The sequence below is a fragment of the Oculina patagonica genome, chromosome 1 (genome assembly GCF_052425735.1).
Source record: "Oculina patagonica isolate OP01 chromosome 1, crgOcupat, whole genome shotgun sequence".
Taxonomy (NCBI): Eukaryota; Metazoa; Cnidaria; class Anthozoa; order Scleractinia; family Oculinidae; genus Oculina; species Oculina patagonica.
In genome coordinates, this window is record NC_135758.1 from 36,851,922 (window position 1) to 36,922,730 (window position 70,809).

Genomic DNA, 70,809 nt, shown 5'->3' on the forward strand with positions numbered 1-70,809 from the left:
CTTGAGTGTTCTGTGATGTGTAAAGTTCAATTTACAATCACAGTTTACTCCTACAAAATGTTGAAAAATAACATGTGTTAAAAAAGTAGTACATGTATAACTTACAGTAGATTTTGCTAAACCGCTTAGTCTCTTGCTCTTCAGTCGTTGCTGAAAGAACAAATTGTCGACACAAAAGTAAACTTTATCATCATTTACATCTAAAAATATTATTGGTAATATTAATTATCAAGCTCATGAGGGGGGGGGGGGTGGGGGGGTGGGGAGGGGCGGGGGAATACCTGCCAAACTGCTGCTGAAAGCCAGGTGCGACAGTCATTATTTTGTGATGGTCATTATTTTCACATAGGATGTTACATACCTCAACTGCTGTGGGAACTCCAGGTTTTCCCTTTTTCTTTTTTTTTAAGATGCACATGAACTGGTGTTTCTCTGTCCACATGCACATGAACAGGAGACTTGCGGCCATCTGTTGTCATCATCAGTGGGCCGGTCAAAAACTGTCCTAGGGTGAAATTAAGAAATAGCAATGGATACATTATCATAGAATCAGGGGTTTCAAAGTGTTTTGCAGTAGCCGTCAGCAAATGGAAGAGTAGGCGGCTGTGACAAAGCTGAACTTGTTTGTTGTGAGCTGATTGCTATGACCAGAATAACCAGCAACATGGAATCAAGTAGCCAGCAGAACTCAGGCGGTTGCCAGCGTGTTTTGAAAACTCTGTAGAATATAAAGATTACTCCGATCCTTAAGTTGTATTCCACTTAGCATTGTTACCATAGTCATCTTAGCGTTGGTCTCTCACAGATAGTGTGATGCCCCATTGGCTTTACTAACTGCATAAAGATAATGATGATGATAATGATCTCTCTTTACAAGCATAATTCTTTTCTACCCTTTGCGATATGACCAGACATAATTTGTTTTGAAGAGAATTTTTTTTTTCTGAGACCTGTCTATGTAATCCTGCTGAATGGTTATTGCAAGTTTGAAATTTAACGCACAAGTAATAACCAATGCAAGACACCACATGGATCTCAGCAGGGCTACGGCATAAGTGTGGAATTTTTTTGGGTTGTATCTCAGATGTCCTCAAACAAGGAGAACTGAGTGCATGGAGAGCCATCAGCTTGTAAGCCACAAACATTATTGATACATGTAGGATTTAGATCTCTCAGGGATGTGATCCATTTTTGTTTTAAGTTCGTGTATCCAAATTTTTATGCCTTCTTCACTTTCTGTCTTCTTGCATCCTCCCTCTTTTTCATCTTATGGTTTCTCATTCTTTACTTCGATAGAGTGTTCATTTAGAAATCTGTCTTGTCTTTCTGGGATCTAATGAAATCTAATATCTCGAGTGGGCAAATTGACACACGACTTACAAATAATATTATAGAGCTGATACTATGCCAGGAGATGGGAAATTAATCAACTGGACAATCAGCTTACATGTAGAACGTCTAACAAAAAAAAAAACAACAAAAAACACTGAAGCAGTATTTGAGTAGCTTAAGCTTATGTCATTAAACGATTACTCCTTTAAAAGAGTAAACGAAGTATTATCCAGAAGGAGCTATTGGCATTAAAGTCTAAAATAATGGAACTCGATAACCATGTTGAAACAAGTTAGCAGGCTATACTGTGTTTAAAAAACTGAACAGCAAACTACAAAGAAATCTCGAATTAAACACGTACAGTCCGACTGCAATCGATGCAAGTTTGTGGAATCTCCTCACACAAAAAGCATGCAAGAAAATATGCAAGACCCCAAGAGTGTACAAATTACAAAAGAGTTATTCTCTCACAATTACATCGAAATTATCATCACAACACTTTTTTCTAATAAAAGATTTCCTCTTCTTCTAGGAATAAGCTTCTTACGCTTTGGCAGTGAAGAAAGACTAATGAATCTTTGAGTTGAAATGAACAGTGTAAACTACATCGATCTGTGAACACAACACCGAAGTGTCGTGACACTCGAATTTGGCGCCGAAACAGGAACTTTGCCTCCGAGGTTAGAAAACAAAATGGAAATATCAAAGTATTACAAACCTTTCCTTTACAAATTCGGGTCGATCATTCTCTGTGGCAATCCATAAGGCTAAAAATTATACAGAAAATGTACATTAAAGATCAAAACAACGGCTCAAAACTCTTCACAAAACCCAAGCCGTTGCTTTGCAGCCAGACGCTGAACGTGCAAGCTGATTGGCCCAGAAGTCTTTGAAATCTACAAGCCTCGCTTTCGTTATCCATACTTACAGTGCAAATTTGCAAAGAGAGGGTACATATAATTGCAAACTCTCCACGTGCAATTATCAACTGATAAAGGGCCTAGCCAAAAACGTTGGGTTACTTTGTAAGGATTTTGGCAACAATAAATAACATTTATTTGTAAGTGATTTATCCAACCAAGTGCCAAGTAGCCATCGAAGTCTTTTTTACCTTCAATCACCAGTATAAACTCTCCTCTTTGACTCTCGCGCGTGTGAGCAGCGAGGCCGCGTGTTATCAGCTGGAGATTGGCGGTTTCGCTCCTCGTGCCAGACCCACAAAAGAAAACACGTTCGCTGGCCATTTTCTGTATTGGGACAGCAGATGGGGGCTACTTTGCTCTTGAGATAAGCTGATTCAACAAATGTGTCACTTTATGAGCCGAGAGAGACGCCTGTTACCCAGGTAAGTCAACAAAAAAATGTATTTTTTTTAAAAAAAAAGACGTCTGTTGCTCAGGTTAGACAACAAAAATAAATACTGTACTAAAAAATATTTCAAATAAATACATGCAACAGTGTATTTTACCATTGCTTTATTTCAGTTGTTCAAGAAGCATGCATGAGTTCACATGTTCTATAAATGAACTTAGACCGGAAACGACTGAATATGGTTATTCAATCAAACATGCCCTTTTGATTGTGCTTCGAACAATGTTATCTGATCTGGGAATTCCAACTATAATGATATCCCTGCAAACCCCAAACAGAGAGCATGAATCCGATAGGGCATCTATAATACTCTGATGAAAACTGATTTAGGCATTTTTGAACATAATTCGTGCCTCGGACAAGGTAAATAGCATCTCAATAAAAATATAGGCTGCTGATATGGGAAAAATAATCACTCCAACATGGTTTTTCTAACGCTCTCCATGTGGGGTGCAAAAAAAAAAATGATGCGACCCATTTAGCGACAAGATCTCCATAGAAAAAATAAAAACAAACCTTGAATTCCAATTTAACAAATATAAAATTACTTTATCTCGAGTTACAACAAACCAAGCGACTTTGACAAAAAAGGAATTGTATAATATTTGGTTAAAAATATGTATAAAAACTGTGTAATATAGAATGTTTACATCTGTTGTCAGGGGAGATGTTCGCAAGTAATAAAAGTCATAATAAATATCTACAAATACGTATTCAAACGGGAAGTAAAATATTGAAAGAATGAATAGTATTGAGTTCACCGACTGGTATAAAGTTTAACAATCCGTTTTGACGGTTGTTTTCACGAATACAAGTGAGAGTAATAAAATGATTTGGAAAAAAGATACGTCGGAGACTGCGAGAAAAGCTCTCGCTTGAGTGTACGTGTTCGGAGTTCAGTTGTTAAATACACTTTTTTTTTTCTACGAATAAAAACAAGTCCCACACGAGGGACATTTCAAGCTAGCTACATGTAGGTCATCTAGGCTCCTCGAGTTCATCGAATACATTAGAGTACGATGATTTCAGGAAGGAAACGTAGTTCTGCATGCTCCGTGTTGTACTGTTGGCCTGGTCTAGTCTGTCCCTCATGTCGTATAGCTTGGAGTTGTAGCGCCTCTCAGCCTGAATTGACAACAAACAATATGGAATGATCAACGGGGCTCCCCCAGGAGTTTCAGGGAACAAGGGAACATGACCATTAACTTTTTGGGAATAAGGGAACAAAGGAAAATTAAAACTGGGAACAGGGAACAAGAGCATATTTGAGGGAACAGGGAACACCAAAATCGAAGAGATACTTTTAGGGAACACGGGAACACAAGGAAAATTTTGTTGAGAAAAGGGAACATGGACTCCCCTGGAAGGCCCCCATCAATAGGTTAGTCATGCCACAAATGAACCTCCCGGTCAGCCATGCATTAAGTTAAAATACCCAAAAGCCCCTAAAAGGGGTATTTGCATAGTATGTGAGCAGGCAAAATGGAAATCAACGAGTAGATTCGTGGGATAGCACTTTCCTCGCCGGCCGCCGGGTCTACCATACGACCAGTCGCAAGTGATCTACAATGTTCTTCTTGAGTTCCTTATCCTGTCTAACCTGCGATCAGGCTTTTTTTGAAAGGGAGAGAAAAAAAAACCGCCACTCCTTTGCCAGATTGATAAGTAGGGAGGGAAGGCATGATCAGGTTATATCCTGTCCGCCGCACAGAACCAGTCAGTCTCACTACCTACGCAGTTTAAAGGACCTCAAGTGTTCTATTATAACAACGCTTTGAGCTCGGCTCAAGGGACAGCTCGTCTATACCCGCTTCACAGCAAACGAATATGTCTTATGGATAAAGGAAAATGGCTATCGTGTCTAATTTTTCTTATCGTTGTTTGTATTAATGCCCTTCAACGACTAATATGGCCACAATCCAGAATTGACAATCTTCTACGTCAGTATTAACAAAACACACGTAAATACAGGTTTTTTTTTTGTCGGTATTTACAAAATACATGGTTTAATTTTCCTTGTGTTGAAGTTTTTTTGCTTCAAAGAATACTCAGATAGGATTCTATGGCAATAATCCATCAAAGAAAAAAAAAACTATGCATAAAAACTTAATAGAGAAACGTGTTCTAAATCGACTAAACCAGTGCCAGCTTACCTCGTCTTTACTTCTTTTGAGCTGTGCCGCTGACGCAGTCGATCGGCTCAGTTGAGTTTCCAGGTCTGCGATACGCGCCTGCGCAGCACGCTCCTGTCAATTAAAACAAAAAGCTTTTTAGACTTCACCCCATCCTCTTCCCCAGGGCCACGCGTATTTTTTTAACTGACATGACGTAGTGGCCCTGGTAACGGTAAAAAATATGATTTTTTTGATTGGCTGATAAAAACTGCATGCGTAATTAGGTAAAAAACGAAACGCTTCTACGCAATTTTGGTTATACTTCCGGTCATCGAAACAATTAAAGATGTAGCGGGCAAGTTTGAAAATGTTACCGGAAAAAGACCGAATAACACTGGGAGTTTGTTGGAATAACGTATTCACGAAGCAGACCTTTGTTTATGAACGAATGACAAGTACATCTCTTGTAAGGTGTAACTTGGTTGTACTTTTTATTGCATTACATGTAAAAATATTGCAAACATTTGCACTATCATATCAACTTAGCTTATACAAGATGTACACACTAAATGGAGTTCATGAATACATGAAGACTTTGAAATTCAATGCGATATTTCTTACCGCTGCTCAATAGAATGATACCTCGTCGATCAGCGGCTTTTTTAGTTCTGAATTTTCTACAATACCTCCGCATGGCCATAAATAAATTTCACAGTATCATCAACCGTAGGAATGTTATCAGCTGATGATATCCTCGACTCCATGTTTAAACACTATAACTCCAGTTCCTCTGGATTCTAACAAGAACACATCTATCAGCCATGCAATTCAATGAGTTCCAAACGAATCGAATTGCGTAAGTTAAAATATCAACGACTTGAATTGCCAAAACCAGCGGGCAAAACACCAAGACAGTCGTTCTACTTAACGACTACAGCAGGCAGGGCGGCTTCCTGTTCCATTCCTTGTTTCTTGATGTCCTCCGACAATTGTAGCAAGGATTGCTGCACAGCTCTTTCGAACGCCAAACTCAAATCTCGTATCTTCTTTCAAAATTCGCTTTCTTCTCGTCTCAGTCAGCCCAGCCTTCCCCTTTCTTTTACTGAGCAGGCGCAGACGAACATTTATGCAGTGGGCATGCGCTACCGGATATCGTGGATTTTACGACATCCGGTAGTCAGTGTTACCAGAGCCCTCCGTTTAGCCGACCACGTGACCAAAAGAAACGGAGGCTCTGGGAACGAGAATGACTTCACCCTATCTCTTCTTCTTTCCTTGTACCAAAAACTACAGTACTAAATGAAATCTTTAACCCCTTGGGTCTGTTGATGCTTGTTTTGTGAATGATTTGCTGTCCTCCTTCAGATTGGCGACCTTCAGTCTGAACTTGGAGTACAAGATTGAGTACGAGTACGAGTTATCAAACCAAATTCGTGTGCCTCATATAGTTACTTATCACACCAATGTTATCCCTAACGTTTATTTATTAGTTAGTCAGCAACAGGGAAGAGTTATAGTACGGGGGATACAATTGTTTTGAAATTTCAGTCGTACTCGTACCCGATTTCGTACTCGTAGTCCAAATGTAAGGTCGCTATTGTCTCGGGTCAGTAAAGGAAAGGCAAATTGATGCAGTGAGCCATTTCTACTGTCATTTCCATTTTAAAAGAGAAAATGGATTTAGCATCGAGTCAACAACAACTTTAAAATTAACGCAAAAGGCTACCCCGATATTAATAGCTCCAGCAAGTTTGAGCTTGCTTGAATGAAAAGTGATTGAATTACAACCGTTGAAAATCGTCAAAAAAGCTATTTAGTGAAAAGAGATGACAGAACTTATGTCCAGTTTTGTAATGGCACTACGCGGTCCTATCAAAGCACCTCTAACTGGTTGAGTAGTCGTTTTTGCATGAGGCTACGTTGTATTTTGCTGGCTTTATTTCTTAGGCTCAAGAACGTTTGTAAGAGTTAAAAAATACCTCGCTTAAATATTTTAAATTCTTCCTAACTTTCTTTTCTCTCTACGTCAGTCTTTGTAAACACGCGCGCCAGTTTGTTTGTTTTTTTTTTCTTCATTTTTATCTTCCTTTTTCGTTAATATTCCAGAGTGTCAGAAGCAAATCCCCACCGTCCCCACCCTACTGACCTTGACTAGCGCCTTCTCCTTTTGACTATCCACCTGTCTTCTGGCTTCAAGTACAGATGACTCCAACTGCTGGTTCAGACGAATATTTTCCGCTCGGAGGTCCTCGTGTCTTTGCTATAAATTAAAATACACAATCACTGGTAATTGAGTCTCGATAACTCGAGAGAGAAAGCCAATAACTAAAATGAACCAATCAAAGTGCTTTATTGCCGGTCCAATATTTTCTAAGTAATGGGTAAAGGTACTACAGCTCTTTTTCAATCAAAAAGTCGTGTAATAAATCTCTTATAAACCAAGCTTGCTCGCCGTACTGGGAGAATATCGGCACTCGGTCTCTTCTAGGGGGTTGCCACTCATAAGAACCCAAAAAATTCCTATGACTTTTCTCTGACCCCCAAAACAATTTTCACTGACCTTGCATTAGGCGAATTATCAAATAAGCAAAATCCACTTTTACATTTGCTTTAGCTTCTTCTGTAGACCATCGATATTCTTCTCTTCTTTTTCGATCTTTCACGTTTTTCACGGGATTTTGAGCTCATGAAAACAAAATTCCCTGACTTTTCACTGACTTTGACAAGAACTAAGATTTCCCCCGACTTTTCCCTGACCTTGAATTTTTTGTTTTGTTTTTCCCTGACTTTTCCCTGAACGTGGCAACCCTGTCTTTTATACGAACCAGGGCAGATATTCTCCCAGTTCGGCTGTTTCATTATTTTACTGACCTGTGTTTGATATAAAGATTCCTCCTTTTTGCTGATCACGCCTACAAGTTCTCTGTTCTGCTGATCAGAATCCGATAATTTTCTGAAAAAAAAGGAAAGAAGAAATAAAGCGAGAAATAACTTAACAAGCTTTTTATAGCGATATAACGATGAGAATTTAGCGGACCGAACGTAAAATACTCCCGATATAACGATATTATCAGTACACAGTCACATTTTATTTGCAAAACATCGAATTTAATGCAATGGCATTACGGTAATCGAGTCATCTCTAACGTTTCTAAAAACAGCTTTGTGCTGATATACGAAAATCATACTGTGTTCTAAGCCTTCTTATCAAAATTATTCTCTTTATCCTCCTCTAATATGCAGTAAAAAGTACTTGTCAGGTTTACCCCGATATAACGATATTTTCTGTTATTTTACAGCCATATCGTTATATCGGGAGTTTCGATATAACGATTCTTCGATATAACGATATTATTTTACTGCTCCCTTGACATATCGTAATATCGGGGTTCCACTGTATATGACCATCTCGTGGCCGCTGAGATTTGTCCCATGATTACACGCGCTTAAATTGTTTCGACAGTTCTCAACAAACCTTTCTAAGACTTCATTTTTGGCCTGCATGCTTCTTGTCTCGTCTTGTGCCATCCTCAGCTTCTCACGTAGATGTTCTAACTGATCTGTTTGCATCTCGACCTTCGGTCAAAAAGGGGTAAAATATTTCGATTAAGATTTGGCATTTGCAACTTGAGATCAACATTTATTTTAGAGAAAAAGTGCTGCCTGCCTTTGGCGTCTATTAACAACTGTTTTGAAATGATTTGTTTTTCAGGCTTTAACTTAAATGCGATGATCTTTCATATGTTAAATGTTTTGAAATGGCTCATTTCTGAGTCAATGGTATTATTTCGATAGAAACAGCTACCTTGTTGACAAAAAAGATAAAACCATTCAGTTAAATTCAATATTGACTACTTCGAGGGAGGGCCAATGGCTTATCAACTGTATCAATTACTTTACCTACTGCTTTGCCTCTTACCTTCTGGGTCAGTTCAGATATGAGTTTAGTGTGCTCGTTGGATCGCCTCTCGTAAGCCATCATCCTCTCTTGGGAATCCTGTAGACGGACGTCCGAGGACTGGATATGAATAAAACAATCTTAACGCACACCGATAAAACACAAGCATATTTAATTAATGAAAAAACTCGCAAGTCGGACACAACGATATGTTAATTACCTTCAGTAGATCAGCTAGTGGTTCGAGCTCAGAAAGCCTTTGCTGCATTTTCATTTTGACCTGCAATAAAAATAGGAAGAGAAGCAAAATTTGAGCAAAATAGAATGCAATTCGTAGCATTATTGAAATTGGCCGCAGTAAACTTTACCGCTAAGGTCTACTTTGGGACCAAAAGACGAGGTATCTTTGGGCGACTTTACTATTTCGTCATCACACGAAAAAAACGCCAACTACCGCCAAGGACGGTCCCAAGCCCGGCTGAAAAAGGATACGCTTCCTTTTTCGAGGCAAATCAAGGGTTACACTACCTTTTCATTCTCTAGCGCAGTTTCCTGTTGTATTCTTTGCGCATCAGCCTCGTACTCGTACAGCCTGTTTTTGCAGTCTTCAGCCTCCCTACGATACTTATCGATCTGTTGACGAAAAGAAAACAAGTAGAACTCTTGATCATTATTTATGGTCATGCAATGAAATCAAGGTAGACAGAAGCGGGGGTCGTCAGAGTCAAACATTCGAGGCTATCAATTGTTTCCATGCTGTGCCCTCGGTCGCGGTTTCGCGCTCGCGCCCAAATTCCTCTTCTCCCTCCCCTTTCTACACCTCAACGCAGGCTAAAGCCTGGTTCACACGTGCGACGCAAACGCAAACACAAACGCAAACGTCAACGCAAGCGCAACTGAAGCGCCGACGCAAGAAATGGAAAAGGTTTCATTTTCTTGTGGTTGCGTTTCACACGTGTGAACCGGGGCAACGCAAACGCAAGCAAGTGAAGCGTGACTTGTCTGCCATCTTCAACTGCGCCTGCGTATCACACGTTCCTTGCGTCTGCGTTTTACGTGTGAACGTCTCTTGCATTTGCGTCGCACGTGTGAACCAGGCTTAAGGGTGTGCTTTTAGGCCAGGTACTTTACTCTCAGTAAAACCTCTCTCTACCAAGGTAAGTAACTGGTTCTTGGCAAATTGTTGGGAATAAACTAGTAAATACTCTGGGGGTATATCTGTAATGAACGTAATGCTGCAGGCAGGAACGGCAAATAACCGCTTGCACTGATGAGCCGCCAGGGTATAAAATCCATTGTGGATTGAAACAGAGGAGATCCGACCCTAATCTGAACGACTGCAGTCACACTTACTCTTGTTTCACTCGCATTGCTTGATGATTCAAAGAGGAACTGCTGCTCACAGCCTTTGAATGATGTTTATCTGAACTGCCGCAAAGTTTTGATCTGCCCCAACTCATCCACTGCCCTCTCCACCCCTCCCAAGATCACATCGTTATGTTTAAAGTGTTTTGACAACCAATCAGCGTGCGGTACACTTGTATGCACCAAACCCTTTCCACTTATATCCAGGATTGAACGCAAGCATTGTTTAATAAGTACTTCATATTTGACTGGGTATTTGACATTTTGATATTACTCAATTGACAGAATTATTGGTGTTTTGGTGAACTTTGACCAAGGAGGACACTTTGTGATGCCTATCATAAAGTGCATGCATCTCATTAGCGTTCAATCCTGGACATATCTGACCTTTTCAGACGCAAATCCCTTTCAAATATAGCCCAAAGATTCTTGAAAAGCAACATTCCTTCCGATAAGAAGCCCTTCAATGATTAAAAAGCCCACCTCTAAAACATTTTTAAACAAAAATATGCCCAGGGATTATCATTGGAATCTTAGGGTTGTGTAGCAGCTCTCTCAAGGTCTCGCGTGAATGGCTTGCTGCCCTTCGAGAAAACAATAGAACAACCAACAGGAACCATGCCACTAGCCCCAAAAAATTGCAACTGCTACATACACATGAGGACCAGTAGAATAACAAGCTTATGAGAGCTGTTACACTACTGGAATCTTAGGGGATACAGTCTTGTATTGTTGCGAAGCACGTTAACACTGACGAACAGTATTAACTACTCTTTCTAAGAGACCAGCGCTACCTAGCACCATAAAACCTCACTATCTTTCTATCTGCCCTACCTGCTCTTTGTAGTCCCGAATAAGATCTTCATATTCTTTAATAGCTGCTCTAAGCTGAGCAGTCTCATCCAGGCTGTATTTACACTGAATAGGACAACATGACTCTCACTACAGTTCATGCATCTTTATCATAAATCTCAATGGAAGAGTTTAGTTTGATAACAGCAAGCATTTTTTTAGGGTGAACCTATTCTTCATTCTCGTAAAAGTTGCCTGGTTGAATTGTTACAGAAACGTAAAAAAAAGACAGATATAAGGATAAAGGAAAGAGAAGAACAATGCACAACATGTGTAGTTTGGAAAATGGCCAACACAATCACATCACAAAACTCGAAAATACAGCGACTTCGGGATTGTTCGTCTACACTGACTCGAATGACAATGAAGCAGTCTGGGAACGAGAAAGACGTTTTTGGGAAATACTGATAAGTGTTTCCGATTCTTATTGACCAATCAGAAACAACACGAACTCTTGGAAACTGTCACGTCAGCCTGTCGTCATCAGGGTACGTCTCGTTACTTAGCAACAGCCCCGCCTAAACCTGCGGGTCCAGTCAATAAACGGGACAGCTTCTTCGATTCTCCACGATTCAACAAAATGGCAAACAACGAAATCATATAGCGAGAAGTCAGGAGGAAGACTGAAGGTTGCATTAATCTGGCAGCGTACTACTTGGTATGGTACACAGTTGACATAAATTTAAAATTATTGGTTTTTTATTTCCTTCCTACCCTGGCTCTATGGTCCTCCAACAGAAGACTGGTCTGTTTGAGGTTCGCTTTCAAGTCATTTATTTCTGCCTCGTTACTAACTATCTGCCAGACAAAAGAATGTTATCGACATGAGTTCCCTTGTTTATTGACACTCTTACTAGCTAAATTAGTTTTTCTAGTCTATGTATTAATAGAAGGGGTCACTTGTGCGCAACTTGATCGTACATGTAACGTTTAATAATTAAACAAAATTGTAGTTATTGGCAGTATTAAGTTTAAATGATATGTAAATTGTTGCTCTCATCAATGACCCTCTAGATGTAGTAATGTAAACTACCTCTCATTGCTCTCTATCTACCTGATTCTTGTACTCGGTAAGCATGTCCTCATATTCCTTAGACAAAGCCTTCTGTTTTCTAATTTCACCTTTGTCAGCTTTATGCTGTGAGTCGAAGCAGAAAACAAAAGTTATACAAAACGTAGTGAGGAATCTAAAGAGAACTGAGAGAAAAACAGCTTTTTTAGCTCGCATAGTTTTATTTTATATATATATTTTTTAAAGTAAGTGGGTTTTTGTATTTTTTATAAGTCACCGCATTTCTAAGTCAATGAGTGGAAGAGTGCGCAAGAACATAAGTGAGAAGGCGAGCGAGTAGTCAAAGTAAGTTAGGTTGTCAGTTTAGGTTTGTAGTACTGTATTGTGTCTTCATTCAATTGACTGCATACTAATACTCATAATGATAAACGAAAACTACGAGCGAGTCCGTGAGTAAACGAACGAACGAACGAACGAACGAACGAACGAACAAGGAACTTGTTTCAATTCTCCCTGCCATTCTACCTGGTTTCGTAACTCCTCTATCGCTGTTTGGTAATCAGTGACACTACTGTGAAGCTGATTTATTTCTGTTTCTGACGTGTTCACCTGACAGGACAGTAAAAAACACAAGGTGTTTAAACAACTGTAAAACCCTGAAGTTTCAAATGAGAGGCAGGAACACATGGATGGAGTTCCTTTGAAAGAATGCCATTTGCCAAATTAAACGTTGGATACTCTTTATGGAACTGTTATCGCATTTGAAACCACACCAGAAGGTGCCCTTTCCATGAAAACTGTTATTGTGTAAGTGATCCTTATTCTAGAGAACAATATCCTTTTTCTGGAGATGTCCCTAGCTAGAATTTAAAAGTATCCAAAAGAAGTGAAGCGACAACCTGAATAATTTAGATTGAGATGGGCTGTGTCTTATCATTTAGGCGACGGAGAGAATTTGCCTTCTTATGTAAAGAAACCTTAAAATAACAGTGTACCTGTAAACGAAACAAGGATGGTTTTAAGATGTGCTGTTACGACACGGCTTCATTACGCCATAAATGAGATCCGCCTCAAATGCAAGATAAAAATACAAAAGTATAACATTACCTTTGTCTTGTATTCCTCCACAAGTTCATTGTATTGCTTCATGTTTGCTGCCATATCTTTTATCGTTGATTCTACTCCTTTGACCTAAGACACGAGAGCTACCTACTCATGTACATATCAACTATACCATCTTCCCTACTAGCTCGACTATCTATACTCTCTAACTAAGGTTACTTCACTGCAATTCAACATAACGACATGGATACATAACATGAGGCCAAAGAATGTAAGGAAAGTTCTGATCGTTTGAGAGGAGGAGAGAATAGAGCCTCGCCCCACTCTCTTGGCCGACTTGACTCATTCCAGTCCTTCACCTTACTAAAGGACCTATCCAAACATGTGAATGATGCGCAAAGTAGAGAAGATGTGAGCAGTTTCGGTCCACCTCACAAAAAAGATTGTAGCATTCCTTCAAGGACATCACCAGCAAAAAGTTTCAGCTTGCACTGAAACAATAGCAAAACCTTCTTACCTGGTAATTAGGGAAATGTGATGCATGTCAGTCTTCCCACACAACTGGCCAAAAAAAATTTTTTTTGTGTCGCAGGCGTTCGTGTTTATCAACCTTGCCCCATGCGTTAGAGCGGCTTTCACTTGAGTGTCGAAAGTTAATTGCGTTTGCTTTGGTTTTGCATTACTTCGCTTAGTGATTGGCTTAAAAATCTCGCGCCACTTTCTCAGCCAATCAGGAGGTAAAACCAAAACCAATCGTGACTCGCTCGTGCACGTTTTCCCGCGCTTCGTGCCAGCTACATGTATTTGCTTCGAGTTTTGATTGGTTCACTGGATTGTCTGTGTCCTTTGTGATTGGCCAGAGTAATTACTTTGGTTTTGGTTTTACGACACTCAATTGAAAACTGCTCTATACCCTTGCTAAAACAATACTCCTTCCGAAGTCTAACATGAGAGACTTCACAACAGCAAACATAGGAAAGTTATCTGTTCAGTTTATTTTTCTTATATTTCCGACATTCCAACTCATTATCGTTTCAGCTTCAAAGCCTTCATTCTGTAATGCTGTGTCTTATTGTAACTTGTTAAGGTTCGCAACGGCAGTCTGCGAACACTGTTTCACTCACCTTGCTAGCAGCCCGCTGTTCCTCTTCATGAAGACGCTCTTCTAACGCAGCGATATCGGCCTGTCACAGAATAATTAAACAAATTTATAAGTATAAGCGCTAGATATTATCAGCGATCATACAGTGACTTCCGAACGTCACTGTATTCCCCACGATGCCCAACCGTCATTTAGCAAAATCGAGCTTTCCCATGCTTGGCGTCGCCTGTAATAACATGCCTTCTGATTGGCTTATCCCACAACTTCAGTGATTGGCTATTTAAGGAAAAAACAAATATTTTGCCGTTGGCTCGTGTTCGCAGGTGGACCCTTTTCAAACCATGAACTTCATTTGAATGCAGAGATTTATGTTCTTCTATAGAATCAAGAGCCGTTTGCCCATTGCTTTATGGTATCTTAGGTCAGTTGCAGCACACAAGGTTTCCGATGGGTGGTATTTATATGTTTTACCTTAAGTTGTTCATTTTCCAATCTAAGCGTGTTGACTTCCTGTGTCCTGGTGCTCAGTTTAGTGGCAAGAGTCTCGCTGTTACTCTGGAATCAAGAAAAAACGCTGTTTTACGGTAGCCCCACAATCCCTTCGGTCTTCCCGTCGGAGAAACAAGCGCCGGTTTCGGGAAAATCCTCGCAGTGTCCGAAGAATTTCCGATTTCTATTGTCCAATCATAAGCAGCACGAGTTCTCCGGGCGTCGTCACGTCAGCATGACGCCATCGGATTATGCCATGTTGCTTAGCAACACCCTTGTCGAAATTTGGGAGAACCGAGAATGACAAACTTGGTGAAGCAGACGGAGAATAATATAGCGATAAAACCATGCATAGAAACAGAAAGAATACGACAAAATTAAGGCCTGTAGTTCAAGACAAAAGTTCAATAGCATTCAAGGTTGAAGTGAACTCTTTACACCAGTTTTCAAGATTTAGTATTAAACTACACACCAAAGCTTACCTGGGCTGCTTTCTCTGTGGTATCCACTAACTCGTGCAGCTCTCTTACACGACTAAACGAAATAAACAACACGACGGTTAATCACACCAGTGCTACTTCTTCTTATAAATAAATTTTACTGTCAAGTACAATAGTCTCCTTCGCAGAAGTTGTTTGGCTTCGTCACGCAACGGGGAGGGAGCGATGCATGACGGGCCCAAACAAAGCCGCGCAGGAGACAACAAGCACAAGTGACGAGAAAAAAAACACAGAAAGCTATCAACAAGGTAGTATTGCAAACCAGTAAAAAGGAATATGTTTTTCGTTTTGAACTGAAATAATTATTTAAGAACACTCCAAGACTAACTTTGAAAATAACCTAAAACCATAACAAGTGTAAGAGTAGTTTGAACTCTAATGAACTTTCCTCGACTTTCGTTCAAGTTTGCTTCAACTTTAAGAGTTTTCTTGCCATTTAGCACATTTACCTTTTCAATGTTCTAATTTCAAGCTCAGCGTCGCCTTTCTCTTCTTTTAAACTTGCTTCTGCTCTCTTTGTTTCATTCAGTGTCATGTCCTGAACAAAAGGAAAAGTATCAAAAATGTTTATCTGCCAATGCTAGTCTTGGCACTTTTTTGTCCCTTTTGGATATGCACTGAATAACTGAGTAACTCACCCGTTCGGCAAGCTTCTCTTGCAGGTCTTCTAAATCTTTTTCTCTTTCGCTGACACGATCCTTTTGTATTCTGAAAGAATGAAAATAAAAGTTTAAAAAAAAAACGCTAAAGATTAGTGACTTCCAACATTCCTGTCTCGGGATGAAGGCAATGGCAACAGTACATCGAAGGACTGATTTTCTGATAATTTTCGTTGACTAAAAATCCCTAAGTTATTTTCCATGGACTGAAACCAAAACTAAAGTAATCATAGAGTGAGTTATTTAGTGAAGTAACAAATACAGCAGTATCAAAATCAAAACTCGATGATCAACAAAAGCAACCGGTTGCAAACGCGGGAAAACGTCATGAAAGCTAACTCACGATTAATTTTGGTCTTGATAGAGCGGTTTTCACTTGAGTGTCGAATGTAAATTGCGTTTGCTTTGGTTTTGCATTACTACGCTTAGTGATTGGCTTAAAAATCTCGCGCCACTTTCTCAGCCAATCAGAACCAAAACCAATCGTGACTCGCTCGCGCACGTTTTCCCGCGCTTCGTGCCGGCTACATGTATTTGCTTGGAGTTTTGATTGGTTCACTGGATTGTCTGTGTCCTTTGTGATTGGCCAGAGTAATAACTTTGGTTTTGGTTTTACGATACTCAATTGAAAACAGCTCTACAGCAGTATCAAAACCAAAACTCGATGATCAACAAAAGCAACCGGTTGCAAACGCGGGAAAACGTCATGAAAGCTAACTCACGATTACTTTTGGTCTTGATATCGATTGGCTAAAGATACCGTTCCTCTTTTTCATTGGTTAATGCATAATGAACACGTTGTTAGAACCTATCGCAGAACTCATCAAGCGCCATAAATTACTTGACTTACATAACTCTTTGGATTTGTCTGCCGTTTAGTTCTCTGTATACCAGACAACTACTTTACACACAAAATAACGAGTTTTACCTTGCCGCTTTTTTGAGAGCTTCTTTTTCTCTGCTGTTCTTGTCCTGTACAAAAGTAAGGGAAGGTCACTGTCATGTTAATTCAAATCTTGTAGCTGCACCATGCTCTACTGTTCCTGGACACAATTCTACTGTTCATCATACCCCAGAAAATTTACAGTAAAGTTCGTGACTGGGATTAACAAATAGGTGTATCAGGGCTCGTTACGTGATATTTAAAATACCGTAAAATTCCGGTTATAAGCCCTGGGCCTAAACAACTTAGTAAGGGGTTTTGAGTGGGCTTATAAGCGGAGGGGCTTATATCCGGGAGGGCTTATAAGCGGAATAAAAAAAACTGATTCGAAACGAGCCATGGCAATGTTTCTCAAAATACGTTTTTAAGTTAAAAAGTCATAACAAAGCAACATTTAGCCCTGTTCAGTACTGTCATCCAGCAGAGGTGGGCTTATATCCGGGGGACTTATAACTAGATGTATTTTTTTGTTTCCAGGTAGACAAGGGGGCTTATAGGGGGGGGGGGGGGTTATTACCGGAATTCTACGGTAGCCCCTTCCAAAGGGTTCGTTCGTTATATTGTGGTTGAGGTCCGATAACTCTAAAACTGAAACAGCAATGGAATACAGGTGTACGTATAAGTGTTACCCTTTGTGCTGCGATTAATCCTTGCATATGTTCCAATTCCAGTCTTCCTTGTTCATACTGATCCTCAAGGCTCTAAAGATGGGTGGTAAGAGAACAATATTGATATGTGGAGCAGTAGCAGGTTACAAGCATCTGAAACGAGTGTTACACTGGCGATGCCACAAAAGATTTAACGAATACTTTATGAATGTGTTGGAATATTCTTGCTCTCATCAAGACAACGTAACTTTGAGAAACACACACAAATATATTAAAGGAAGTCCTCTAGTCAGCCACGCCTTTGTTTTTGTTTACATACGAGAGTTTCATTAATATATTTTACGCGGAGCGTGTCTAAACAAGAGTTTACGGTGAAACGGTTAAAGGTAATTAAACAGACTTCCAGTAACACAACTGCAATAAGAGCATTGCAATAAACAATGCAATAAGAGTTTGCATCACCATACAATATTCATATAAAATTTCGATGGCATCGAAAATGGCGGCGGCTGACCAGGGTCCTTTAAAGTGGGAGTAACAAGTGCCGTTTGGGGAAATCTTCATTTATTAAAGAACTCGAAGATTTTTTACTCTAAAATTTAGAAGAGCAGCAGGTTTCTTGCCTCGCCGATTTACCTTTTTCTTAGGACTTCGTTTTTGGCCGCGGCCAACTGACGTCACAGAAACAACTTATTTCTGAGCAAGGCCTGGAAAAAGCCGCTGGAACTACGACATCTCCATCTACACCCTGATTGTTCGGGTGCATTTCCATGTCTCTCTGGTGGATTGGCCCTGTAGTTGCTCTAGTTTTAAACTCAGTTGTCTGTTAAAAACTTAAGTCAGACAAATTCAAGTTCTTCGTCCGACAGACTTGTCTAATAAAGGGTTTTGTCGTTTAACTATTCCTTACTCTTATCTGTACTGACAGCCTGCCGTTCTCCATCTCCTTGGAGCGGAGTTGGTTCTGAAGGTGAGCCCGCGTTGTTTCCATGGTCTTCTTGAGTTCTTCAAATGCCACCGCCTGATCCTAAAATGATAAAAGGCCTTTTTAAAGGGATTTCACGATTTTGGTGCTTTTCGCCGGCGTTTGGTTCAAAAAAACATCGAAACATCACAGAAGATGACTCCTTAGCTTTACAACGATCACATAAGTACGAATAACTAACTTAGCGTTGAGAAAATTAGTATGTCTTCAAAGAAATTAAGTTTAACGAAAATTTTAAAGAATTTGAAAAGAATATTTGACAATTATTTTTACAGGATCAAGGTTGGTGGTCAGTGAAGTGGATTACAAGCTCGTCAGAACAAAAATCATCAAATTAATCTAAGTTACATTTTTATATCTGCCAACTTTTTCTGAATAAATAGTGTGAGATTTCCATCCTGGGAGTGACAAGATTTTTCGAAGACGACCCAACCATATCAAAAGCACACCTGGCAAAGCTCTTCTCACCAAAAATATAAATGGGTATTAGCGAACTGTTAGAAATCTGACAAATGAGCTTAGTTATTATAACTAAGCTCATTTGTCAGATGTCACCTGCAGTGGAGAAGGAAATCATCCAGGAGGACTAACAATACATTAGGTTTCTTAGATCGGAATTATTTAGTTAAGTATACAATCAAAACACAAACCTTATCAGCTTCCACTTGGGTCAGTAAAGTTTCTATCTGTCTGTCTCTTTCCGACACCTCGACCTGTAAACGCTAAAAAGAGACGGAGAGCTTGCTGAAAACTACTGATGATAACGGGCTACAAACTGTCTAACATTGTTAAAATGTTCATGGGTTGGTATATATTCTTCTAAAATTGACTGTCAGATAAAGCTCCACTGCAAAAGATATTAGGCAGTTATTGGAGTTGCATGACCTTTGTTGGGGCCAAAGCAAGATACCATATGGCCAGCAAATTGAATGGAGAAAATGCTATGCCACTCCTCTTGGTTAAGACACCCCTTTCCCCTAAAACCAAACATTTAGTTTTACCTCATTTGTTGTGTCAGATTGTGTGAGTCTCTTAAGCAGAACTTCTTGTTGCTTTCTTAGGTGATCGTGTTCTTCCTGGAGAAAAACAAAACTTGGTTACTGCAGTTAACTATTACAGCAAAATGATCACATTGTCCAACGTCTTTCATTCAGGCTTCATTCAGGGTACCTCTGTTGCCTGTTGTTCTCTGAGCAGTCTTCGTAATGCTTTATTAGTTCTTTCAAACTCGTCCAACTTTTGAAGTAACATTTCTCTCTGTCTGGTCAGCAATGTAGTGTCAGCCGCGGACATTCGTTTGTCCTGGAAAATAATGAGAAATGTTTAGAGTAGAAGCATACTTAATTACTGTACTGGTCAACGGGAAAAAGACAGTTAATTTCACGCCCACTATTTAACGTACTTGAAATTTTACGACAGTGTAAATCGACCTTCAGGATACCAGTCTAGCGCAGATGTCGAACACTGAAGCTATATACATTATAATTTATATAGCAAGACTTAGGTACCTCTTTTAATCTTCTAACTGTGTCTCTAAGTTTTATCATTTGGTCGCCAGCAGCCTTGCCATCCATTTCCACCTCTACGAGTTTCTTTAACAATCCTGCCCTCTCCCCTGCTAACTTTCCCACCTCTGTCCTACAAGAGATAACCAAACAAAACAAATGTCCTCTAAATATTTGTCACACACTTTGTTAAAGTGAGTTAGTTTGACAGATGTTTTCACCCATGTACTCAAGAAGGATGTCTGAGATACAGATGATTTTGATCGATGAGCAGTCTATAGATGATGCAGACATGGAACTATACAGATCTGGGATGTGGCTTGGACTGGTTTTTGTTCAGTTGTGGTTCAATTTTACCCTTGGTGGATTGAAATTGAAACCCTTTCAATTCAGGTATCAACAGGCCACTAAATTGTTGATAGTAACCAACTGAAATTTTGTGCAGATCATTAATAAAGTGATTGTTAGCAATTAATTGAGTTGGTTGAACAACTAAGCAACCCTTAGTCTTTCAGGCTCTTCAGATCTGAAATGTACATACACTGTATCTTGTAGCATGCATGCTTTTCCAGGAGCCCTTATCAAATGCATTGTAATAAGGCTGCTTGCGAACTATTTTGTACCTTGTCACATTGGCATCCTCTCTCCATTTCTCTACCGAATGACGCAGGGCCTCATTTTCCTTTACAGTGGCTTTTAACTCTTGCTTGTAACCCTATAAATTAACAATACAATTAACTTTATCAAACGGAGTGCACTCAATAACTACCGGCAAGCAAATTATTGGGACAAAAAAATTAAGATGATCGCTTACGAGAAGTTCATCTTCCTGAACTTCAAGAATTCTTCTTGAAGCATTCAGTTGTTCGTCTCTCTTTTCTACAGCTTGTCTTGCCCTGCGCACCTCCATCTGGAGAATAAAGAAATTTAATAGCTATGAATTCAAGATACATTGTGTGGCTCCAGAAAATGTCCATATTCCCCCCCCCCCCCCCACAGAAGGAATTGGAAATTCTTGGGGAAAGTCAAAAACTTTAAGAAAATGGAAAAATCCCTTCCATGGGGGAGGTATGTAAAATTAATGGAACTACACATTGTTTTAAAGGCCCAAATTTTATACCCACTGGTAATTCTTATGCAACATACCTCTGTTTTCAGAGATCCAACTTCTGACATCAAACTGCCAATCTTTTTCTCGTATGTTCTTATTTTTCCATGAACTTCCTCTTCCTATTTACGAAATTAAAATTGTGGTTAAATAAAATTCAAAGTTAACTCGAGACCAGCTGTTTTCCTTCTAAGTATTGCGGGTGGTCGCTTAACCTTGCAGGGGCTGCGGGATTTCACAGCTCCCCTGTTGAGGTCAGGTCATTTCACTTGCGTTGCCGTACACACAGGTTCTCAAGTTTTCTGCTGCCCATCCCATGGTAAGTATATGGTAATTTTAGTTAGTTGTCAACTAATAAGCAGTATGATGGTGCCTGGGTGGATGCCACTCAGAGGGTTGTCATGGTTACCAGATGCACTTGCAGTTGGATGCTCCATGCAGTTCTTGGCTCTGTCAATCTCTCAGGCACCTCCCCCATGCTGGTCTATTGTTGATGAGTTTAATTTTGAAAAAAGAGATTACAAAGTGACTTCAACCACTAAGTACAGCTAATTTGTATACAAGTCATGGTCATGTATATTGACCAGGTGGGTGGACCAAATTATTTTATCCAAAAATAAGGATAACATTTTGCTGACCTCTGAAGTTGAAAGGTCTTCCATTCTTAGAGTTCCACCTCTAGGAGGGCTGACTTCCAAACGATGTGAAGCTCCCTGTATGAACAGAAACCAACACAAGTAAAGAACACTTTCCAAAAGAAAAAAGAATTTCAGAGTTTGCATGTACACAAAATAGATTTATGATCACATTTTTACACTCCATTCTTTGAAACACTAAGCAGCAATCTGAAAACCATTACCTACCCAGTACATGGAATGTTCAATTCAAGACCTGAAGCCACTGAAAGCTATAGAACTTTACATGTATTCAGTTGAAGTTTCCAGCAAAATACTGCTTTGAGCTTAATGTCAGATATCTGAATCAGTTTATAATAGATTTGTAAAGACATGGTTAATAAAAGTGAATTATACATATAAAAAATAGAAAACATTTTTGTCCAACCTCCCAAGCAAGTGGCCTCTTTGATGTTTTTCCAGGAGGGGGGATGAAAGGTGGAGAAGAAGATTTGATGGCTTTTCTCTGCCCCTAGAATGTTTCAAAATGCTACTAGATTAGTTAACATGTACATTGATTTCACAACTCATGACTAACGTACATATTGCATGGCGTGCACATGCAGCAAATAGAAAAAATCCAGGCACAGAATTCTAATCAACACAAACTTGGACGATTTCTGTACTTGAGTGTTCTGTGATGTGTAGTTCAGTTTACAATCACAGTTTACTCAGGACTAGTTACAAATGTTGAAAAATATAACTTACAGTAGATTTTGCTAAACTGCCCAGTCTCTTGCTCTTCAGTCGTTGCTGAAAGAATAAATTGCAAACATAAATTATTATAACATCAATAAATACCGGTATTATTATTATTTTTGTACGTAATACGGCATATTTCGAACACAGTTGGGTGTGGTTCGATGTTTCCTTTGTAGCAAATATTCGACCCACTCCGCTGTGGTTGCCTCGGTAGCTCAGTGGTTAGAGCACCTTCCATGAGATCGGGGTCTCGTGGGTTCGAATCCCGCTCGGGGCATCTGATTTTTTTCCGACATTTGTTCTGTTTAATATATAGATAGGCATATCAGAGTTTACCTCTCTGATGATGAATTATTATTTTTATTTTTTTATTATTTTTCATGTTGGTTTGCAAGCTCACAATATATGAATTTCCACTGCCGGCTAATTTCACAGGACTTAAAATCTGGCTGAAATTTCACATGGAAGCAGACACTTAGGTAATTTTTTAGAGCTGCCAAGGCCAGAAAAGCCAGCTGGGCTTGTTGACGAGCTGGCTTAGTGTTTTCTTAGCTACTGTGACATGTACATTCCTGCCACATTTCTTTTTATTCTAGTAAGAAAATCTGAAGGTATAATTATTATCAAGCTGATGATCGTTGTGATCACTTCTGACCATTTGTCTTCTCTCGGCTCCCCATAGACAGATATTATATTCATGTTGATTGGTAAAAAAAGAAGTCTAATTTGTGTACATTTGTATGTGTGCCATTACGTCAGTTGTTCAAAAGAAATTCACCTCCAAGCCTAATGTTTACACAAGTTATTTTCCAAAAAGTAAGCACATCACTCTACATTTACTTTGATATGGTATTCTGTCCCATCCTTGGGGAGGAGGGGGGATACCTGCCGAAGCCCTGATGGTTGCTGAAAGCCAGGTGCAACAACCATTACTTTGTGACAGTGTCAGTTATTATTTTAGGAGAGAATATTTAACAATTATCCTGCGAAATCGCGTGGAATATCGCCTGATACTTAGCCGACGAGGCAGTAGGCCGAGTTGGCTAAAATCAGACGATATTCCGCAAGATTGAGCAGGATAATTGTTTTATTATTCAACAAATTGTCAACGAAACACATTTTTCAGATAGAAAAACTGTAATTATGCCGCGCTTTACAAGATTTCGGACGAATCTTCGCAACCTACGTATATCGCAGGATATATGTTATGTACGGATGACAGATAACGTTAACATTTTGACCATATATGGGCAGTGCGCGCATGTGTTGAATAATAAGAAGTGTTATTTGAGCCTGGGACAAAGAAAACTTCATGGGAAATGAACCTACCGTATGGACTCCTTGATACCGGTTGGGCACTGACTAACCAACTGAGAACTATGAGAGACTTGTGGTGAGCTGGGCCATTATTTTCCATCTCTCATTTAGTCATTATTTTCGCATAGGATGTTACATACCTCAACTGCTGTGGGAACTCCAGCTTTTCCCTTTTTCTTTTTCTTAAGATGCACATGAACTGGTGTTTCTCTGTCCACATGCACATGAACTGGAGACTTACGGCCATCTGTTGTCATCATCAGTGTGCCGGTCAAGAACTGTCCTTGGGGGAAATTAATAAAATTATAGCAATACTAAGTGGATACAGATTACTCCCTAAGTTGTATTTCACTTAGCATTGTTACCATAGTCATCTTAGGGTTAGTCTCTTGTAGTTTATAGTGTGATGCCTAATTGGCTTTACTAACTGCGTAAAGATGATGATGATGATGATCTCTCTTTACAAGCTAATTCTTCTCTACCTGAGAGATGTCTGCAATACAGCAAGGTATATTTTGTTCTGAGAGTGCTTTTGTGAGACACACGTTGTGCCACTGAATGGTTATTGTGCATTAGAATTTTAACACGCAAGTTTACAACAACCAATGCACATGGATTTCATGATCAGCAGGGCTACGTCATAAGTGTGGAATTGTTTGGGTTGTATCTCAGATGTCCTCAAACAAGGAGAACTGAGTGCATGAAGAGCTTGTAAACCACTACCATTCTTGATAGGATTTAGATCTCTCAAGGATGTGATCAATTTTTGTTGATGTATAAAATTTTTTATGCCTTCTTCACTTTCTGTCCTCTTGCATCTTGCCGTTTTTTAATCTTCTGGCTTCTCATTCTTTACTTCGCTAGAGTGTTCATTCAGAAATCTGTCTTTCTGAGATCTAATAAAATCTAATCTCTTATGTGGACAAATTGACACACAACTCACAAATAAAGAGCTGATACTATGCCAGGAGATGGAAAATTAATCAACTGGGCAATCAGCTTACATGTGGAACGTCTAACAAAAAAACAACAACAAACACTGAAGCAGTATTTGAGTAGCTTAAGCTTATGTTATTAAAAGATTACTCCTTTAAAAGAGTAAACGAAGTATCGAAGGAGCTATTTGATAAGTCTAAAATAATTGAACTCGATAACTATTTAGAAACAAGTTAGCAGGCTACACGTATACTGTATTTAAAAACAGTACAGCAAACGGCAAAGTACAAAGAAATCTCGAATCAAACACTTACAGTCCGACTGCAATCTATGCAAGTTTGTGGAATCCCCTCACACAACAAGCATGCAAGAAAATATGCAAGACCCCAAGAGTGTACAAATTACAAAAGAGCTTATTCTCTTACAATTACATCGAAATTATCATCACAACACGTTATTCTAATGAAATATTTCCTCTTATTTTATGAATAAGCTCCTTACACATTGGCAGTGAAGAAAGACTAATAAAACCTTGAGTTGAAATGAACAGTGTAAACTACATCGATCTGTGAAACACAACACCGCAGTGTCGTGACACTCGAATTTGGCGCCGAAACAAGAACTTTGCCTCCGCGGTTAGAAAACAAAATGGGAATATCGAAGTAATACAAACCTTTCCTTTACAAATTCAAGTCAATCATTCTCTGTAGCAATCCATAAGGCTAAAAAATTTGCAGAAATTGTGGATTAAAGATCAAAACAACAGCTCAAAACTCTTCACAAAACCCAAGCCGTTGCTTTGAAGCCAGACGCTGAACGTGCAAGCTGATTGGCCCAGAAGTCTTTGAAATCTACAAGCCTCGCTTTCGTTATCCATACTTACAGTGCAAATTTGCAAAGAGAGGTTTCCAAATATTATAAGATACTGCAATATCACAGCGACAAACCGATGAGTGGTGCCGGATCTATTGAAGACCTGGATCAGTAACTTAGTTAAAACGGAAAATATAGACGGCAAACTGATCCTGACGGCTAAAGCGGTCGAAAATAAACAAAGTGGATAAAAAGAAAAAAACTAGAATATATAGAAAAAACTTTGCCCTATATTTCGGTTTGCAAAAGAAACCTTCCTCAGGGGCTTCGCCCAGCCCCTGAGGAAGGTTTGTTTTGCAAACCGAAATATAGGGCAAAGTTTTTTCTCAGGGGCTTCGCCCAGCCCCTGAGGAAGGTTTGTTTTGCAAACCGAAATATAGGGCAAAGTTTTTTTCTATATATTCTAGTTTTTTTTCTTTTTATCCACTTTGTTTATTTTCGACCGCTTTAGCCGTCAGGATCAGTTTGCCGTCTATTTTTTCCAAATATTTGTACTTTGGATTTTTTTTATTTCGGAAATATTTATACAGAGAGATGAATTTATGGAAAAATTCTTGCACGTCCTGGCTATGACATCTCAAAGCAGGCCGATGATAAATTGTGGGACGATAAATTGGCTTTATGCATGCAATAAATTCCTAGAAAAAAAATTATGATGAATTAGAATTTTGTTTGCAAGCAAAATTTTAAGTTCCAAAAGGAAGTATTATGTACTTTTCTTGTCAAACAATACTATGGCGATTAAAAGGATTTTTTCTTTTATATTTCGAGAAAATTTGTCCTGTAAGAAATCGAAAGGAGTCTGGAGCCGAGAGGAGGCGTTCGTGATGCGCAGAAGTGGAACGATTCGCTCTTTCACTGCGCACCTGCTTCAATATGGATTACTTTCGTTCAGTAAACATCAACAACATGGCAGATTCAATGAAGAAATTTGGTTCCCAAACGGCAACCTTCTTCTCAAGGGCCAAGCAGGTTCGACTCTTTATATCCTAATGCCTAATATTGTGCTATCAGTTTTCTCATTCGGTCTTTCTCCTGTTAGTACACAGAGGAGCAACTTGGCACATCCGAGAAGACAGTTTTTGACGCACGATTTGAGTCTCTGGTTGAGAAGGCAGATCGCACTAAATACTGGACGGAACGCCTGCTAAGGCAAACGGAAGCATTGCTCCAGCCTAACCCAGGTTTATGTCTTAATATTTGCCAATAATGTATGTTTTAGCCTAAGTAAAGTTTGGCTCAAGAAGTATGGACGACCTTTGTAACTTCTTCCTAAAGTTATTTCCAAGAAAATCCCCCTTTAATTTGCAGACTAGCTTCGTGGTGGAGATAGACGGCATTTGATGAATATATTTATGTCATAAAATCTTTATGTGGGAAATGCCATTAGACTTGTTTATACCGTTGTCGAGCTAACTTTACTTCAGCCAGAGTTCCTATTTTAGCTACGTTACCTTCGTAAGAATTTTTGCGGTTTCTTCGAAGATTTTTTTAAAAACGAAATTATAAAAATAGAGAACGTCAAGCTTATGCTAATATGTTTGTTCCGAAAGTGAATGTTAATTCAAACATCAAAATAGGCGTTGTTTTATAGCGTTCCTGTATAAAGATAACTTGTGTGCTACTTGCAAAATTCTCGAGGTACACTGTACAAAGTGAAACCGGAACAAGCTGTTGCAGATATAGAAATCACGCAAGCGGATTTATTGCGAATTGTGTTTAGCTTGTAATCCTGAATTTGGGTTTTATCTTGTTGTGGTTGAAAGGTTGTTAGTCAAACTGAAGTCCCTCTGTCACCTATTTATTCCTAATTTGTTTGCTTGTTGAGCAAATGTCTTAAAACATACTCTGTTTTAGCCGTGTATTTTTCTGTACAGCAAGAAAAATCAGATGATAGATTTTCATGGACCATTCAATCAAAATTCTGGTTTAAAATCCAGAATAATTTCCAGTGTCAAATAGAACAGCATTTTTTTTTTCTACTGCACCTTGCCGAATAGAAAATGGTAGTTTTCGGGAAAAATTTCAGAGACAACCTCTTGAGGTATATATACCTAAATTTTGAAAATAATATTTATGTTTCAACTCATTTCAAATGTCACTAAGCTTTTTCTCTTTCACTAGATGGGTATCCACAGAGACAAGAGCGTCTTGAAAAAATGAAAGTTATTTCTTGAGGGATTTTAAACACACAAATAAAATCGAACAAAATTATACGTGTTTCTTCTAGAAAGGTCTATTATTGGGAATACAGGTTTTAGTACAGTTCTCATAGGAGAGAAAAGTAAAAACTCTTCCAGGTTTGATATTGATCGAAATGCATTGTAAAAAAATACAGACAAAAACTGTGATTATGTGGTAATAGAAAGTAAACAAGGTTTGTCAAATAAAAGTGTGCTAGGTAACAGAAATTTTTCATTAAAATGGCAACATGCAGTGATAATGAATAAGAGAAATATATTATCGGAATGGGAGAATTCATCAACATCTAACTGAGTACATTACACAGTGGGATTCTATGTGTGAAACCAGCAGTGATAAATTTTGCTTGAACACAACTGTTAATAGACAATACAGTTGTATTCACCTTAATACTGACAAACTTGTAACCTTTTATAGTGGTTAGCTTACCAGACTTGAGATCTTTTGGCCAATTCATATAAAACCCTGGCTATTTCCCTTACTTTTGTGTTCTTAATATGTTGTTCTTAATCCTCAACCCTTAACTGTCACAGTGCCCCTGTTTACACTGCTGGACAGTGAGGTTTCCTTTATATTTTCTGTCCTCTAGTTTTGATGTAGACTAATCTCAAACTCCATTAAGTAAAGGCAATAAATACTCTTTTATACAAGAGAAATTGAACCTTATTCCAACATTAAATCCTAAGTTTGTGTTAATCGGCTTTCGAACTACCCGGCCCTGGTCTATAATAGGGCTATAGGCAGGATTTTGCATGGGAGGGTTCAAACACTGAAGGCATGAGCATCTAATGGGGTCCAGGGATATTCTCCCTCAGGAAATTGTAAAAAATATAGTTATTGAAGTCCTCATTTCCTGCATAATGAGAGCCATTTTAACCCTTAGTCCCTGATTAGGTGGACCCTTGTGGCCCGTAGGGGGTGCAGAGGTGCGGGCAAACCCCTCATATCCAACCTGCCTACGGCCATGTATAAATAAGTACCAGCTGGTTTCCAGAGTTCTAACCATTTCTATACAAGTTTTGTCTATTACCAGTACATGTATATAGGAATGTGGTGACCACTTGTACCTAAATTATGTTTTTTTCTTGCATTGTACAGGAATGAGAGCTGAGGAATTTGTGTATCAAAAATTGGACAAGCCAAAACCTCCTCGTCTGACAGAGAGTGAAGCACTTGGCCAGTCTATGATTGAAGCTGGAAATGATTTTGGTCCTGGAACAAATTATGGTTAGTTGTTCGACTGAATGTATAAAAGTTTTTATTAGGAGGCAAAGTTATTATTTTTAGTTTGAATGTTTATTTGTTGTTGTTTGAATCAGAATTATCAATTTTTATAAAATTTAACGTTGTTTAGGAAGTGCATTGGTTAAAGTTGGAACAACAGAGAAAAAGCTTGGCCAAGCAGAGAGAGATTTAAAGGCCAAGTCTATGACACACTTTCTCCATCAGCTGAAATCCTTTTTGGAAGGTGACATGAAGACAATAACAGTAAGTATTGGCAATGAAATTAATTTTGACACCATTTAGGTGAAAGTGAAAAATAGCGAAGCGGTTCGGTGAAAGAGTTGGAGGCAGCGTGTAGGAGGCAACTGAAGTTGTATTTGCCTGTTTTAGCAGGTATACGGTGGGAGGGCAAACTGTTGCCATTGAATTTATGATGACCGCTTCCTGTCAGTGTGGTATTATCTTCTGTGACTGTTATGTACATCACCAACAGCAGAATGATCTAAAGTACTGTTGTGTTCATTTCCATATTAAGGGTACAAATTTCTCGTTATCTCTAGAAAGAACGCAGAACTCTCTTGGCTAAAAGACTAGACCTGGATGCTTGTAAAACTAAAGTAAGAAAGGCACAGAGCCCTGAGAAGATCCAACAAGTAAGTACAAGAATGAGTGCAAGGAGACTACAAGTGAAATTTTAAGCACATCGCTTTGAACATTGCTTTCTCGGCACCACATCACTGCTCAGTAATGGTATTGACAGATTTGGCTTTTCTTTAATCACCATCTGAGACTCTGATTAATCACTGCTGTACATACATGTAACATCTTGAGTTCTTGTCTGAACAGGTCACATTCAAATGCTTGACAAAAGGTCTCTTTCTTCCTGACGATAAAGCAGAAAAGGTGACATTTGTAACCATTCTATTGGTCACATTTATTCAATCATGCACTTTACACTTGTTCTAAGAATCTTTACTTGCTTGCTTACATAAAGACTTAGCAGGGTACTCCTGCAGTCATCTTTGAGTCTTGACCAATTTTTTATTCAATTAAGCTATTGTGTTCACGTCTTGTAACCTGGCACATTATTTTTTAATAATAATTATTAACATTTCAAACACTGTAAATTGTTATTTTTAACCTGATACACCATTTAAACGTTGTCATTAGACACTGCACATTAGTTATGATTGCACTGTTCAGGCCTTCTGATAGGGTGCGGCAAAAAAGCAGAAATTATGCGGAATTTGTACGGCAGATTATGCGGCAAGAAAGTACTATTATGCGGCAAATTATGCTATTTTTATATCTGAGCTTGTTTTACAAGGTTTCAAGAGATAAAAATCCATTCCCTGCATTTCAAAAAGAATAAGAGCATAAAGGAACAATACATATCTGTATTAGAATGAAATTAACCTGCGATCAGGCGTTATTTTCACCTTATTTGCGTTTATTCCAATGTCAAATGGCTTTCCGTGTACACTACATGACATTATAGAACGTTGACCCCTTTTGGTGACACTATAATTATATGAAGTGTGACAAGATACCGCTGACTGAATTAATGAAGGCGCACATGTTAACGTACGGTGTCGAACGATCGAACACTTTACGATGTTTTTGACTTCATGGAAGGATTTAATCATTCTGAATTCAGCCATTTTGCCTTGTAAATTTCAGTACAATACAAGAAAGCAAAGATAGAATCAAAGCAAATTTATCTGTGTAAATGTTGTTATGGCTAAGTTGAAACTGGAAAAGGAAGTTGCCTGCCCGAAGTAAATTTTGTTCGTTTGGCAACCACGTCAGAGGTTTTCCAAGGTTTTTTGACAGGTAAACCACCTTGAAACAACCTTGAAGTTGTCTTAAAACTTAGTTAAAGCGAATATTTCCTTTATCTTTTCTCAAATTGTGCGATTTTGTGCGAAATAATGCGATTTTTGATCAATTATGTGAAAAGTTGCGATTCGAGGTCAATTATGCGAAATCACAACATCGCATAATATCAGAAGCCCTGACTGTTTCACAGAGTAATCACTGTACTGGTGACTGCCAGAACTAATAAGAGGTTGGTCCACTCTGATAACCAATCATGTATTGACTAATTATATAAATATATTTATTGTTAAATGCTAACTACTAACCAATCTGTTCATTCCAACAGTTTTATTTAAATTCTTTGGTTTTGATAATTCAGAGTTTGAAGAGTTTTTACCATTGTTTCCCATTGTAAATAAAGCAGGAAAAATAAATTATCAAGAATTAAAAGTAAAAATCGCTAAGAAGTTATTTTAATTTAAAAAAATTCTTTTTAGAGAAATCAATCCTTAATTCCTGGCTGTATGAATTTTACAAAACACTTGTCAAGCAAATAATTACTTACTTAATCAAACTGTACAATACATTTTGAAACCTGGATGCATGACCAGAAGAGACAAAATTTTATATAAATTATAATTTTGCAATAAAAAAGATGAGAGGCTAATTATATTTCATTCTGATCATGTTATTGACAGCTAATTTGTTCATGCTTGTGATCAATTTGTACAGCCTTTACACAAACAAAGCCCCAGATCTCTTAAAACATAGTCCGTAAACTGTTTTCACTAAAGGCTTACTGTATATCCCTGAATGTTTTAAAAACAGCGTTCTCTTGGCTGTATGAATTCTTTGTTTAAATATAAACAACTTTCAAACAAACATTTAAAAATAACTCCTTACTGTCTATAATTAAAGTATAAATCTTTATAAAATGGCAGATTAAGTTCTTTTCCTGTGTCTTCTTGTATTCCTTACATGTGTGTGTGCTTCATAACTCTTGCCTGACTTTAGATGTATTCTTCACGGAACATGGTTGTAATCACTGAGTTGGATGAGGTGAGTGTTTTGCTCTCCAAATTCAGCATGGCTGCTATCTATCAAGCATCTTTCTGTTTTCATCTTCCATCTTAAACCCTGAAGTACCAGAGCTTGACTTTGATGTGACCTTTTCAGAGCTCCTAATTGGGTTATTCTTATCCTGCATGTATTCTTTGTCTCCTTTATTGCATAACTCCATCAAGCATTAACCATACACATTCTGATGGTTCACAGACCAGGACTGCATATACAAAAAATTTAGCCTTTTTTGTCTGCAACAGACCAAGTGCCCCTTCTTGCCAAAGTTTATCCCAGTTTCTATATCTTAAGTGAAGAAATGATCCTGATCGCTTCTTCACTTTACATCTCATCCGCACTTCACATATACCGGTATGATTATTTCATAACGTTTATGTCACATTGAGAAACAAGGAACTTTTTTTACTCCCCCCTGGATGGGATGCCACATGAACATGAAGTCATTTGTCGGGGTTACCCCCAGCATTAAAGGGCGCGTTCGTTTGGGACTGTTCTGGAATAAGAATACATTCCGGAATATATTCTGGCTATTCTGCTCCTGGGAGCAGAATATCCAAAATGGAAATCCAAGTATTGGGGAATAGGAAGAACAGCCAAACGAACGCTAACTCGCAATATTCCAATATTATTCTTATGCCGGATTGATTCCAAACGAACGCACCCTAAGTTTGCCAGTACCTATTTATACACCTGGGTGGAGAGAGGCACTGGAGAGTTAAGTGTCTTGCCCAAGAACACAATACAGTGGCCTCAGAGGGCTTGAACCCAGAATGTTCAATCCAACGGATTAGAATTACAATGTACCTGAAGGCTTCTAGATCTGCATGTTGTAAATAGGGATGGGGATTCAACTAAAACCAAGGAAAAATGAAGTGTAGCCATCAGTTTTTGTTGTTGTGTATTGTTCAAATGCATGTCATGGTCACACACAGCCCTCCTGTGTTGTTGCATTTTGTTGTGACCAAGGATTAATTAACATGACATGCTGAATCTGGTGTTTTAAGTCATGAAATTTAATGCATGAATGAACACTGTTAATAGTTCTTCCATAACAACCTAGTTTAGTTAACTTTGTAATGTGTTCCTTGACCAATCTAGAAAACAAGTACACCTATACATGTACCTTAACCACCAGAAATCCATCTCCAAGATGAATTTGATCAAGGCTGTGATTTTCAACCAAGAAATAGAATAGTTCTATTTAAGTAACAAAACATATCCTTGCATAGCGTTAAGCCAACTTAACCAATCCTACCGGTGCAATTTTCTGATTGATAAACTAAAGAAATTCCAAAGTCCTATTTCCCAACTACAACAGCCAATTTAAGCTCATTATTTTCAGTAGGGGGTAAATAAAGTTGCCTTTTCAATTTAAATTCAATCACTACTGATATTAAAGCTTCATTTTAGGCTGAGGCCGATTTGCGTGTTAGTCAAGGAGAGTTTGACAGACAGTATGAAGTCACAAAGCTTCTTTTGGATGGGATAAGCACTGCTCATGTAAGTACATGCTCGCCGTCTCTTACCTACAAGGTACCCTAACAGGGGTGGATCAACAATATCTGACTGCAGTTTGTGACTGAATGTACAAATGCATGTCTCAGCTAGCCATACAGTCAAGAGTTAAATAGATGCTGGTCAATAGTAAATTAGCATTGTTGTTTGTTTTTCAGGCAAATCATCACAGAGCACTTATGAATTTTGTTGAGGCTCAGGCTCAGTACTATGCACAGTGTCATGCATACATGACAGAACTACAGAAGCAACTGGCCAGGTACAATATCTTTTTATTTCCTCTTTCAAAGTTTTAACTCAATATTGAATGAGGCTGTGGTTTTGGTAGGCAGGGTGCAAAGAAATTGAATTTTCCAACTTGTCTTTTGGGCAAGCTGTAGCCAGTGTGTACTAGACCGAACATCATTTTTGCTAGCCCCCCCCCCCCCCCCCCCAAAAAAAAAAAAAAAAAAAAAAAATTTTCATAAGTACAATGCTTATGATGCTTCACTTGCCTGTTGGGCAAGTGAAAGATTAAGTCCACTAGCCTGACTGCAAAATCCACTAGCCCCAGGCTAGCCGACATTAACTTCTTTGCTTGCTGGGTAGGTTTTTGCCTGTAACTCAACGCAGCAACAAGGTGACATGACAAATTTCTGAGCACTGTCTTTTGCTACTCTTTTTTAGACCTAAAAATCAGTAGGGTTCTTGTGTCTCCTGGTCAGTCTTATGGCTTTCATGGGTACTAAAGTACAACTCATTGGGGCTATTCTTGCCCTTAACTAGCACACTAGACTTGGTGATGATTGTTGCACCAAATCCTTGCCCACCATCTGATAGTCTGATGTGATTTTACTCCCCTAAAAAAGAACTGCCTGATCAGGAGCATTGTTTTTTTCTCCTAAAAAGAGGCGTTTTTATTGAGAATTATTTAGGTTTCCTGATAAAAAATGAAAAGTCTGCTCAGTGATGTGGATGATTATTTTAATTATTTCCTAATGGAAGAAAAAGCCTGACGTAGAGAATTATTTTTTTGCCCCCTTAAATTGAAAAAGTCTGATATGGAGAATTATTTTAGTCCCCCAGGTGAAGCAGCAGCCTCACCCCTTGTAACTCCCTCTGCACCGCCACCTGCTGACACCTCTAGTGGGTTGGACCCTAACACTATTCCTCGGCCATCACTGACCAGGAAGGCTAAAGTATTGTATGATTACGATGCTGCCGACAAGAATGAGCTCTCATTGCTCGCTGACGAGGTCAGTGTCAGAGCTTACACTTGACACTTAGATACTTAACGTAATAAAAACCGTTACTTATTGAATTCCTGTGTCCAGAGCAGCCATTTTTTCTTCAGTAAAACTCACCTGCAAGATATTAACAGTGTTCCAGATAAAAGTGGGTTCTCAGGTCAAAGACCCACTGGTCGGCTACCTGGCCCACAAGATATTAGGAAACACCTTGTAAGAAACAGTAAAAGCTTGCTATCAAAGCCATACTTCCATAACGTGATAGAAACACAGAACTAGCATGAGCTGTTGACGTAATGATGGCGCGTGCAAAGAGAATTTACATTTTGATTATCACAATAAACGAGTGATTAAAAAAAAAAAACGATCCAAAGCCAAACGAACAAAAAGTTAGCAAGCAAGCTTTCTCTTCTAGATTGATATTTTTCTCCGTATATTTTGCCCCAGGAACCATTATTTTGATCTGCTCCCACTCCCCCTTCCAGGATATGCCTCTCCTGGCTCTCACCATCCAAGTTTTACCCATTACTTGTTTGTCAGTGTTTTTTAATGTTACAGTGTAAACAATCATGTTTCTTGTTCCCAGGTAATCACGGTATACAGCGCACCCGGCCTGGACTCTGATTGGATGATTGGCGAGCGGGGGAGTCAACGTGGAAAAGTTCCTCTTACATACCTAGAACTACTCAACTGAGTCTAATAAATAATCCCCTTTAGCCTTTAGTGACTAGCACCTAATTTCTCCCTAAGATAGCTTTACAAAATCATATTAGCAGGTTATGAGAATATAGGAACTAGTCACCTAAAGGAAATTGGTCTCGATAAAAAATTCAATTCTTCCAACTAGAACTATAAGAAAAGTATTGAGACCAGTAAAGAGAATTTGTATGTTGACTCAGGACTCAAAAGGGGCGAGAGGTAATTGAAAGCGCTCGCAAAATGGGATATTTTTTAGTGCAAGTTGCTGGGCCAGTAAGAATGTCTTTAAGTTTAATTTCGATATTGCGGCATTTGCGGGCTTACGTGAAGCGTTGTCTTAAATTAACAAAGGTGCTGTTTAGGTCTCTCACACAAGATATTTTGTAATTGACTTTCTCTTTTTTAAATTAAAATTTTGCTCATTTTGTAATGTTAATTGTAAGGAAATTTAAACGAACCCCGATACAATGAAGATTCTCGCTGCTTTAAAATGAGTTCTTTTAAACCGATGGTCGTTGTTATTAACCGACGGGTACACCGGATAATTTGGATGTGACAACTCTTTAGTTGCAATAAACATTAAATTAATCATTATTTATATTTAGAAGATTGACAAAACGGCAAGAAAATTGTGGCTTTGGATATGCTGTAGTTGAAAATGAATTTCAGGTCAAAAGGATTTCAAACTTGTGTGATTTGCACTCTTCTTTCTTCCAGATTTATTACCATAATCCTTAAAAAATAAAAAATAAAGATCAAAGTAGTTTAATTTGCACTTTTCTTTGTTCCAGATTTATAACTATAATCCTCAAACAAAGAAAAATATAAATCAAACTAGTTTGAAACCATTTTGACCTGAAACTCATTTTCAACTACAACAAATATTTGGTCACTGTCAATGTTCGTCAGTGATATCTGAAAAAAAAAAAACAGAAGTCGTTATATCGGGGTTTGTTATATACGTCTTTAAAATATATCTCAATCACGGTCTTCACAAAATGGCTGTTACCACAAGGGTTGTTCACTATATCGGGAGGTACATTACAACTTGGTGGTTGAAAAACATTCTTGTGTATTTGCACGCTGAATTGCAGTAGCATTTGGAAGTTTGTGCAGGTCTGGCGTCGTGAACTTATTCTTGTTAAGGAAGGATGCTGAATTCACTTTGTGTCTATCAATAGTGCTTAAAACAGCTATTTAAAAAAAGAAAGGTACTTATTTTGATTTAGATTACTTGTAATTTGTATGTTTTTGCACTTTCGTACAACTGAACAGATAATCATGGGAAAGATAGCATCCAATCAGTGACATATAAAGCTAATCGGAAAAATGGTTTAGTTTTTTAGTTTTTCCGATTAGCATATTCTACTGATTGATTGTATCATTTCATCCCCCCAAAAATGAAATATTAAGGGTTTTTAGGTTTTGTTATATTTATTCTTAATTATTGATTTAATCAATGAAAAACAAACAAGTAAAAGTATGCTGGTTTCTTAAAAGTGTTATAAAATAAATAGTTTCTTTAGCTACGTCGGCGAGAGGGCATGCGTCAGGTTTGTTTTGGTTTATTTGCAATTTACTTTGCAAAATTTACTTTGGTAAAAGTTCTAACGAGAACTTAGTAGGAGATTTCTTCAACCTCGTTCCCAGATCTTTCTTCTTTCCGCCCTCAGGATTGGCAGGAAGAAAAAACGCACTGGGAAGGAGGGTAAGATTTCTACAGGATGTTCTTCGCATAAATGTGGGCTTATTTTTTCACATCATAGGGGCCGAATTCCCGGAATGGGCTATAGCTGGATTTGCATAAAAGTAACTTTAGAATTGGGATTAATCCGTGGCGAATATGGCTGCTATTTGCTGGGAAAAATTGATTGGTTGGTCTTCAAATAAAAAATGGCACGGAAAATCGAGACTATTTTACAAGGATCGAAATTAAATAATTTAAGTATAAATTGAATAAATCAGTGTATTAACATGTTATAATGGTGCTACCCTTTGAAAATAAATACTTTCTTTTTAAGTGGAGTTAAATGGCTTAAATCTAAAAAAAGTGGGAAAAAAAAACAACGAATGAGAAATCACTGTGGTTGATTATTGTTTAAGTAACATGTCAGCAAAGCCCTTACCAAACTAGGATGAGAGTTGATGAGAGTTCAAACTCTCACTCTCGTTTGGCATGAAACTCTTATTCACTCTCATCGACTCATCGGCTTTGAACGTGTTCAAATTTTTCGTGATAGTCGATGAGAGTTTGATGGACTCTCGTTCTCGTTTGGCCCGAGTTGATGATAGTCAATGAGAGTTGACGAAAACTCTCATGAGAGTCAACTATCCAGGGGGGGGGGGGGGGAGGGGAGGGTAGCAGCTAGCTCCCTCAAGGTTTCACATGAATGGCTCGCTACTGTAAGACACTACTGTACATGGATATAATGTTATGTTCTGAATGATAAGTACTTCATTTTTACACAAACACTATGTGGTATGCAGGCTTCATATAAGAAAAAGGCCGAATACCACTAAAATCTCTAAAACAACCGCCCTGTGTAGGACGACACCCTTATTTTTAAGACCCTATTTAGGACAAGGAACAATATCGACAATCATTTTCGCTTTTTTGTGCTTGCGTTCCGTACGCGATGTTCGACGCATTAAAATGCGAACACCGATCCCAGCAAATACCTAAAATAATGCTTTTCATTGAAGCGGAAGCGAAAACACTGTTAATACTCGACGCCGGACAGTCCTGCAGCCATACCTTGTCTAGGACAGATTCTGGCCCTTTTTAGGACAGAGAACTTACCCCACACCCCCCCCCCCCCCGATCCTCGGCCAACTGTGGGCGATCAAAGCGCGTGACTTGTATAAAAGTGTCACTCTATAGTTGTGCTTCAACACTTCCGTTCTTGTAGAAAAAACGTGACTTGTCAAATTTACAAACGTTATATAACAATTTAAAACGTGAGTAGCCCAAATCTTACGTGACATAACCAATTAAGAATGTAAGGGGTTCAGCAATCGAAGGCAACGAAGTTTAAAAGGATTAAGAACGCAATTTGTACTGGTACAAGTCTTTAGGCACTAATATTAATTTAACATAAAACGATTCACCCCCCCCCCCCACCCCACCCCCCGATCCATCTCGATACTTGAACATTGAACAGTACAGTCAAATTTAATTTCCTCTTAGAAAACATCGCAATATCCAATTACTACAACTCTTCGTTTTTCCTTCTTTGCAGAAATACTTAGAGCTGTTTTATTTTTTCTTTTGTCCGTAAACGTGACAGCATCAGCGATGGCTGACTTATTTTCAACTTTTAAGCGTGTTTACAGAAGAGAATAAGGTGAAAACCAGAGAAGAGTTATCGTTGCCTGTCACAAACATCTAGAACGTATATTCCGGTTCCCTTACGCTTTAATGGACAGCTGCTTCCTAATTCTTCCTGCTTCGCAGAGCACGGCTCCGACCGCTGTAGCCTTCATTCCCCCGTCTCTTGCCATGATCGTCGCACTGCACAGCGTAGCATATACGTCCGTCCGTCCGTCCGTACATCCATTCACATCCATTCATCCTGTTTCTTTTTCGTGCGCAGAATCCAAAACCAGTTCTTCGAATTCCTCTTCATCATTAAAATCCGGGATCGAGGAATATGGATTTTTCCACCTGACGCTAAAAAAAATTAAGCCAATAGATAGACTCTCTCTATGAAGCCTTAGGGAGAAAATCTCGCTGCACTCTCGATTCTTTCCCCGTTCGAGACATGTCTGAGAATAGACTTGTGTAGTTTTTCACCGTGAAATTTTTAAGCCAATCAGAGACACAAAACAGATCCGTATAAAGCTAAGTCATCAATATTCTTTAACCAAAGCATTTTTAATAAAAAAATCAGTGCCCTATATTCAGTCGTTTAACTTCAAGTTTCACTTTGTCTTACCTTTCCGCTCCAGTTCCTTCCAACAAGGTAAACACAGCCAAAACTATAGCCTAAAGACAAACACTAGATTATAAATTATATATCGGAAAATTCCTGAACAAAAAAGGGCAAATTATAAGAAAAGAAAACTTCACACAGCCAATACGGAAGATTCTTGCTGAAATAAGTTTGACAGAAATTTCTTATATATCGTAGATAAAATTAAGGCGAGACTAAATGTGAATTTTAGTGAAAAGTTGAGAGGTTTAGAGAAGGAGTAGAAAAAAGAAATTACTTTGAAACAACACAGGGTGGGAGTCTGCAAAGACGCTGTGCCCAGAAGCTCTGATACAATAAGGGGGTGGGGGAGACTTACGTTTCGACCACCCGAGCGGAAGTCATCTTCAGAGTCAAGTGAAAAGTTGTTGTCAGTCGATGACGGTTATAAGTCTGGTCCGTTGAGGTGCCGTGATATTATTGGCCGTAAGATTTGTGTAAAGTTTGTCATAAGTAATTAGTCAGTTTTGATCCGTCTATTGTTAGTCAAAACTAACAATAAACGAAACACTAAAACTGACCAAAAACTAATACTAAACTGACCAATCAACGTCAACGGACCAGACTTACAACATCATCGACTGACAACAACTTTTCACTAGACCATAAAGATGACTTCCGCTCAAGTTGTCGAAGCGTCAGTCACCAACAACAGTTCTTTTCAGAACTACTCTCACCCAGACGATCACACTATACAATCTATCATTTTTTTGTTAACTTTTTTTTCTTTGTTATATAAACGTGTTAAAACGCGCGTTTTTACCTAGTTTTATAGGGAAAAAAAAGATTATCTGGCACTGTAATTCGGATGGAAATGTCAAGAATGCTTTGTACTTGACCTCCGTTGAACTGGCATTAATTTAGGGGATTTTATTTTCAAAATAAGGCTTATTATTGGTGAATTATCAAGTTCTGTGACATTGATGCTAGTGTTACTGCTTGACTATTAAAGGGCAATTCACAGTTCAGTTGACATCTTCCATCGTTTTCGTAACCTGTATGCCTGCAAATTTTTAAATATTTTAATGTGTTTGATATATAATGAGGACTAGGAAGAACTTACCTGAGAAAAACTGATCATACCAAGCACCTGAATCCAAAGAAAAAAAAAAAGTGGTTTAGACAAACAAAGTTGATTGGTCCTTTTAAATAAATTTATTGTCAGTAGAGACGCGTATGCCGCTCAAATGAATTTTTTGTCTGCTATTGTATGCGTCTAATGTAATAAAAGGACGAACCATCAGATACATCAAGCCCTCCGTTGTCCGTCTTGTGCCAGCCCGTCCTTATACTAAGACGCAGAAACCGGGGGGGGGGGCAAAAGGGTTGAAAACCCTTATGGGTTTCTGCTAAGACGCATAAATCATCTGATAACGCGCCTTTATGCACAGACGGATTACCGTCTCAGCTAAGTGATTTGTCTCTAAGTTCGTCGTTCGAGCCGCATTTAAGACTGATGCAGATAGTTGGTTTGACGCAGAGAGGCAGAGTCCGTCTTGTGCTCGTCTTTATTTTACACGCTTAACCAAACACACTGAAAAGGTCAAGCCGGGAGTCGTTCACTGACGAATTGATTATGTGTCTCTTTTTTAAAACGGCCAATGAGATCTAACGAGCGAATCACATCTGATAAGGATTGATAAAGGAATTATCCTACTTGGGAGAATCGCTTTAAGTCTTACCGCCATAGCCCATTGGAATCCAATGTGCTCATCTATGATCCCAGCGAGAGTCGGACCAATGGTTGCACTAAAATATTAACATAAACAACGCAGTTTAATAGTGGCTGGCCTGCACTTTGAACCAATTCATTTTGTGTTCAAGTTAGTAATGAATTAATATAGCGCATTTTTCATATGTATATGTTCAAATACGCTGTACACATACTGTAATTGAACACAAAGGCCAGACCATAACACCGGGAGCTTCGTGCCCTACTCTTTGCGAATAGTGCGTGGGTTCTTTAACGTTCCCTGTTATAAGAGTGAAGATGCAGAAGACGGGACCTACGGTTTATCGTCCTTTTCCGAGAAGACTAGAATGTCTAACCATTTGCAGCTAGATGTAATAACAAAGGCAGCACATTCTCCTCAGTTCTTTTAAGACCCTAAGTGTTGGTCCGGTTTAAGGCTCGAACCCACGACCTACCGCACGCTGAGCTAACCAGGCGGCGGTTAAGGCATAACGCCGTTATGCCTAAACTTGTCGAAAGACAAGTTGTCTTTCGATCTAGGGTGCTGTCATCGAAAGACGGGCATAAAGAAATTCAGTAATCTGTATTTAAGCCCTTGTTGTCTCGGATTTTAGTCCGGTCGAAACTCAAAACTTGAAATCATCTAATTGGTTGCCATAAGAAATAAATGTGACCTGTTTGACCGATTTCTGAGATAACTGCGAGAGTATTTTTTTGATAGATTTTAAAGGTGATGGAAAACGATGACAATGTTGCGGACGCATTGTTACAGACAAAAATGTTTCTCTATTTGCACGCGCGCGAAACATATGTTGCGGACACGACATTTACGTCCGAAACACAAAAATTGTTTCTGATCCCTTTCAGAAACAACGTCTTGTGTCAACAACAAATGCTTCCCCGTTTGTTTGCCCAAGAAAACATTAAGAGCGACAATGTGTCCGCAACAATGTGCCCGCGTTTGCCATCGCTTTAAACGGAACTACATACCCCAAGTTAACCATGCCGACTAAGATGCTTGAAATCATTCCACGCGTAGCAGAATTGTCAGACATTCCTTTATCCCTATTAACAAAACACAAAAGACTGAATGAAACTTATTTCTTCAAGTTACGACCATCATTGGATCGAGCGCAGATACAATAAATAAAAGTCACATGACATCATTGACGAGGTGGTCGGTAGTGGTAATGTCGGTAATGACAGTCTAACCAATCTAATTTTTATAGGGCACCCATACGTTTATAAATCGGTACTCTGAACTGAATTGAAGCACTTAGAACATAGTTAATAGAGGAAAATGGTTAGGAAGCCCGGCAAAGTTCTTTGTTGTATATTTTTCTTCACTATTTTGGTAGTTGACCCTGCACAAAACGTGACAAAATACAATAGGTCGTTACGTGTATTTGTGGCGGTGCACTAACTAATAGAAACTAAATAAATTAATAAATTACTTTTTATTTAGACACGGTAAGGATTAAAACTATAAGCTTGTGGGGCCGTGTATTCCCGATCGAATTGACATTTGGAAGTGTGGTTTTTTGTGGAGGAAGGAAAACCGGAGAAAAACCCTAGGAGCAAAGACGAAAACCAACAACAAACTCAACCCACATATGACACCGGGCCGGAATCGAACCCGGGTCACATTGGTGGGAGGCGAGCGCCCTCACCACTGCGCAATCCCTGCTCCCTGATTACGTAATTCATACATAGTACATGAGCACAAAACAAAAGATGTGCAGGGTCGTGGACCTTCCAACATAAATTTTGGCCTCTTTGTTTGCTCCTTTGATGTTTGCCGGGCTTCCTAACCATTTCCCTCTATAAACTATACTTGAAAAAAGTAAAGCTAAATGAAAAAACAAAACGCAACAAACAAACGCAACAAACAAACAAACAAAAACAGCTGCATAACAAAAGCCGAAAGAACCACAACCGATGCAACTCACCTCGTGATTTTCATTAAATCTGGCATCAATTGGACAAAGAGAACTCCATGAGAAAAACCCATGATCGCCATAGACAGGCACACAAACCAAACTTTCCTGGAAGAAAAAATGACAACAGATACAGACGACGCAGCACAGTATGCATGCCACGTTTCGCGTTCATACGCGACAGAGTACAGTTAAGGCCAAGTTTTCAAATTGCAATCCATTTCCATCCGAGCCATCCGCAGCCAAACGCGCTTTTAAACAGTTTTAGTGCTGTAAAATAGCAATTGTTAATAAAAATGGACCATTATTTTTAAGTTTCCTACGACACAAATATAAATTTTGGCTGTTCAAAAATCTTTTAAAATCCGTGACATAGTCCCTTTAATAGGGACTTGTCAGGAATTAGTGTTACGCTTTTAGAAAGGTCAGAAAGGTTATTTCAATATGAAATAGCATGAAAAGGTTTACGTAACGACAAACTTGTGTTTGAAGGATTTTACCAGCTGTCATCTTCTATGGTAGATTTAATTAAAAATATTATACTGAAAACAGGGAATGGGCGTTAAATGGGTGGGCGCTTAATAGGGGGTTTGAGCGTATATCGTTAAATCTCTATTATGATATGAGAATCTGTAACATACTCCGCGGGCAGGAAAAAAGCAAGAAATGACGCAGGTCCCAGCAAAAAACTGCCAAACGCAAAGCCTATGTACCCTGACACAGTCAGCCATCGGTTACATTGCTGCAAAAAAGAAATTCAAATTATGTTTATCGTTAAAAACAAACTCATTAGGTTTGTATCAGAGCATGTACACAGAATGTTACTGTTTTCGTCGTAACCTCGAAATTAACCTATCGCGATATTACACAGGATCCCGACCGAATCGCATTAAAGGCACAGCTGGTTTATACGCGCGTTTTAATCTCGAGCGAGGCAAAAATTGCAGTGAAAATGGCGACGAAAATTGCACCAAATATCACCTGCAGTATAAAAGGTCTTAAAGGGGTTTTGCGCACAACCCCCTCGTCTCACTGCCATTCGCGGGACATTAGTGATCAAGAAGAGAGATCGGTTGCCATTGACGAGTTTCGGCTTCACGCGTAAGGATTACGAATATGGCTGACAAATATTTCATAACCTCAAGGCATGGTGTTTGTTATAAATGCTCACCGTTTTGTCTCCTATCCAGCCTGCCAGTGGTGTTACAAGGGTATATACCACTGCAAAAACAAGAAAAACTAGGCCGATCTGAGTAGCATTCAGGTTCATTATCTAGCAGGACGAATAGAAAGACACAGGTATTAAATAGTATATTCAGCCCGCGTAAAAACAAACTCCCTAGAAAGTGATACTTTTGTACGTTTACAATAATAATAATATTAATAATAATAATAATAATAATAATAATAATAATAATAATAATAATAATAATAATAATAATAATAATAATAATAATAATAATAATAATAACACTGAAAAACTATCCAAATATAAGGACTTGGAAATCGAAACAAGCCGAATGTGGGGCATGAGAACGGAAACGATACCAGTTATCATTGGAGCACCTGGAGCTATCAAAAAGGGACTAGAGAGTTATATTGGAAGAATCCCCGGCCAAATAAGCATCAGTGAACTACAGAAGATAACCTTGCTGGGTATGTCAACCTAAAAACTGGCTACCCTTTAGTGCCCCAGGACCATGGTTTGGTCTCGGCGCTAAGGACTTTAAGCAAACATTACGTAAAGAACATAATAATAATAATAATAATAATAATAATAATAATAATAATAATAATAATAATAAAAAAAAAAATAATAAACGAATATTTTTAACAGGATTAACCCATCAGTACTTGAGAGTACTGTTATCTTAGGGGTCCTGTAAGATTTTAAAAATTTAAAAAGGTAAAAAAGTTTAAAAATGTCAAAACTACAGTAGTCAAAAACATATAAAAGCTTATGAATAAAAATTACAAATAAAAATGTTCTTTAACTTTTTGTTTAAATAGAAGCCTAGAGTTCAGATTTCTCATGTCCAACGGTAAACTGTTAAAAACGGAGGCTCCTAAAAACGAAAAACTCCGCCGGCCAAACTCTAGCTTCACTTTCGGCAGTTCGATAGAGGAAAATCTGTTCCTAGTATTGACACTGTGATTAACTCTTTTAAAATAGTTCTTTGAAGGAGTTCACGCATTTCCAAGTAGACAATCAAAAACACAGAGACTGACTTTTCTTTTCAGACAACTGTCAACTGATGGAATACGGATGTCAGTCTTGTTTTCCAGTCCTGAAGATATGCAGCTTAGGCAACGATGTTCGATTCTGCGAATCAGTTGCCTGCGTGAATTTTTACAATTCAAGTCGACCATCTACCCTAAGTTGAGTTTAATGTGAGCGAAGGCTGTTGCGAGAATCACTATGACGACCAGCAAGCCAATTGCAACAATGTCAACAAATAATATTGAAAAAAAAAACTTTAAAAAGTCTAAACATCGTGAGCTTTTGTAAGTATTTTGGACATGTGCTCACCGCGTCTACAAATAATCGTGCCCTCATTCAGTCGAGTTGTTGCTTGTTCAGTTCCCTAATAAAAGGGTTTCGAGTACTCACCACCGGTTGACAGACTAGTTGACAGACTAATCTTTTCTTCCGGTTGATATTGAAGGCAGAAATGCCCAATGTATATACCCCAACAATAAGTTGACAACTAAGAAACAAGAAGTATCCCTTACTTACAACTGTGTAAATAGGTATATCAGACTTTTACGTAACAGTTAACATCCAATCTCCCCTGACAAGAGTTTTTCGCGAATGTTTTTTGAAAACAACCCACCCCTTAGCTGATATTATAGTCCAATAACACGAGTAGGAGAGAGAGCTTGGTAAGCTGTCCAACTACAAATAATACTTACCTCTTCCAAATGCAGTCCCAGAATGGGATCAAGGTAACCTTCTGATATCCCAGCAGTAGTTAAACAAACAGCTGTAATAGAAGAAACTCAGTTCACAGACAAACCTGAGGGGTATTTTTCGCGCAACTTTCAATGTTGCAACGCGATTGGCTGTTTGTCAAAAGCGTCTTGCAAATTTGCTGAAGCTGGTTCTGGTTTACGATTTGGTTATTCAGGTTTTCGTCGCAAATCAACGCGCTACATACATACATTTATTCCACGTCCCCACGGGGCTTTTCAGTGAAATATTACACTCAAGTCCTGGCCAAACGAAAACGCAAGAGCATCTAATTGCGTCTCCGTTTGTCCAGACCTTACATGTAACTTATTTTTGCTAACCCCGTTCCAGACGTTCAGTTAGTTGAACATTTAGAACAGGCTCCTTTTTGCCTTTCCTTCCTTACCGACCTTAGTCCATGTAAATTATTCTTAGAAATACATGGTCTATTCCTAAAATACGTGTCAACCTACAATACACCATTTTCATATTTTCGGCATTGGACTGGAAATAGCTTCTAATGCGGGGTATATCATTAAAAATTATTAATATATTATTAATTATAAAAGAGCGTCATGTCATTTGCATTTGAAACGATTACCCACATTAGCCACATTAAGATAGTTCCAATCCGATACCGTGAATGTGAAATTGTCATTTCTCTTGACCTGACATTATAGCTACAATTGGGATTAATGTTCTTGTGGATAGATCGGGAAGTCTGTTTTCCCATATATCCAAAATTGTGCTCCACTTTGTGCCAATTACTATTTACCAAGAGTAGTATAGTAGGGACCGGTTACACCACAATTTTGTGGATTTAATCAATTGTTTGTGGAATTAACCACGCCGATAACGTCATAGTCTCAATAAATTATCATTTTCGAACATATGTTCGACGTGCTTGAGTAAATTCAGTAATGAAAGCGCTCTTCCACTTAGTCCTAAGCAAAAACGTTTGTAAATTATTCTCCTCCTCCTCCTCCACCACCAACACCACCCCTGACAGATCTATTGTTTACCACCACCACCGCCATTACCACTGGCACCTTCACCACTTCTAAAAGTGGCCTAACGGGTCCCTTACATACTACTATACTCACCAATCATCAACACAGCGGGAATTTTTAAGGCTTCGATTATCGGAAATGAAGCTTTTTCTTGATCCGGAGTTTCTCCTGAGTGAACGCCACAAGGGGAAAGCACACAAAATAAAAATGGGATAGCAGCGATCGTGGAACAGCCAAAAACAACAAATGGAAGTTGAAATCCACCAACCTGAAATAACATCAACATTGAAGCTAATGAATGACTTCCCTTGAATGAAAAACGCTCTATTCATTGGAGTTTGCAAATAAATGATTGCCGTTATTCCCCGGGGGGGGGGGGTACTCCCTATAATGGCCTATACGGGGAGGCTCCGCCCGAAAGAGGTACCTTTTTCAGGCTTCAGGTATATAAAAGGGTACGGAAATCTTTCATAATGATATTTTAAAAGGCCTTTACATTAAATATTTCGAGCAGACGCAACTTTTGGATGTATCGTCTTAATTTATTAAGCGCTTCATAAAAATGACAAGAAAACATCCCGTTTAGGTAAATGTGATGTCGTGTAGGTATATGAAAGGGGTGCCTTTTTGCAATAAAAGGTATACAAAAGGGGTACTTTTTCTATCAAAATGGTATATAAAAAGGTAAGGGGTTGGATCTTCGGGCGGAGCCTCCCCGTACAAAACTTTTTCGAGTACCCCCTCCCCCCCGGGCGTTATTCAGCGCATTGAATAAAAAAATCGCTCAACATTACAAGACAATCGTTTTGATTAGTACCAGTTGTGATACAAATCCTTTTGTGTTACTTACTGTGTAGAGACCTCCGCCAAGGGCAGGTCCCAGAAAAAATCCTACTCCAACAGATATCTCTGCGAATCCCTTAAAAAGAACAATTTTAATGAATTCAGTGAATTTAATCTGAAAAGTATCTTTTTACCAGTAATAATACGGGAGGAAGGTAACATAATACGGGAGATGAATGAATTACATGGATTAACAAGTACACCTAATTCAAGTACACCTAATTCACGCAAATTTCGTAAGTTTATTCACTAACAGGGCGGTAACTAACCAGGTATATGGGATCAGGGATCACAACCTCGGGATTGGGATCATGGACCTGGGATCCCGGGTCACAAGTCTATACGTGTCATGGGATCCGGATCGGCCAATCAGATGGGATCAGAATGGAATCAGGGATCAAATTTTTGCCAAATTTTAGAGATCAGGAATCAAAATTTAGAGCTAAAATTTGGGATCAGCGATGAAAAATATACCTGCTCGGGATTTCTATCCGCTGATGGTTGACGAGTCAACCATCAAAAGATCTCAATAATTAGCAAAAGGCGAAAGAAACCGAGAGCAAGCCGTCTATATGTTTTAGCATAAGCCAGAGAACGTTCTTTTTTTGATTGGGAGTGTGTGGAATAATGAAATGAACTATCGTGCTCGGTCTTGGAAAAGTCTAGTCTAAGCCAAACTGGCTCTTTATACTTTATAGTACAACATGCGGCCGTGATATTTCAGGTTTTTTCTTTGCATTTGGCATTTTCACTATAGAAACAACAAACATACTGAAGCCATTCCTAATCTGTCAGGAAACTCTTCAATCACAATTGACATGACTGCAGTATTAGAGGCAGCTGCACCAAATGCAGAGGTTGCCCTCAATAGGAAGCTTAACACGACGAACTCCGTTGCACTGGAAATCCAAGCACAAAAGCTGAAAACGAAAAAAGGGAAAGTGTAAATGACTTAAGGCTATCATAACACAGTAGTTAATCATTCCACCCCAACAACAATAACTAAGTGACAAAGGTAGGCATGAAGGCATGAAGGCATGAAGGCATGAAGGCATGAAGGCATGAAGGCATGAAGGCATGAAGGCATGAAGGCATGAAGGCATGAAGGCATGAAGGCATGAAGGCATGGAGGCATGAAGGCATGGAGGCATGAAGGCATGAAGGCATGAAGGCATGAAGGCATGGAGGCATGAAGGCTTGAAGGCATGAAGGCATGAAGGCATGAAGGCATGAAGGCATGAAGGCATGAAGGCATGAAGGCATGAAGGCATGAAGGCATGAAGGCATGAAGGCATGAAGGCATGAAGGCATGAAGGCATGAAGGCATGATCAATGAATGCGGGGAAAAAATCGCGAAAGAACTGGACGCCAGCGTAAAACGGGGGCGCGAGGGTGCGTGGGAAGGGGAGCTTTGCGCTTGCGTCACTTTATGTCTCTGTTGCGTTCTTTGCGTCGAAAAGGTTGGGAATTGTCTTCGACAAAGGTTCGTCGGGGCGATTTCCTTTCTTACTTAAAAGTGATCAGAGATGTCCCGCCAACAAACATGCCAAGCAAGAGAACTCTGTTAGGGCCATACTTTGCGATCTGTCAAATAAGCACAAATTGATTATTTTTAAAATGGATGAACTACAGTTTAAACATTTGACGCTAAAGATAAATGAGAAAAAAATTATAATTCTAAATTTATATTGTATTTCAAGACAGCGTGATGCTTACGTGATGGGAATTAACTAAAACTGCTTACCAGAAGTCCACAGATAGGAGCAAAGATGAAGACCATAAATGGATAAGTTGCAAAGATAAGACCCACCACGGTGGTGGATACTCCTCTGACTTTCGCCTGTTGAAAGAAAATTAAAGAAAGCAGACATAACAGTTACATAGTCTATTTGAAATAAGCGCAGCATCCTAGTCAGGTTCATGTCTTAAGTGTATATGTTTGAAAAAAAGCAGGTTTATGATTAAGCCACGAGCCAAGCGGTTTACACTGCCGGAGCTTATCCCGGTTTCCGTAGCATTAAGCGGCTAGGAATATTTCTACTCCCCCCTGAATGGGATGCTAGTCGATTGCAGAGTTCCCCCCCCCCAGCATTATGTCGCCGGTACCCATTTAACACCTGGGTGGAGAGGGTAGATAAGTTAACCACATGAACCACTTATTTTTTTTTACAACCTTATGGGAGATAAGGAGTTTAGAGTGGAGGTTAAGAGTGGAGGTTAATTATTTCCTGGGGGCTTAAGGGGGATCGATGTAAAACCCGGTTTTGATGAGAATTGACACTTAAGACTCTGATGAGAGATATGTAAGAACGATACTAATGAACTATCTGCACTCTAAATGCAAATTTGTTCGTTGCTTATTTCTATTTATAAAGTCTAATGTTTTTTGAGGACGTTAGCTAAAATGGAAAAGTAGGATGATGGAGGTTTTAATAGAGAATATTTCTTTTGTAAGAAGACAAACGGATCTCTAACCAGGGGCTTATTAGCTGTGTTGGGGAGATGAGTGGGCGTTAATTAATACCGCCAAAGAGATTTTTTGCCCAGTAATACTGGCAACATTTTCTTTTAACTAGCCTCGCACCATTGTTGCATTGCAAGTATTTCAACCAGAGTTGCTAGTTGCGGCAACGTGTTGCACAAAGCTGAATTCAAGTCTACTTCGCGCAACATGTTGCTGCAACTTGCAACACGGTTGTTAATATACGCAACACGCACGTTACAATGCAACTTGCAATGCAACAATGTGCGAGACAAGTTGAAGAAAATGTTTTCCGTATTACTGGGCCTTTATACCGGTTATGGCCAATAACTAAATTTAAGCTATGTTTTCTTTTAAATTTAAGTTAAGGTGTTGTTTAACAAAAAGCCCAAAAATATACACATGTGGAAATAAAAACGAGATATGTAATAACTGAACGTACCTCCTGTGAAAAAAACGATGCAATCATAGAAAGCGCTCCAAATGATAAAATTGGGACAAGGCACAACGAAGCCAATATAACCACTTTTCTAAGGGACCATGAAAAACTTTGTGTTGTCGCTTCCTCTGCTAATGATGCCGAACCAACTTCGTAATCGCTAGTTTCAGCCTTTTCCATGTGTAGTCCATTGAAGCTGTCAAGTTCGATAGAGCCATTTCTTGGTATCGGCTCTTTTCCCTCCATATTCAATTTGAAGTTTCCCCAAATCTGTATTCAGTCCTGAAATTTAATAAGTCATCCTTAATATATTTAATGGTAGTTCTATGAAAACTAATATTTTTTACAGTGGAAACCCGTTAATACGGACACCAAGGGGACTGGCCAATTCAAATTGTCCGTATTAACGGGGTGCCCATATTAAGCGGAGTCTCTGAAAAAAGTCAACGATACACAGGAGACGATCAAAACTCAAAACGACAACATGTCTACGAAGCGAAAGCGATCTGTTCTCTCGATAAAGGATAAACAAATAATTATTTCACGTTTAGTTAAAGGAGAAAAAGGAACAAATTTAGCCCTTGAATTTGGCATCAGTAAACAACAGATCTCCGATATACGCAAAAACAAGGACAAGATCCTTAAATTTACCGACAACATCGAAACGAGCGAAGGATTGAAACGAAAGTCGCTGAAGCTTACCAATGACGAGCGGTTGGATCAGGCCTTGTACACTTGGTTTATTCAGCAGAGGCCAACTGGAACACCAATTTCAGGCCCGCTCCTTCAAGAGAAAGCCAAACACTTCTCTATGCAGTTAAATGTCGAGTCAGCTGATCACGAAAGCTTCAAAGCATCAACTGGTTGGTTAGACAAATTCAAAAATCGGCATGGAATAAGAAACTTGAGTATTCAAGGCGAGAAAATTTCAGCAGCAGAAGAAACTGTTGAACCCTTCTTACAAAAACTTAACGAAGTGATCGAGGAAAGAGGGCTGACACCGGAACAAATCTACAACGCGGACGAAACTGGACTGTTGTGGAAATGTTTACCACAAAGAACCCTCGTCTCGTGTCGCGAGAAATCTGCTCCTGGATTCAAAAAAGCCAAACATCGTTTAACTGTGCTAGATTGCACGAATGCTACGGGAACTCATAAACTACAACCTGTTCTGATTGGGAAATCTGTGAAGCCAAGATGCTTTAAAAATGTAAACATGGATGCGCTCCCTGTGATCTACAAGTCGCAAAGTAATGCCTGGATGAATTCGGAGATTTTTGCCGAGTGGTTTAATTTACGAAAGAATTCGTACCAGCAGTTAAAGTCCATCAACGTTCGCAGAACATTCGCTCCCCGAAAGCTCTGTTGTTGATAGATAATTGTTCTGCACATCCCGATGAACTCAGCAGCCGTGATGGTTCTGTTACATGCATGTTTCTTCCTCCGAACACCACCTCTCTAATTCAGCCGATGGATCAAGGAGTCTTGCAAGCGATGAAGAATCGATACAAGAGAAAGCTTCTCCAAAAAGTTATTAGCGCTCAAGACCTCGATCAAACACAGAGCATTAAGGACGTTGTAAAGCTTTACACAGTGAAAGACGCACTTTACATGCTTTGCGACGCTTGGGATGAAGCACGAGAATCTACACTATTGAAGGAGGTGAGTAACGTGGAAGAAGAAGAAGCCCAGACTCCATCCGCAAGGCTTACAACAAACTTAAAATCCACTCAGAGCCTGAAGAACAGCATTCTGCTGAGTCAATAGTTGAAATGCTTCAACATGTCCAGCAAGTTGGAAATGAAGATTCGCTATAAATGCTCATGACCTGGAAGACTGGCTCAATCTAGACAATGAGCTCCAGACTACGGAACAGATGTCACTGAGACGAACAGATTTTAGCCACCGTAACCGGACATTCCAATGAAAATGAAAGTAGCGACGAGAAAGATGATGGCCAGGAGGAGAAACAAGTTTCCAATTCTGAGGCAGCAGAATGTTTTAAAAAATGCTTGTCCTAGATGGAAAGGCAGAACAATGTTGACCCTGTTCAAGTCATGCAACTTCGCCGTATGATGGACTTCGCCATGCAATCTCGTTATAAGACTTTAAAGCAAACTAGTATGCTTCAGTTTTTTAGAAACGATAAATAGGTTCTTATTTATAAACACTGTACATGAGTATAAGGGCAGTTCATACATGTAGCCATTGAAGCAAACTCTTAGAATTAAAAATGTATTTTCGATTATCGGACTCTCGATTATCCGGACTATTTACCTAAAGTCCCACTGAGTCCGGATAATCGAGGTTCGACTGTACATGTTTTATCGACACAGAGACGAAGGGAAACGTATTTACGGCAACGAAACGTTGTTTAATTGTACTTAACTGTAACAAATGCAAACTGCGAGCTCTCTGACGACAATTAATAGTTTTTACGAAAACCATACGGTTAAGTCAGACACTCGTACTAAACTGAACTAAATTGAAAATGCCAGAACATTACTAAATACAAGAAATAAAACGCATTTCAACAGCAACAGAACGCTTTCTTTAAAGTTTCTTTTGTAATTTAAACTCTGATCGTTACCGTTCTTTAACTCTACAAACGTATTTGAAAACGACGGTAACTTTACTTTGCACGGAAGCATTTAGCTTGCTACACAAGGAGGGGAGGGAGGGGGAAGGGGGGGGGGGGGCTCAAAAAAGTTTTATACGGGAAGGGCTCCGCCCCAAGCTCTTACCCCTTACCCTTTTTTATACCATTTCGACAGAAATTGTACCCCTTTCGTATACCTTAAAAGCCGGTAAAACAGGACGTTTTCTTGTCATTTTTATGTAGCGCTTAATAAATTAAAATAATACAGCCATAAAGTGCGTCTGTTCAAAATATTTTAATAACAGGCCTTTTAAAAAACCTAAATGACGGATTTTCATACCCTTTCATATACCTAAACTTTTGAAATCGCTACCCTTTTATATACCTGAAGCATGAAAAAGGTACCCCTTTCGGGCGGAGCCTCCCCGTATAGGCCGTTTTATGGAGTACCCTCTCACCCCCCCGGGCTTAAACCTTTGCAAGTCACGCTTTTAAGCAACTCTTTGTAATAAAATCTTTAACAAAACTCGTCGAATTCTGTCATTATTTGAGCAGGGTGAAGTTAGCAAATCAGTGATCGCGACATTGAAAATTGACAATGCACAGATGAACAGTGTCCGTAAAGCGGGGCCGACAATGTATGACAGTTTGTTACTCGGGGCTCGAAAAAGTGTCCGCTTTTCGTATTAACGAGTGTCCTATTAAGCGGGTTAATTTAAGAGAAAATGTATGTAGTTTTCGTCGGGACCAACGAAACTGTCCGTATTAAACGGGTGTCTGTAAAGCGGGGTTCCATTGTACTTAAATATCTTATGTTTTGATACCCTTATCCCGCCGTTACTAATTTGCACTTAAAGTTGATACATCGAATTCTTTATTTATTTTTTATTATTTCATGATTGACACATTTTCTTTTATTATTCAACAACCTTTATTTAACATACAACCCTGATGAATATTAACTAACTGAAAGTCCGGGGAGGGCTTGATAATGTAGCAGGAAATAGCGGGGCTTATAAATTGAATTTATAATTATTAATGAGGGATTTATCTGCATAAATCCCTCCTTTCAGGGATTTATCTGTATAAATCCCTCGTTTCAGGGATTTATACAAATAAATACCTCAAACCTGGGATAATTTGTTAAACCTCTCATAAATATTCTAGGCTACGACTAATCTCTTCCTGACCAAATCAAACCCCTTCTGTGGACAAATTAAAATCCACATTTCCAACAATAAAGTTTTTAAAGCAACCAAATACAAAACAAATTAAACCATATAAACAGCCCAAACATTTCTTAGGATTACTTTTCCTGATATTTGAAGTCTTTCAAAATTAATAAGCCTTCTTCTGTTGATAAATTCATTTCGGAAATATAAAATTCAAGAAAAACAGAATCGACATGAGCAATTTGAAAAGCTCGCTTGAATTTGTCGCCGCATATTGCCTCAGTTAAAAATCCCTTTTGCTTGACTATCCTGTTTAAAAAATACAACAACGCGCGTCTCATTCCTGAAAACATGACATTCCTAAACGTTTCCTAACAACGTATCTGGAATTCAGTGTCGACCTTCAAGTTCCTGTCGTTGGTTCAACTCCTCGACGTTTCTCTCGAGGTTTTCTTCGTACATTATGGACGCCGTACAAAACACACTAACCCGCTCCTTGCGAACATCACACCGAGCAAAACAAATCGTCAATACATCAAAACAGTCTTGTGTTATTCAAATAAGTTTGACAAGTCACAATGGGTTGCGAAACCGTGAAAAGCGCACGATCAGGCCATTTTGAGAAAACCGCACAATGGCAACAATACAACAGAAGAAAGATATGTTGTTTACAGTCGGAGCCGAGGTTTCACTAATTAGACAGCTTTTGTCCTGCTGGAAACGGGCTTTATATAATGATCCCTCATGAATAATATCATAAAATAAGGGCCTGATTACATGAGCCGGGCTGGCCCGGTTAGCCGGGCTGGCTCAGTTTGCCGAGATCTCGGCACGTCTGTTAAACGCAACAAAAATCAACTTGGCGATTACATGACAACCGGGACAGCCCGGTTAGCCGAGATCCCGGTATCGCGATGCCGGAATCTCGGTTAGCCGGGCTGAAAATTTTCCATGTAATCACTGGGCCAGCCTGGCTAAGCGGGCCAGCATTAAATTTCTCTTCCGAGCACAATATCCGGACGAAAAAATCAATGCTACTCCTTCTAAGTAAGATTTACAGGTGAAGTAACCCATCCAGCTGCATAAGTGCAAAAATTTAACCACCAAATTGCCGGAAAAAGGTGATCAAGATCATTCGTGCTCTGATCATTCATGCTGAAACCGGGCTGAAAGTCATCTCGGCAAACCGGGCCAGCCCGGCTAACCGGGCTCATGTAATACCGGGCTGAAAGTCATCTCGGCAAATCGAGCCAGCCCGGCTCATGTAATCAGGCCCTAAGGGCTCCCGGTTGACCGGGCTGGCCCAGTTACCGAGATATCGGTTCACTCCTATTTTCTTTGTAAAAATTTTTATGTGTTCATATGAGAAGGCGAGCCAGCCCGGTTACCGATATCTCGGTTTCTGCAAACGAGATATCGGCAACCGGGAAGAAAATGTTTCCATATGAACACCTCAGCCCGGCCGCCGGGACGCAACTTTTTTTGAAAACAAAGCTTCCCTTTCTTAACTGGGAAGTCAAAATGGTATTATTTTGCCTTGGATATATTTCCACTTCAGAAATATGCGAATTAACTTTTTAAGTAAAGTTACAAGGGTCGATAAAGCTACGATAGTCGCAAAAGATGCAACTTGATGTGTCGCAATTTTGGTTTCGTTTCTTGAATTTTATCCCCGTCAACCGGGCTAAAATTTTCCATATGAACAGACGTCAAAATCTGTCCTGGTAACCGAGACAGCCCGTTAACCGGGCTCATGTCATCCATATACATCCCGAGGACCGTAGGCCCGAGGGATGTATATGGATTAATACCTCCGTTCTCGGTATTTCAACGGCTCTTACATAAAACACTCCGGGCATTTGAGAGCACTCGAGAAATGTAGAAACCATTCGCCTGCGGCTCGGTTTTCTACATTTCCCTCGTGTTCTCAAATGCCCGTCGTGTTTTATGACAGTATAAAACATGGCTTAGGCTTCTTTATTTGTTAAATAAAGGGTACAAGGTAATAGATCCCTATTCGTTATGGCCGTGTGGCTGATCAAGACGTCAGTCATAACTTCATGACCAATGCAAAAATTGTTAAAAGGAAACAACTTACATAATGAGGGTTTGTATTAAATATATAGTCTACTTATCCCAGCAAGAGCAGGAATATCGCTGCTCTAATCTGACAACCAACTAAACGTACTACGTCCTGACTAATCAATGCAAAGTATTAAGCAAATAAGACCGAATAAGCCCAGATGTTATCCGGCAGCCATGCGTTCGAGATGCAAACCCACCTTTGAAAAATGCTTGAAACAGCGGGCAGCAGTCCAAAAAACAATGGCCCGTCCAGGTAGAGAAATCGGTAGATAAATAGTTAAAGCGATCGAGAATTTTTGATCATTTGAGAACTAATTTTGTCAGTAAAAAAATTTTCATCGGTTTAGAATTAAAACTGTTTTAACTTTCACAATAAAAAAATGCCGAGAAAACTCCTGCTTTAGTGTACCTTGAGTTGGTTAGTCACGCCGTTTTTAATTGGTTGAGAAATTAAAATGGGAAACTCCTGCTCTCATAAGACCCTCATAAAGGAATACCGACCTAGGAAACTCCTGCTCTCATGACGGAATTCTAAATTCTGTCAAATGAACCAAAATTTCGATTTTTTTTATTTTAAACGAAGGTGCTAATTAAGAACCAAATAAACATATTCCGAAGTTTCAAAGTAAGTATATGGATTAATACCTCCGTTCTCGGTATTTATCTCTTACTTATTAATGAATATTTATGTCATTTCTTTTTCCCTCTCCGGGTTCTTGTTTTACGGTTTAAATAAAATCGTTCTAACACATTCCAATCTATTTTGCCAGTCATGTTATCGAATATTGTTTAAATCCTCTGTCGAAAAATAAATTTTTTTGACCCTTTGCATAAATGGCGTCTGCATTTGAATAACATTTGAATAACACAGATACATCCTAAGCCTCACGTTCACGTAAATTTTTTTATCGCATTGACAAGATTATTAGTAAAACATTCTCACTGAATACAATTGCCCTGACACGGGAAGCTAAGTTATGGGAGGATACCCGCGAATGCCAGGGCAATTGGCTGGCGTGTAGAATGTAGGATACAGCAGTGATCGACCGCCACCAGGGGAGGTGGGAGGGGCGAAACTTTTACAGTCACTTCACCGAACTCCGTTGAACTGGCCACGAGGTGACTGAAACTGTGATATTTGAAGCGGAGGTCGCAATGCATCATGCTACTAGCGCGCAGGTACAACACACCGGAATTTAACGAACTTAAGCCATTCCCGCGTGACGGGCTAATTATGTATGCAGTGAGAATAGTAAAACATTCTCACTGAATACAATTGCCCTGACACGGGAAGCTAAGTTATGGGAGGATACCCGCTCCTGCCCCAGACACTCTGCTGTCGATTCCGGAAAGAAGGGCGAAAAGAGCGAAAAACTCATTGGAAAACACTTTCACAAAGATCTTCAACTTTATTCCTTCCATTACTCAGAAACCCCACAAACCCTCCAGTCACATGTTCATTTAGTGCAACCTTTACAGCAGCCTCCAAATGACCGGGATTTGACACCGGCGTTACTAATCCAGAAGCCGCCCAAGGGGGCACTCTTTCTAATATGGTAAGGAGTGTGTATAACTTGGCATCTAAGATCCGCATATACCTCTTCGCGACTTACCTACTTCCCAAGCCCAAGTATTGAGTAACAACTTCCTGAGAACAACCTAAGAACCTTAGAGAGCTGGAAAATTCTACCCGAAAACTATGCGAACTTTCCCCTGCATGGAGCTTGGAATCTAAACGGAGTTTTCTCAGCCGAACCGCGGAACTCGTGAAGAGCTTGTCAACTACTGATCCGTTGCGATACGTTCTGTGGCTCTAAAAGTATCCTTGGTCCGTTGTAATATTGTTATGTAATACTGAATCCAGCCAAAGGGGCAAACATCATAATAGGGTGAAAGAGCAGGGCGAACCTTCGCGAAAATTCTAAACGAGAGTAAACTCGAGCAAATGGTTTTCCCGTTTTAAAACTTAAATACGTTACAAGATTGAAGGCGACCAGGGTCGGAAACCTACTCCCGGCGGAAATATCAAGTACAAAAAATATCGCATCCCTAATGGGGACATATTCACCTGCCCGCAAAAGGGGCACCTGACTAACATATTAACCACAGAGGAAAGCTATAAGTCGCTGATATATAACTTTTTATACAACAAATCAAAACAAAAACGAAGGGAACGCTTAAGCAGGTGTACTAGCAAAACCCGCTTGCCTTTGTCTGAAAGTTTAAAAATACTCTTCGACAATGGGATGGGCAACTGAATTAGAATCATTAAGACGCCCCCAGATTATCGACGCCGGCTCTCAAACGACCCATAAGAAAATTGTCTTACCCCGTTACTAAGTGTTTTGGACTGGTACAAGGGGCTTTAAAACACGAGGACGCATCCACTCTAGTTTACCGGACTTATCTTAGAAATTAGAAATATAACAAAGTTATCAAAAGTACAGAAAGTCACCGTCCTGGGGGCGACAAAGCCCCCAAAACTGGAAAAGCTGCTGCTCTAGTGCAGATTTCTGCCTTTGATAAGGGCTCGGGCGCACGACAGATTAAAGTCCCTTAAATCGCTCCTGGATTGCGGCTTCATTCACGCGGGCAGTTGCCGTAGTGGCACGTTTAAGTCCAGTTTTACATATCTGGCAACATTTTGCATCAGAATCGTTAGAATTAAGGTAAGATGAACAGCATCGGGCTGACTTCCATGGAAACATAACGCAAACGATGAGACCAGATGAGCTTAACAAACGCAACGGATGGCCTCATAAATATCACTGAAGCAGCTGAAGCGACTGAAGCAACGCCCGCCAGAAGCGCTTAAGGCCTCAAGTCCGGGATAATGATAGCAGACGCACCGTAAAATTCCTGCTAAGGCATGCATTTAAAAGAGAGATTGTTAAATCAAATGGCGGGAATGCATACAAGTTGTGCTCCGACGGCAAGACTTTGCAAAAACGTTGATGTTGCGAAAAACCGTAGCTGCACAAGGTGTAAAGTGGGGCAAGCAGTGGCCTGCCCTGTTGGGTTGACAATTGTTATTCAAAGACACGAAGTCGAAGGTGTGAGGCCCAAAAAGACGCTCGACCTGCACCCAAGCACTTTTGACAATTTACTATCCATGTCCGATACGTTTCTAGAAGGAAAAAACAGCCGGGCTTACCTGAAGGAAACATAATGTTCGTGAAGGCTTATAGCGAATTCTTTGCAGCAATCAACAAAGTCCTTGAAAATGTTGTTAGCTTTAAATCGAAGCTGGCAGTGTGTTCATTAACTCTACTTGATCTAATAGGGTGTCTAAACGAAAATATTGAATGCAGCAGGGCCCGAGCTTCTAAGATATTGATGTCTTGCGAGTCTTCTATCCAGAAATCTCTCGACACTAAACTGCGACCGTCCTTTAGCAAAGCTCCGAACCCAGGCCCTTCGAGGCATCTCAATAAAGCGTATGCACATCGTGGAGTTCGGTCTCCCATGGAATGTAATCCTTGCAGTTGTCACGAAAAGGCCAATACTCTATTTCTGTGCGATGGCCAGCTTCTACTTGACGGAGGCCGAGTAGACTTTGAAATTTACATCTCGGGGAGGAAAAGCTAAAAAAGAGGACCTTCCCTGAAAATCGTTGAAGTGTGTTGAGGCCCACGAAAGGGAACAAATGAATATCTTCCCCCCCCCCGATCTTCCCTTAACGCTGAGAACTTGATTCTCTTTTCCCCGGGGACGGGAAAGGCGTGACGCACAGAGTCGCGTATGAATCGTAGAAAACGCACCCATGTTGAAAAAGCCACCCGTGATTCATCAATACCAATGAAATATCAGCCTTAATGAGCAAATAAAACATAACATAAAACTGCTGCTAGGGCCTACCCGAGAGATGGATCCCGGATAACCCGCAATGGATAAGTGAAAAACTGACAAACATCACAAAGTCACAAATATAGTATGGTAAGCCTGAGGTTCGGGTATTTGTAGGCACTAGGAGGCTTAATAGGCTACCAGAAATTACCTAAAAACTTCAGGCACAACACTTGAACTTTTATTCGTGGTGACAACACGCAAGCTTATTCCCTGGCTTATGACATTCAACATCCCAGGCCAAAAAGCCCAACAGTTCTACGAGTAACAAGATATGGCACAATCAAAGATTCGTCCCTGGATTATTCTTTCCATGTCATTTTCGGAATCATTTCAACGTAAGTAAAACTAACGTACACGTTCCAGTCATATCTTCAACCAAAAGATGTTTCTTGCGAACGCAGTTCAACGGCCATTTAAATCCTTTGCAGAACTGATTGAGATTTTTCTCGGTGCAGTTCGCCGAATGCACACAATTATTCACATACGCGGGGGACCTTTAAGGTGCCTCCTCGGGGCCGAAACCCTGCGGGGGCGACTAATCGCTGGGGTGCCACACTATGCACCGGGCCCCAAACAGCCATAACCCCGCGGTCACTCGTTGCATTACGAAATCGGAGACGAACTGGGAGAACTTGGAATAATTGGAATTGTACACCCGTCCTTAAAATTCCCTTTAAATGGCTTAAAGGAGCGGACGACGCGAACTTCGTCTGATAACTTCCAAATGTCAACTTCATTACAAGGTTATTTCTCAAGAAAGTCATTCCAAACGGTCAGGTTATTACATTGCCATCCCTGAAGTGAATCGGGTCGCACAAGGGCAAACGAGCCAGATTACTTAAACTTGGGCGAGACGCTACTTGCTCCGAAGGAAGCAAGGGGCCAACAAAGGGAGGGCTCCCTGTGGAATGTGCCGCACCTAGTCTTGCGGAGAACAAAGGAGAATTTACCTAAAACTCCATGAAAGCCGAAACAAATTCCCGAAAGAAGTAAAAGGAAACCCAACCCTTTGTTGACCCCAGGCTCCGAACTAGGTCCGAAATTGAGACACTGAGAAGGTCCCCCCGAGGTCAACAGGGCCAGGGGGGAAGGTCCCACCCCAAGGCAAAAACAGAAAAGTAAAAACAAATATTAAATGATCTGTATTTAAGACGAAAAGCAAATTTTTAAAATAACTGAGTTGCACGATGTACCAAAGAAATCATTACTGATAGACGCCCACATAATCTGCTGAAAAAGAACAGCAATGAAAACTATGCTACGGCTCTCCTGGCCGCTGGCTCTTCTGGGACCACAAGCATAGAACACTCACTGAGTATACTAAAAACTCTCTCAACCGCTGGCTTTCCGAACGGTACAAGCATAATAAACTCAACTTACTGTGTCACACAGCTCTCCGGGCAGCCAGCTACCCAGGACATGCAAGCATAGCGAACGTTAACTGAGTCAGAAATTCACAGACCTGCAGGCTGTTGACCCTTCAGGCCATATACAAACATAGCGAACTTAAAATCTATTTCACAGCTCTCCAGGCTGCTGGCACTCCGGGCCATACTCAAAAAACATTTCACAGCTCTCCAGGCTGTTGGCTCTCCGGGCCATACTCAAAAAGCATTTCATAGCTCTCCAGGCTGTTGGCTCTCCGGGTCATACTTAAAAAAAAAAAAAAAACATTTCACAGCTCTCCAGGCTGCTGGCGCTCCGGGCCATACTCAAAAAACATTTCATAGCTCTCCGGGCTGTTGGCGCTCCGGGCATACTCAAAAAACTTTCCACAGCTTCTCAGGCTGTTGGCTCTCCGGGCCATACTCAGAAAACATTTTACAGCTCTCCAGGCCATACTCAAAACATTTTACAGTTATCCAGGCTGCTGACTCTCCGGGCCATACAAACGTATAAAACTTAAAACATTAAAACATTATTCTAAGGCTCAAGACCGCTGACTTTGAGGGCAAATTTGCGTTGCGGTTTCCCAGGTCCCACGCGCTCGCCACGGGATAGCAACATAGACTACATGGAAACATGGACATTTAAACCACAACAGAAGGGCAAACGCAAAATACGAGACAAACAAACCCAAACGAACGAAATTCAAAAACAAAAATATGCAAATAAGGGATCCCAAATGAAAGAACGTGCCCCATGAGGGTAAAAGCTGACAAGCAGCGAACTAATAACACAATATGACAAATAATAGGTAGAAAACGCAAAAGGCAATCGCGCTGCATGTAGACAGAATAAAATAACGATTAAAACGGAAAACCAAACCAAGAAACGTAAAGCGGGCCAAAAGGTAAATTTACCGGACCCAAAACTGCATGAAATCCCTAAACCGAAAGTAGCGAGCAGTAAACACCATTTGAAAAATAAGCCAGACATGAAAGCACGTGGGAACGGAATAAGCAAGCGAAACGACAAAACCGTGGCCCGACCCGCGATGCAAAAACCTTACAAGACGGAAAATGAAAAACACAACTGAAAAAAGTACCTCTTGTTCGACCACGAGGGCCGGAGCGGGCTCCACAGGCACAGCAGGTTAAAAAGCCGGGGCCGCCGGCAAAGCTGGTTAAACGTCGAGCAAGACGGGCTGGTGGCGGTCATATGCAAAGAAACTTTGAAACGTCACTTCACCGAACTCCGTTGAACTGGCCACGAGATGACTGAAACTGTGATATTTGAAGCGGAGGTCGCAATGCATCATGCTACTAGCGCGCAGGTACAACACACCGGAATTTAACGAACTTAAGCCATTCCCGCGTGACGGGCTAATTATGTATGCAGTGAGAATAGTTTGCAAACGTAAATACTGTAATTCGGTAGAGGACTGTTTACGCTGTGTGATGTTGATCCTAAGGCCTTTAATAGTTCTTCAAAACCAGTCAAAAAAGTTTCCGCGCAAAGAAAAGCCTCCCATGCAGTCGTTCTTAGGGGCGATCGTGTTTCACTCAAGAACGACTGCGTGGGAGGCTACCTTAATGTATGCAAATCGTAGTCTTTTTAAAAACAGACCTCCTTGATCTCCGAATAGTCATTTGCCATTCATTTCAAATCGATCATCAAGGCCCATTTATTTTTATACTTCGTTGACGAAGAAATATCTATCTTGAGCAAATTCTCCTCTTTATACAAAACCGTTTTCGGCTCCCTAGCTGTTGATACGCCTTGCCGCTCTTCAGTCACGCGTGGTAGGTTAGCAATATAAAAATCATACATGGAAACGCGTTTTCACGGCAAAGGAAAAATGTAAAAACATTATTTCTCATTGTTTCATTTGAGAAAACAAATTATAAACTCGGGCTTTCCAGTGCAGGTACGTTTGACATATAACATCGTAAAAAAAAACTATGCTAATTTAAATCAGATAAACAAACTACCGGCGATCCGGATTATGATTTCCTTTGTTTTAAAGTGTATATGACATGAAAAATATTTTCTGCTTTTTTGAAAGGCCTTTCGAAATACAGACGAATGGCGTTTTTCTTTTCGAAAGATCTTTTTTCGTTTCAGAGATATTGACGTTTTTGTATTATGCAAATTAGATCAGTGATGACGTCATAAGATTTGACTCTAAAAAATGGTAAAATACTGAATAAACAATATCTCTAAAACTATTAAAGCAGTGTTCTTGGAACTTGGCACCACAAATGTGCATCACTAAAGAAACAAAATGTTACCCTTAGGGCTGTTGCCATGACAACAGTTTTGCCGCTGGTGCTGTCTCAATAAAAACTGAAATTCCCAGTTTTTGTCTAAACCAAGAACCACCTAGCGCAGCCAAACCAATGGTGGGAATTAATGCAATATGGGAACTATGTCTGTTCTAAGCAGGAGCCTTTGTCTCACTTTAGAGGTCAGATATTGGGATATTTGTCTTTTTGACAGAGAGAGACTGGAGCTGAAAGAGTTGCTATGGTAACAATACTAAGGGTGTCATTTTTTTCCTTTTGTGATGCACATTTGTGGTGCCAAGTTTCAAGAACACTGCTTCAATAGTTTTAGAGATATTGTTTATTCAGTATTTTACCATTTTTAGAGTCAAATCTTGTGACGTCATCACTGATCTAATTTGCATAATACAAAAACGTCAATATCTCTGAAACGAAAAAAGATATTTCGAAAAGAAAAACGCCATTCTTCTGTATTTCGAAAGGCCTTTCAAATAAGCAGAAAATATTTTTCATGTCATATACACTTTAAGCATGAATAAAGAACATTTCTATATGTTGCTATGAATAACATTTTTACTGTTTCTTGTTATCTTTCTTCCACAAATCCTTGTCATATTTAATAAAAGTAAAACCTCACCTCATTTTCGGACTGACCCATGGACCTTTTGTGGGAAGGTTGGTCGGAGCAACACGAAGTCATTTGTCTGAGAAGCACAATATAGGCGATTTGCATGATGGCGTCACTTGACTAAAACTACCATTATCCTCCGCTTTGTCTTTTTGTCATTCTAATTAGAGCAATTGTTTTTCAAACCCCACTGGGAATTCAAAATTTAAATAGCAAAGGAAAGGCGAAATTAATTCTGGTATTTGTAGTCAAATGACGACATCGTGCAACTCGAACAACCCCGCTAACTCGAACAGACCTCCATTTCCCTTGGATTTGAACTCACTTTTCAGTCATTTTTACTCGGTTAACTCGAACTCGGATAACTCGAAAACCCCGCTAACTCGAACTAACTTTTGTTTCCCTTGATCAAAATTTGGGTCAAATTTACCCCGATAACTCGAATCCCGGTTCTTGCAACTCACCACGGTTGCCCATTTATTAGAGCAACAAAACAGATCACGTATTTGACAGCCTTTTTCCACTCTTATCCTAAGAATTTATGATCTTGTTAGAGTTTCTGACGAGATAAGGGCCTGTTTATATGGAGGAGAGTTGTCCCTGGTAGGAGGGTTACCCTTTCCCCCGAGCCATCTTTAGCGGAGCGTTTATATGAAAAAGTTGTCCCTGTTGACCGAGCCAAAACTTGGCCCTCTCGGTTCAAAAGACTGGCGAGAGTTGTTTTGAAACATCCACTATGTCTGCCTTTTTTTAAATAAGGAACGCTGAAACATCGACCACGACCATTTTTTGGACAAATTTACCGCCGAATTCGATTTCAGTGTATCTGCAATTTTGTTTTGGTCGACTGCAGCGTTTACGCATGCTCTGTATGTGTCAACTTGTCCCTGGTAGGCGAGGCGAAAATAACCAAACTGTTTATATGGAAAAAAGTTGGCTCGCTCCCCAGGGTCACCCTACCCTCAAAGCGAGTGACCCTCCACCCAGGGTCACCCTGCCTCCGAGCCAACTTTGCAATTTCTCATATAAACAGTTCGCAGCTATTTGTAAAGAAACTATGAAAAGCTATCTCGCCCGGGGTGGCTCGGTATGGAGGGTAACCCTCCTACCAGGGACAACTCTCCTCCATATAAACAGGCCCTAAGTTTAATTTGCACTGTACTGATACTGAAGTGCTGTTAAATCAGTAAACTATCAATTATTAACTTGGCAAATTAAATATTCAATCTACCCCGATAACTCGAACATTTTACTCTGCAAACTTTTTTTTTTAGTTTATGCACCACTTCGAACATTTTTTTTAGAGACAAGAAGCTCCTACGTACACTAGCAGCATTTTCGTCCGCGGTCCCTTGCTTTCTATTGTCATTTTTTTTTTTAGAAATTCTTACTATTTTACTATTTTTCCTACTATTTTTTGTTATATATATCGTTTTTGCAAACAATTTATTTTGTCTTTCCAGGCCCTTTCCGTGCGCAGAATCCAAAACTAGTTCTTCGAATTTCTCTCCATCACTGGAATCCGGGATCGAAGAATATGGAGTTTTCCACCTAAGAAGAAAAAAATGAAGCCAATAAATCGACCCTTTTTATATAGCCTCGCGGAGAAAATTGCACGGCACTCTAGATCCGTGTGGTGTTTCGCGCGAAATTTCAAAACAGAGTAAAACAGCCAATCAGAGACACAAAACAGATCGCTAAAGAGCTACGTCATAAAATATCGAGTTTTTTGGGTCAAATCACATAAACCTAAACCAATAAATCGACCCTCTTTGCTTTGTTACATTGTTGATGTTGCTTTAGTCGCTTTGTAAGAGGAGGAAAATTGATTATTTGGTGTAATTTTAATTATTCGCATTCGCTGATAAAAAAGATAGATGTGTTAGCATTGCAGTTTCCGCATAAGTAGAACTGCACTGTAAAGTATCCTTGGGTTTCTCCCTCGGTGGTGGGACGCCGGTTAGACAAAATGATCCCGTTAATAACTGTAGGTTACGTTATTGGAATAAATCTCTATTGTTGGAGCCAGGTAACTGCAAATTCTCTGCCGTTCCGAAGGACGGTTGTTGCTGTGTTAGATCCCGAACTTCCCGTAGCTGCAAGCGTGGTTCCCCTCTGTAAGTGTACACGGACGAACGACCGAAAACAGCGCGAAAACTACTGTTTCAGCTTGTTGTTTTGTGAAGTGCGTCGAATTTAATTCGCAAGGGATTTGCAAAATTCATTCTCGGTACACCAGTGAGTCAAGATTCGCACGGGAGGCAAAATCACCCTGTGGGATCTCAGGCCAGTGTACATGAGTAAGGCAGAACACCCTTGACGGTCTCGTTTGCCTCCCTCCCCTACGGGAAAAAGTATCGTCGCATTGACAACTATCGCCCAATCATAGCGTGAGGCTGCACGTGAAAGGCAAGGCTAGTTAAAAATGCGTCGACTCTCTCTGGTTCAAGGTGTTGGATAGGCTCGATTTCCGCCGTATTCTCGGGTCCGGTCTTCGTTCCTCCCGAAAAAGCGGCTGCAGCTGGAAATCGAGCCTAGGTGTTGGAGAAAGCTAAAAGTTTGCTTATTTTTCCGTATTCTTAAACCGCGAAGAGAGGCAGGCGAATCAAAAATTTGCTGCAGTAAAAGAATGGTCTTCTAACTATTCCCATGCGAGGTTTTGGAGTGAGTGGACCAAATTAAAGGCAAGTTTTGGCTCATTTTTGTTGAACAGTGGTGTTTATCTTGCGTCGGAAGTGTGCACCCTTGAATATATTTAGGTAAGAGTAAACTAAAATTAAAAATATCGGTTAAATAGGGTATAAATGCTTTAGAACAGTCAAGAAACGTCACATAGACAACATATATGAAATTTGAGCTTTACTAGCGGTTTATTATATTTTCGTACGATAACATTTTTTCCTCTAAAGTTTCATACAAATCCTTATAATTTTGACGCCGCCATTTTGACCGAGTTGTCAGTGTGTGAGCCTGGGCGTCCTGTGATTTCGAACAACGAAAGAAGACGAAGACTTCAGTGGTTACGTTAGTTATTGGCTTTATATTTAGACGAACGCCACTTATCCTATAGCTCATGGAAATATTTGATAGTTTGATCGCCCTATAAAACATCGCAATATCCAATTACAACTCTACGTTTTTCTTCCTTTACAGACATACTTTTTTCTTTCGTTTGGAAATGCGAAAACATCAGTGGTGGCTGATTTATTTTCAATTCCTAAGCGTGTCCACGGAAGAGAAGAAGGTGAAGAACCAAAGGAGACTCATTCTGAGGAAGAGTTGCCTCTCACAAAAATCTTTGCAGAACGGTACATTCCGAATCCCTTACGCCTGTAATGTTCTATGGACAGCTGGCTACTTCACCCGCAGAGCACGGTTCCGACTGCTCTAGCCTGCATTCCCCCATCTCTTGCCATTACTGCCGCGCTGCGCCCCGTAGCTAAGCATACGTCCGTCCGTCCGTCCGTGCTGTCTCGGCCGTCCGTTCATCCATCCATTCTCGGTTTCAGCCTGTTTCTTTTTCGTGCGCAGAATCCAAAACCAGTTCTTCGAATTCCTCTTCATCACTGGAATCCGGGATCGAAGAATATGGAGTTTTCCACCTAAGAAGAAAAAAATGAAGCCAATAAATCGACCCTTTTTATATAGCCTCACGGAGAAAATTGCACGGCACTCTAGATCCGTGTGGTGTTTCGCGCGAAATTTCAAAACAGAGTAAAACAGCCAATCAGAGACACAAAACAGATCGCTAAAGAGCTACGTCATAAGATATCGAGTTTTTTGGGTCAAATCACATAAACCTCCCGAGCAGGGAAAGAATGGAAAGGCTCTTATCTGCTAATACGCCCCTTTGCAAAATTAAAACCCACGAGAAGTCTCCCACTTTCGTCTTAGATAGATTACTAGCCTTTTTCAAGTTGGTTAAGCCTCAGTTTCCGTATTTTTATGAGCTTTTACTGATTTCCGTTGTGAGACCCATTGAATTTCGCCATTACAAAAGTAAATAGCACCGCGTATAAGAAGTAGTGTAAGTAAGTAAGTAAGTAAGTAAGTAAGTAAGTAAGTAAGTAAGTAAGTAAGTAAGTAAGTAAGTAAGTAAGTAAGTAAGTAAGTAAGTAAGTAAGTAAGTAAGTAAGTAAGTAAGTAAGTAAGTAAGTAAAGTCTTTATTTAACGAGGGTAGCACTAAAATAGCATAAAAACACTAACAAACCAGTGGCCCTCAATAATTATTTACAATAAAATATAAAAATACACAGAACAATACGAATATTAAAACTATGGATAAACTATGAAATATTACGAATAAAAATGCAAGAAATACGAGATAAAATATTAAAAAGGTAAAAAGAGTAAAAGTGTAACTAAATTACAGAATAAAATGATTTAAAATGATTTAATGATTTAAAACAAGTCACTCTCAAATTTCAGTTTTCTTCTCTGCCCCATACTCAATCATTAAACAGTTCAACTTTGTCTTACCTTCCCGCTTCAGTTCCTTCCAACAAAGTAAACACCACCAATACTGTAGCCTAAAGACAAACACTTGATTATGAATCAGTTATATATCTTAAAATCATAGGCGTACGGGCACCTTCGGACCTGGGGGGGGGGGGGGGGGGGGGGGAGACCTTGTTGCCCGAAAAAAAAAGGGAAGGGGTTGAAAGCCAAATAAACAGGCATACGAAATGGACAACAGAACGTGCGTTAAAATAGTTGTGTATAAACCCTTGCCTGCTTGCTTAAAGGAAACGATAGTTCTTTAATTAATCTCGTGGCGTTGCCCAAAGATGTCAATGCACTGAATCCTTTTCTTCGGAAACGTTTTATTTATTCATTTTTGTTCAGCAAAAATAAAAGTATATTTGGGAGGCAATTTAAATTGTTTTCCCCCCACTTGAAAGTTATTTATTTTAAAATGTGTGAAACATTCAGGGATGAATGGGTTGAAACATTTTGTTGAAAGTTTTGAGCTCATTTGAGTCAAAAGCATTAGTTTCATTACATTTGTAACCGTATCGCAGCTTTGTTTAAGGTCTTAAACTGGGTCCACCGCGCGCAGACGTTCAAGCTATGGAAAAGCTGATTGCAGCTGAATCATGCAGAATTTGCGAGACAAATCGAATATGATTATAGCAATTTGCGAGAGGAAACGAAAGCAGATATATGAGAAATTTGGACTGTTAAACCACAAAGTTTGGTATATTTCCGATACTTTTTCTGTTGATATAATTCGTTTTGATTGCAATGTTGAAATTTGTCTGCTTATTTTCAATTTTTTTCTCTGGCTTGTTGCCCGAATTCTTAGCGTTTTGCCGAAAAAAAAATTGGCACTGGGGGGGCTGCAGCCCCCCTCGCCCCGCCCCCGCCTCGTACGCCTATGCCTAAAATTGCTGAACTGAATTGAAAGAAGAAAGGAAACCACCATACAGGCAATAAAGGAGAATCTTGCAGAAAAAACGTTAGACCAAAAACTCTCAGATATCGTAGATTAAAAATAAACTGGCATTGATTGATTAAAGTATATGTCAGGAGATTTTAGGTCCATCTGTCCTCTTAAATCCTTTTTTGAAAATAGGCTGCTTATTATTGGTGAATTATTAGAATTATCAAGTTCAGTGATATTGCTAGGGTTACTGTAGGACAATATAGTTTCAGTTGACAACTTTCATTATCTCCTTAACCTGTATGCTGGCAAATATTGTAATTAGAAATACAATAAATGCCGTGTTTGAGATATAACGAGGAAGAGTTTACCTGAGAAAAACAGATAACACCAAGAACCTAAATTTAAAGAAAAAAAGTTGTTTAGACAAACATTCTAATATCAAATTTAGACTTGTTTCAACATCAGCTTTCAGTGACGATCTATCCAAAGATGAAGTTGATTGGTCGCTTTTATTGTCAGTACAGACGCATAAGCCGTCCAGATGAATTTTTCGTCTGCTATTTTATGCGTCTAGTAAAATAAAAGGACGAACGATCAGACACATCAAACCCTCAGTTGGTCCTTTAAAGGGACAGTCTCACCATGATTCAGTGCTACTTGAAAATGCAATATAGGTGTTGGTATAGTCATTAATTGGAAATGCACTAATAATGGCCTGGCCTTGCTAAAACATACTGTACTAGTCATAAAAATTGTTAAAAGATGGTTTGGTTACGTACGGATAGGACAGTAGTGGCCTAAAACTTGAAAAAGTCGGGCCGACGTTTTCAAGTTTGACAGTGTTACTTGGACGAAAACCGCTTAAAAACCATTGATTACGTTTTTTCACACCTTGGAGAATGAAATTCTGCCTTTCTGTTGTTGT

At 39.5% G+C, this 70,809-nt stretch overlaps 5 protein-coding genes across 10 annotated transcripts in view; 1 reads left to right on the forward strand and 4 right to left on the reverse strand.

The window, feature by feature from the left end:
• The window catches only part of LOC144643177 (outer dense fiber protein 2-like), a 13,254-nt gene extending 12,772 nt beyond the window's left edge, over nt 1–482 (reverse strand). Inside the window, 3 exon segments of the mRNA XM_078502387.1 lie at nt 106–150; nt 362–409; nt 411–482. Coding sequence (XP_078358513.1) covers nt 106–150; nt 362–409; nt 411–482 — 165 coding nt within the window.
• Nucleotides 483–2,790: 2,308 nt separating this feature from the next.
• Nucleotides 2,791–25,356, reverse strand: LOC144667353 (outer dense fiber protein 2-like). 4 transcript variants are annotated; one of them, XM_078528748.1, is made up of 33 exons: nt 25,208–25,356; nt 23,739–23,876; nt 22,288–22,332; nt 21,968–22,051; nt 21,544–21,618; nt 20,944–21,027; nt 20,612–20,707; nt 20,421–20,512; nt 19,801–19,930; nt 19,463–19,594; nt 19,294–19,368; nt 18,943–19,014; nt 18,218–18,334; nt 17,329–17,400; nt 16,685–16,728; nt 15,736–15,805; nt 15,547–15,635; nt 15,080–15,131; nt 14,580–14,663; nt 14,131–14,190; nt 13,052–13,135; nt 12,470–12,553; nt 11,987–12,070; nt 11,647–11,730; nt 10,915–10,998; nt 9,244–9,348; nt 8,936–8,995; nt 8,737–8,835; nt 8,293–8,393; nt 7,689–7,770; nt 6,964–7,077; nt 4,857–4,949; nt 2,791–3,828 (listed from the first exon to the last, which is right to left on the reverse strand). In XM_078528748.1, the coding sequence occupies exons 2-33, from the start codon at nt 23,856–23,858 to the stop codon at nt 3,682–3,684; spliced, it is 2,814 nt and encodes a 937-aa protein (XP_078384874.1). In that variant the 5' UTR covers nt 23,859–23,876; nt 25,208–25,356; the 3' UTR covers nt 2,791–3,681. The 4 variants fall into 4 exon arrangements, with proteins under 4 accessions (XP_078384874.1, XP_078384880.1, XP_078384868.1 ...); XM_078528754.1 differs by having other exon boundaries at nt 8,737–8,814; nt 23,739–23,881; XM_078528742.1 differs by having other exon boundaries at nt 23,739–23,881.
• An 874-nt stretch (nt 25,357–26,230) lies between these two features.
• LOC144667149 (endophilin-B1-like) lies at nt 26,231–37,196 on the forward strand. 3 transcript variants are annotated; one of them, XM_078528554.1, is made up of 12 exons: nt 26,231–26,379; nt 26,450–26,591; nt 28,708–28,836; nt 28,964–29,097; nt 29,394–29,486; nt 29,680–29,736; nt 31,666–31,710; nt 33,142–33,231; nt 33,405–33,505; nt 34,304–34,481; nt 35,059–35,190; nt 35,233–37,196. In XM_078528554.1, the coding sequence occupies exons 1-11, from the start codon at nt 26,284–26,286 to the stop codon at nt 35,164–35,166; spliced, it is 1,173 nt and encodes a 390-aa protein (XP_078384680.1). In that variant the 5' UTR covers nt 26,231–26,283; the 3' UTR covers nt 35,167–35,190; nt 35,233–37,196. The 3 variants fall into 3 exon arrangements, with proteins under 3 accessions (XP_078384680.1, XP_078384672.1, XP_078384685.1); XM_078528546.1 differs by having other exon boundaries at nt 35,059–37,196; XM_078528559.1 differs by lacking the exon at nt 29,680–29,736 and having other exon boundaries at nt 35,059–37,196.
• A 1,156-nt stretch (nt 37,197–38,352) lies between these two features.
• Nucleotides 38,353–51,040, reverse strand: LOC144650441 (MFS-type transporter SLC18B1-like). The gene is made up of 15 exons (XM_078510126.1): nt 50,500–51,040; nt 49,320–49,415; nt 49,086–49,159; nt 48,348–48,495; nt 47,583–47,651; nt 46,826–47,000; nt 45,686–45,756; nt 43,944–44,045; nt 43,414–43,514; nt 42,785–42,880; nt 41,826–41,900; nt 40,825–40,891; nt 40,206–40,232; nt 39,107–39,156; nt 38,353–38,841 (listed from the first exon to the last, which is right to left on the reverse strand). The coding sequence occupies exons 1-15, from the start codon at nt 50,740–50,742 to the stop codon at nt 38,739–38,741; spliced, it is 1,497 nt and encodes a 498-aa protein (XP_078366252.1). The 5' UTR covers nt 50,743–51,040; the 3' UTR covers nt 38,353–38,738.
• A 16,371-nt stretch (nt 51,041–67,411) lies between these two features.
• LOC144646852 (MFS-type transporter SLC18B1-like) overlaps nt 67,412–70,809 on the reverse strand; it is a 13,084-nt gene continuing 9,686 nt past the window's right edge. The window contains exons 13-14 of the mRNA XM_078506549.1: nt 68,978–69,027; nt 67,412–68,099 (exon numbers count right to left, since the gene is read on the reverse strand). Of these exons, the coding sequence (XP_078362675.1) occupies nt 68,003–68,099; nt 68,978–69,027 (147 nt within the window). The 3' untranslated portion in view covers nt 67,412–68,002. The remainder of the gene's footprint in view (nt 68,100–68,977; nt 69,028–70,809) is intronic.

What these genes read in the sequence shown, in the direction of transcription:
- LOC144667353 (XM_078528748.1), bottom strand. Translation starts at nt 23,858, where the DNA reads ATGATGACAACAGATGGCCGTAAGTCTCCAGTTCATGTGCATGTGGAC. An exon ending in CAGTTAGAAGATTAAAAGAG is followed by an intron (nt 19,595 to 19,800) that starts GTACCTAAGTCT and finishes ATTATTTTCCAG; the next exon opens with GACAAACGAATGTCCGCGGC. An exon ending in GATTAATCGCAGCACAAAGG is followed by an intron (nt 16,729 to 17,328) that starts GTAACACTTATA and finishes ACTTTTGTACAG; the next exon opens with GACAAGAACAGCAGAGAAAA.
- LOC144650441 (XM_078510126.1), bottom strand. Translation starts at nt 50,742, where the DNA reads ATGGAGGGAAAAGAGCCGATACCAAGAAATGGCTCTATCGAACTTGAC. An exon ending in TTGGCGGAGGTCTCTACACA is followed by an intron (nt 47,001 to 47,582) that starts GTAAGTAACACA and finishes ATGTTATTTCAG; the next exon opens with GTTGGTGGATTTCAACTTCC. An exon ending in GATTTAATGAAAATCACGAG is followed by an intron (nt 41,901 to 42,784) that starts GTGAGTTGCATC and finishes TTTTGTTAATAG; the next exon opens with GGATAAAGGAATGTCTGACA.
- LOC144667149 (XM_078528546.1), top strand. Translation starts at nt 26,284, where the DNA reads ATGGATTACTTTCGTTCAGTAAACATCAACAACATGGCAGATTCAATG. An exon ending in GCCCTGAGAAGATCCAACAA is followed by an intron (nt 29,487 to 29,679) that starts GTAAGTACAAGA and finishes TTGTCTGAACAG; the next exon opens with GTCACATTCAAATGCTTGAC. An exon ending in TCTCATTGCTCGCTGACGAG is followed by an intron (nt 34,482 to 35,058) that starts GTCAGTGTCAGA and finishes TCTTGTTCCCAG; the next exon opens with GTAATCACGGTATACAGCGC.